Here is a 70994-nt window from a genome sequence, read left to right on the forward strand (position 1 = left end):
TGTATTGCACCCTCTTCTGGAATAAAAATAGTATAGCAATGCAAAATGTAGACAACACGAAGAGCAGTTCTATATTCTAACACATTATTCTATATCCCTCCAGCATAGACAGCTTTTCAATTGAATTATATATTTTTTTAACTTAACTGCTTTTACACATCGATCTGTTATATCCATATTTACACAACTAAAGCTACAGCTAATTTCCGAATACATATTATTTATATTTTATTTTTTTAGATGAAGTAATTTCACATAAATTACTGTTAAGAACTTACACAAGGTGTTTTATTGTTAAATGAAATTATTAAATTATTATTTCTAAAATTAAACGGCTGCCTGATTAGCTCTTGTCGCTGTCGCTCTGCCGATGACGTCCTTCCTGTTTCACCGTAACGGCACGTGTGAGGTGTACAGTTGAGAGCTGAAGGGAATAACAGCAACTAAACCCCAGCTTTCAGGCACCGCCGTGTGGTGTCTTCATTTTTTGTCGGAGGAAGGCTTTACCGACTAAGCGGTCAAAATGGTGAAGCCTCGGTTCAAGGGGAAAAGCTCGATAAACCCCTCTTCGTCCAGCAGCAACCCCGGTGAGCTGAGCTAAAGCTACGTTAACCACACCGTTTGTTTACTGCTAATGCTAATGTTGCTAATTGGTGTTGCTAGCTCGAAAAGACTTTACTGTGTTATTTTCTTTTGTTATGTTAATGTAGTAGCTGACATTAAGTGTACAGTGTGTCAAAATGAAACGCATACTCCGGGTTGGGTAGCTAAAAGTTAACTTTGCTACTGCTATAACTCAGGCAGTAACTGTGTTTGGCCTTTGAAGTGTCAGACTGGAGTATTTAACTTTGAGGAATGGCTTGTGTAGAGTGGAATTTAAAACCTATAAAGTCCGTAAACAGCTGCTGTTACTACTTATTTATCATAACATGTCTACTGAAGCAGCTCTGATGTTGTTTTTAAACAACTATGTTGAACTTACAAATAGTGAAATTAACTGTACATGTGTTTGACAGATCGAGCCAAAGGTGCTGGAGGCAACAACATGAGGGACCGAGCCACCATCAAGCGTCTGAATATGTACAGACAAAAGCAGAGATGGTAATTGATGCATTATTATTATTATTATTATTATTGGCCACTGACTGCCAGTTGTTCTAAGTGACAGAATAAAATAAGTGCTGTATTAACAACATAGATTGTATAATTATATTATATTATATATTGACAATGACACTGATCTTGTGTTCCCAGTAATAACCGGGGTAAAGTCATCAAACCTCTACAGTTCCAGTCCACTGTGGCTCCAGGGACTGTTGCCAGAGTGGAACCCAACATCAAATGGTTTAGTAAGTGCACCTCCTTTCCTTTGTTTTTGTTGCATACCAAAGATTGTTTTTGTACCATTTTTTGGGGAGAGATTTTCCTTATCTGCTGTGAGGGTCCAAGTAGTGTTGTCACGGTACCAAAACTGGGACCCACAGTACGATACCAGCGAAAGTATCACGGTTCTGAGTAGTATCACGATACCACGGCAAAAATTAGGCAGATGTGCCTTTTGTCATTTATAAAAAGATAAATCACTTTTCTATAATACATCAATGATATTTCAACGGAATAAATTACTTATTGACTTAGTCATACTTCAAAAACAGCATCAATAAGTGATTAACATAGGATACTTCAAAAACAGCATCAATAAGTGATTAACATAGGGGGGATCAAAATAAAATAAAAAAATAAACCAAAAATCAACCAGCCACCCTCCTCCCCTGACAAGTTAAGAACAGTCCCTTAAGTGCGGTGACGTTTGTGGAAATGTGAACGGCTCGGCTCTCCTCTGACAGGTCACATACCTGTGTGCTGCCAGGCTTGGCTGTTCAGGTACTACTGGGCAGTCATGACACCAACTTATTCACCTGGAGCCGGGCTTCTTGGTTGCCGGTAAATCGCGTTATCTTGCGGTGGCCATAGTGCTCCGCAGTATTCCTGTCTGTGACCCCCGTTCAACCCACAACCGGCAGGATTCGCCTTTCGTTTCTGCTGCTGGTTGAAATCTGTACTCGCACAGCCTGCTCCTGAATGATTTTTTGTGCTCGCACAAAACTATTTTTAGTCGCAAATGCGAGTAAAATGCTCGCACTGTAGAGCTCTGTCGTGGAAAACAAATCACTGTAGCATATATAAACAAATCTAGCCTACAAGTAAAAATAAATTAATAATAGCTTTCACTGCTTAAAGATACTCAATAGCTCAGCTAATACCTGAAATGTCACTGGAAAACAAACCACTGCAGCAGCATATTGAGTGTCTGGTGGCCAGCGTGCGCCATTTTTGGCCAGCGTGCGCCGTTAATGGACACTCACCCTCTTGCGAATGGACTTTGAACTTATCCCACAGTAGTGGTGCCGTGAGGTACCGTAGTACTACGGTTCTCCAACATGATGGTATCATATGTACCGTGGTGTTTAAGTACCGCGGTCTACCATTGGTACCAGTATACCGTGCAACACTAGGTCCAAGTATAGAGGGAAATTGAGGCAAAATTGTGATTTGTGATATTGGAATTTATAAATATATTTGAATTGAAATGAAATTGGACATTATGGTGGTGCAGTGGTTAGCATTGCCACCTCACAGCAAGAGGGTACCCAGTTTGAGCCCTTCTGTGTGAAGTTTGCATGTTCTTCTCATGTAAGTGAGGGTTTTCTCGGGGTACTCCAGCTTCCTTTCACAGTCACAGTCCCACAATTTAGAGTCCTGCAGACTCTAAATTGCCCGTAAGCATGAATGTGAGCGTGAATGGTTGTCTGTCTCTTTGTGTCAGCCCTGTGATAGTCTGGTGACCTGTCTAGTGTGTACCCCGCATCTCACCCAATGTCAGCTGGGATAGGCTCCAGCCCCCAGCAACCCCTAACAGAAGAAGCGTATACAGAAAATGAATGAATGAATTGAAATTGAATTAAAATGCAGTAGTGTCTTTTCTTGTTGTGAGTACATTGTATTTGCTGTCTGTCTTGGAGGGGAACCACATTACTAAATGTGGCACATGGGTGGTGCTTATACATACTTGGAGAAACAACAACATTGAGAGCGTGGTACTGTTGAATACAGTGCAGATCACATTGAAATACTTCTTCATGGATTATAGACAATTGTTTTCATGTTTTATGTAAAAAAATACAACCCTGGACACATGGATTTTTTTCTGCTTAAAGAACGTAAAAGTGTCTGGGTTTTAATGTTCTGATTCCACCTTAATTAAAACCTAACTCCTCGAAAACTAATTTTGGAGCTCAACCCTAAACATTTTTAAGGTGGACATCTTAAACTATTTTAAGATGTATTATAAGTTGTCACATTATGTTGGTCAGTTATCCATGTGTGCACTGACGCTTTTACATAAATGTAGTTTCTAAAGGATAAATTAAGTTATTTTAAATGATTAATTAATTTAATACCTAACAAAACGGAAAATATTAAAACCTGTCTTCAAGAGCATTGCATAAAATCATCACTGATTAGTTGTGCAGACTATCACTGTTAAGTGACTTTAGCAAGATAACACAACAGACAGCTGACAGTGACTGTTGGAATATAAAACAGTACTAACCTTGCTACATCACCAGAGAGCTGTAGATTTGATGGTGGACAGAATGCAGAACAACCACTGCAGAAGGAAGGGTCTGATGGTGGACAAGACTGTCACCTTTTCAAAAAATCAAGTTTGAAAAATGACATCTAACATGTAATAAGTTTGCATTAATTCAAATGCAGTCCATGTAGCCTAATCCTATGAAACTTTGTAGGATTGCTGTTGCTCTGTTAATTCGTGTTGCCTCTGCTGCCTCACTTGAGTGATGAGCTCATGTTACTGTAAGGCAGTTGCATTTTACGAAATCAGCAAACACACGCAACTTTATCCACGATTTTTCCATCTGTGGCATCAAATCCAAAAATGGGTACTCATGTTACTTCTCAGGTGGTTTAGTGTCAAGATCCACTGAGCACAACTCCCTAGTTCTCTCTATGTTGTGTCAGCAGCAACTATAGCTTTGTGTACTGATATGGCAATAGGGTATGCATAGGGTTAGACAGATTTTGGAATTGTAGAAAAACCTACAACTATGAATTTTGGATTTCAGCAGGTCATAACATTAGTATTTACTCTTTGACTACATGTGAATGGTGGTTCAAATAGAAGCTGACTGTCTGGTTCAGAAATCAACTAGTTAACCTATTACTGGTGATATTTGCCTAAATGCATCAGCTGGTATCGCAGCGATGGAGATTTTAAAGAAGGATGACCCTTATCGCCATATGTTAAATTCATATGTTGACTTAAAACAAGTTTTAGTACTCCTGATCAGACGTTGCGCTAGACTTTTTCGTCGCCGGTCATTTTGACCGACAGGGTCATAAAAATCCGGTCATAATCTATTTTTACCGGTCATTTTAATTTTCGTTTTTAAATGATAATAAAGATATTCAAAGACATTTAGTTTTCATTCGTTCATTTTTAATAAATCCAACAAGCAAGTTATAAAGTGTGCATTAATAAGGACATGAACGAAAAGATGAACAGACATCCACACACCCGTGCCATTAGGCTTCGCCCTGGACACACCGGATGGCACTAACGCGTCCGGTGTGTCCAGGGCGTTATGTAGTTATGCCTGTAGGCTCGGTGACAGAAAATTAAAATTGTAATGAAGTGATTATGGTATTGAAAAATGTGTTCAGTTATGCACTGTTGTGTTATTTTAAATTATAAACATGGTATTTTCTCGTCACGTTCCTCAGTGCGTGCTATTGTTATTTTATTTTGAAAATTGGCCGGATTCTCTCGTCTTTTCTGTGTCCGACTTCCTGTTTGGTACGATCCACTCGATCCAGCTTGACAGGAGTGCTCGCGGCCCCCGTGAAAAATGGACCAGACGCCGAACTGAAGCGCTGCCTCCGCGGGCGCTCCGCTCTGCTCAGCAGTCTGTGTGGACAGTCAGATAGGTTAACATGGGCGCTGACTGAAAACGGCCTCCGCTGCTGGGCGCCGTGCTTCGGTTCTGCGTCCGGTGTGTCCAGGGCGTTATGTCAACAACGCTACATGAAGCAGATGAATGACTTTTTTTTCTGCAGTGTGAAAACGGCAGCCACTTAAACCACTGACTGTGCACTCCGCCACCATGTGGCCAGGGGTGGTAATTGCAACCGGTCAAAAAGACCGACGGCCTTCAGATTTTCCGGTCATTGTTGTAAAAAAACGGTCAATGACCGAGAATATCCGGTTAACGCGACCCCTGCTCCTGATATAACTCATGGGCTAGTGTAAGGGGGGAAATTAGGAACCTGATAAGAAATTATAAATGTGATCAAATATGGGAAGTCTGAAATACATGTTCTTTATTTCAGCAAATACCCGCGTGATCAAGCAGTCGTCCCTCCAGAAGTTCCAAGAGGAGATGGGAGCAGTACAGAAGGATCCATATCGTGTGGTGATGAGACAAAGCAAACTCCCCATGTCCCTCCTGCATGACCGAGTCAAAGCTCATGTGAGTATAAAAAGGGCCGAAAGCTCTTATTACTATAAAGAATAAATGATTTCTGTGTTTTTGTCATATTCTGTCCGTTCAATAGTCCTTATGTCCGAGGCAGGCTCTTCAGAGAGCATGTGGATTGTTAGTGTGAATTATCACCCTTTATAAATTTTATTATGCGTACACTGGCAGGTCAAGCTAGTGACGTTTTTACCTGGCTTGTCTTATTCAGCGCAGCAGAGAATCATGGCTCTGTTTTCCTCAGTGGCTTGTTTCTTGGGATTTTATGAGGTGAGATGAACATGAGGCCTCACTTTAATCCTCAGTCAATTCTCACTCAGCCCCGCTGTGACCCTGTACTAGCACCGTGCTTGGCTTGGAAGAGTTGTTCTCTGCCAGGCTTTAACTTTTCCACCCCATAACCAACACGATTCTGAATGCCACCCAGTTCTTCTTGTTCTCTCCCAACGTACTGGGTCTGTCGTGGAATTCCCCGTGGAATTGAGACATTTCTAAGATACTGATTTATTTCCTTAAATTATTGATTGACAAGTTGCCTTAAAAGCACCTGTTATATTGTAGTTACCATATTATCATTAATTTCATTCATATTATCTTTATGCCTCTGTGCTGGTGACAGCCATGGCATACCAGGCATACCAAATTATGGTTTTGATATATTTTGACAAGGCACAGCTTCTAATAGAGTTTCACGTTTTTTTTCTGCGACTAAGCGACAAATGAAATCTTGCCGACTAATGACCTTTCTGGTCAACTAACGTTTGGTCGACTATTAGGGGGCAGCCGTAGTTTTGGTGGCAAGTGGACTCCGAAATCTACCATTGACTAAATAGATCAAAGTTGTGTTAATTGCTGGTGAGTGAAGCAAATCTAGCAGCTGCTTGCATAACTTACCAGTATTTGGCTGGTGGCTGGAGCTAACCTCCAACCCTGCATACAACTGCGAGACAGAAATGCTAGTTCTTCTTTTAGTGAAGACATCCTCATCTACCAATGGGCTTATAGCCATATCATGACCTTGATGATTTTGATTAAAAATCTCTTTCACCTGGACGTTGGACCGTCGATTGACCAGTGGAATGATCTTATTCCAACAGTAGGATGAGTTAAACCAGAGTTTGTGGTTCAGGACGGGAAATGATTTTTCAAAGAAGCGAGGAGTCCTGTAGAAGATCTTGGCAGATAGTCAGGCAACCTGAAGCCTTAAACATCATTGTTTCTGACAAACCCTGTAAACTTTTCCCCCACCCCCACCTCTTATGGCAGTGTTGCAACAGAGGTATGACTTGTGATTAAAATCACTGAAGTGCTGGCACAGGATTGGCTCTTTCATTGGCTGAGTTGTTGCATATTTGGGTGCTCTGTTTACTGTATGCATTTGTTTTGTGATTCTGTCTGAAAGTCCTGGAACGACTCCATTTTGACTGGATCAAAAATTGGTTATAACACCGACAAAAAAACCTTTCTTCCTTTTCCCCATATGTTTTAGTACAGCATTACTCTACTGTGAGTATCTTCAGTTAGAGCTTTTGCACTGTAACTTGTGGATTCATTTTTTCCATTCATCCTATAGATCAGTGGTTCCCAACTGGCCCAGCCATGGGGTCCAGATCTCTCCTTAGTCATTAGTTCAAGGTCCACACTAGGGATGCATGATATTGTATTTTTTTGCCAATATCCAATATGCTGATAAATAACAACTTATTTGGCCGACAACCAATAGCGATACTAACATATCCACTTTTTTCCCCACCTAATTTTAGTGATCATGATCATCAAGTCTCTTCTGTAGTGGCCTCTGTCAGGTAGCTGTCTGTTAGTCACTCACTCTACAGCAGGAAACAGCACTTCAAAACAAAAGCTCTGTTCAGGAAATTCACCGCACTTTAAAACAAAGTATGTTTTTTTAAAAACTTGACATGTTCGCAAGTCATTTGCGGTTCATCAGAATGGACCAGCATACCACTGTTGGACCGCGACCCACCAGTTGGGAACCACTGCTGTAGATGAAGGGATGTTGCCCAAATCCTCCAGTCACAAACTGACAGTTCTCTCTCCATAGATATTAAACGACACACTGAAGCCTCATTTCTACCAAGCAGCCTGGTTTAGTTCAGTTCGTTACACATTAGAAGTTATTTTTGTTTCCATTGTAAAGAGTTGTGGATTTAACCAATAGAATCGTTCTCTTTTGTTTTTTCGTCACCCTTCTGTTGAGGTACCTAGCACACTGATCCGATACTCAAAGGTGGCGCTAGAAACACTGCAGTCTGTTGATTGGTCATTAGAGTACTGTCACCCTTGCTCTACAAGGACTCACTGTGCAAACCTGCTATTTTTAAGATCCTATCAATTCTGAAAATGTTGACGTACAGTCCTTCTGTGGAGGATCAGCAAGGTGCAGACATTCCTCTGCATCGCCCGTGAGAAGGAAATACAGCGAGAGCAGGATGCAGCAGTGATTTCGCAATTAATATCTGTAAAAACCACATCTGCATTTAGTAGTAATGTCTGGGGTGGAAACGCTAAACAGATCCAGGGTTTAGGTTCATATCTGTTCTAAGGCCACTATACAGAAAGTGTTTGGTGTAATGCGAATTGAAGGAAACTATAGTATACATACAATCCTGTGATGTAGTCTATATTCTTAATGGCAGCACTTTTAGCTGTTTCCATCTTCAGTCTGACATTGCCTCCATTTTAACTGATTTTGATGGGATAGGGGTATTCAGTTTTGCCAAACCAGAAAGAGACTGAAGTATTCCCCTGAATCAAATGTCATTTTAAGTTCACATTGATCCGTAGCCATGCCAACATACTGGTTTTCCTGGGGTGTTAAGAATGGAGCAGACCACGGTAAAAATAAACTTCGATGTCAGTCGATATTGAGAAGACATGTTGATATAAAACAGCCTCCACAGCAGCGTCTGTCTTGTCTTTAGCTGTCGTCAGTGTTGTTATTACTTCTCATTGGTTCCAGCACAACGCTTGACAACAGCATTAGTCCTGCCCGTGGTACTGACTAATTAGTCAGTCCCCCCGACAGCACTCATTGGATCGATGAATTGCCAACCAGCTTGGCCGGATTCAAAAGTCCGAACCCAGGAAAAGTCTGATGTTTTTTGTGTTTCTATACCTGCAGAACTCCAAGGTGCACATCCTAGACACAGAGGGTTTTGAGACTACATTTGGGCCCAAGGCTCAGAGGAAGAAGCCCAGTCTCATGGTGGGGGATATGAAGGACCTTGTTGAACAGGCAGAAGCCTCCGCTCTGACCTACAATGCAGACAAGGACACAGACCTGGTGACTGAGGACACAGGGGTCCGGTAAGACCATCAGAAGTTATTATAATCAATCTACTCTGCTGGCTGCTCAACCTGACCAGAAGCATGGTTGCTGCATTTTCATAATAAAAGAGTAGAAATGCTATTTTATTATATTTACTTATGTTTTTATTTTTGCAACAGGGAGGAAGTACGAGAGGAAATCTTTAAAAAGGGTCAGTCCAAGAGGATCTGGGGAGAACTTTACAAGGTATCATTGCCATCCTCCTCTCAGCACTGTGCATTACGTTAATGTAAAGTTGGTACACTGAAGTGTTGCAAGGTGATATTACATTCCTGACTGTTCTACTGCACCAGGTGATCGACTCATCTGATGTCATCATCCAAGTGCTGGATGCCCGTGATCCCATGGGAACGCGTTCCAAGAGCATAGAGGCATATATGAAGAAGGAGAAACCCTGGAAACATCTGATCTTTGTTCTAAACAAGTGTGACCTCATCCCCACCTGGGTCACGGTAAGACACATACAACATGTTCATCTTTGGTTCATGATAAGACAGGGAGTGACTGTGTCTGTGTTTTCATGATATAAAACTCTGTGTGTCTCTGTGACTCCACTCATGTTTGAACCAGAAACGGTGGGTCGCTGTTCTGTCCCAAGAGTACCCCACTCTGGCTTTCCATGCCAGCCTGACCAACTCGTTTGGAAAGGGTTCCCTCATCCAGCTGCTCAGGCAGTTTGGCAAGGTAAGCACCTGCCTCAAATTCAAAATATATTGGAGCAATAAAACAATGTATTGGTGCAGGTAAAAAATAAAGTGCATGTACACAGAAAAAATATTTTGGGCCTTGCTTTTATGTGAAACAGGACTGTGTTTGCTTCTTGATTTAAGGCCTTGGTTATTGAGATTGTACCCCATTTGATTTATGAGTGCATGATTTAATATGTAGATTTACTAGTTATAATTTAGGGTTACTTGGGGTTCAGTTCTCTGTGTGTCTCTTATTATTTTGTTTATTCCAAAAGTAAGCCATATGCTGTATGGATGGAAATGGTTTATACAGTGTATTAATTTATACAGTATTATTCATTATCAATTGATGATCCTACATACTGTGTAAGATTGCAAGATAACAGATAAGATCACAGCTCTTTAGTAAAAGACATGTTTCTATCAAAGCTTTTGTGCTTTATCTTTTCGTGTATTAACATTAACAAGGATAGGGTTGAGCATTTTGTCAATTGGTAGAAATTTGCTATTGTTTATATTCTAGTAGCCATCAGATTAAATCTATGGCTGCATTAGGCCATTCAAGGCAATGCTGAAATTCAGTGATAACATTAGAATCGCATATATAATCGTATAGAAGGCAACCTGAAATGACCTCAGGCACCACTCTGAATGAAGGCGAGAAAGATGAAATAAATTTGGTTAAAGCTCACAATGGTCTGCACTAGGGCTGGGCGGTATGACAAAATTTTCATATCACGGTTTTAAGAAAAAATCATATCGGTTTCACGGTATTTCACGGTATTTTGCTCAGGTTAGGCCAACTTGACATGCTGCTGTGTTGTGCTATGGCCTATTCAAGTGCCGGAATTTGTTATTTACCTGACAACGCCTGAACACAACACACGCTCCGGTCCATTCATTTGGGCTCCACTGACTGCGTACTGAAGCGACACGTAGAGAAGCCAGCGGGTTGTTTACCGTTTGCCGAGCCGAGAGGCTACATGTAGGCCGCATGAAATGTTAAAGAATTTTCCACCTAAGTTATTACATATATTTGAGTTATCTACAAGTTTACTGTACTGTTTATCATCTACTCGCTTTCAAATGTCCGCCACGGACATTTACACAATGTCACAGATAAACATGGGTAAATACATGAAAAAAAAATCCTCACATATCACCTCTGATAATGGTTTATTCATTTATAAACACATTGTGCACGTTTAGCATACTATTTCATGTAGTTTTTATCTGCTGGAGGGTCGCGTAGGGGAGCGTAGCGCGACAAAAATAGAAGAGCCGCGTAAAATAGAGAGTTGTCGCGCGACAGACTGGGGTTGTTGCGCCGCTCCCGTTGCTGGTGGAGCCGCTGTAATTGATTAACGGGGGGGGGCTGCTACAGGACTCGCGCTGCAGACGTGTTGCGCCGCTGACGTGCCCTGGTGGAGCCCGGCCGCAACTGTGTCGGACTCGGGACAGGTCGTCTTCGGTCAGGAAAATGCGGTCCGAGCCGTGCTCTAGTGTGCTTACCTGTGTGTGTGCGCTTTGTCTGTGTGTGTGCGCTTTGTCTGTGTGCGCGCCATGCGCGATACAGAGGGCAGAGGACAATTGTACACGGCGGTGCGCCGCTGCTAGTTACATATAGGGGAAACACTACTCTTTTTGGTATGAGTTCTTCTGGGTCATCGTGTACAGTTGCTTTGCTTTCAGGACTCTCTCCGGCAGCCATTCTCGCCTCTAAACTTTTCTATGCTCTCACTCTCACCCACTCAAGCGTGCCTGTGGTGTGCTGCGGTGAAATGGTTCCCCGCTGAAACACTTTCCTGCCGCACACGTTCCGGACGTTGTTTGGGCTATTCACCGGTATTGCGGTATATGAAAAATTCATATAACAAAAATAAATACCGGTTTTCAGTACAAACCGGTATACCGCCCAGCCCTAGTCTGCACCTCACTGTGTGTGCTCCCAAGGCAAGAAACTCTAACATTAAAATCCCAAACATTGTGAGGATATATGCCTTGATGTGAAGAAGTATCTCGATTTGTCTCATATTTAATTCATTTGAGCTGTCAAAAGACATTTCTTGAGACATTTTATAAACTCAGGTTCACTTTCTTTTTTCTTATCATGTGCACAACAATTACAGTGAAGCACTAGTTTAGATTACAATCTTTGGCCTCAGACATCCTCTAACAATGCTCAATAAACATGTATTAAAGAAAAGGGAGATCAGGCAAGTTTAAGCAAATCTGAATCTAAGACACAAAACAGTGCAAGTTAAAATATGGGGCTAAGATATAAACAGAACATAAATAAAGTAATGTACATTTGTGTAGACAGTAATTGCAAATAATTGAACTCAAGAGTCTCAAGAGTCAAACAGTCTAGTGTATGATGTTGCCATACAGTCTGCTAGACAGCAGCAGGCAGAGTAGTTTGTGGCTGGGGTGACTGGTGGCCTTGATGATCCTGTCTGCTCGCTTCCTCCACCGCTGTGTGTAGAGGTCGTTAATGCGTGGCAGCTTCCTCCTGGTGATGTGCTGGGCAGTTTCCACCACCCTCTGTAAAGCCTTACGGTTGAGGGCAGTGCAGCTGCTGTACCAGGTGGTGATGCAGCTGGTCAGGTCTTTTATCAAATCTCCAAAGCCTTTACTGAGTTATAGCAGATATCTTTAACCTGAGTTACCCCATACCGTGATATCACCAATCTCTAGACCTGACCATGCAAGGTTATATAGTGGCTGAGAAGTGGAGCTTGGATCCTGTTCAAACCAAAGACTAATGACATGATGAGTTGAAACTTGCAACTACTGGCAATGTGCCGGTCTGCAACGTACTGAAAACCTGCTAGTTTACACCAGTGCCACTAGACAAGACGGTGTATCGTCTCCATAGCATGACTGTAACTACCACTTTGTTTTTTGAGGCGTCATTATGTGTGTGTGTGACATGTAGCAGCAGCAGCGACGACCCATCGTCTGTCACTGACACGCTGTAAAGACAGAGACTGACATACGTGTCAACAGCTGCGGGGATGTAAATGAGACAGGCTCGAGCTCGGCTCGGGACAGAGAGCTGTTGTCAGAGAATACAGTGTGTAAATGACTCAGCCAGCTGATTTTACTGACAGCCGATTGGCTGTTAAAGCAGGTGTATTACGTTCTAAAACCAGACACTGGCGACTTGACAAGCTGAGTTGCAGGTGACACCATCAGTTGGCTCGAGTCAAGCTAAGGTGGGCCAGTTCGCACCGCTGCGATTTTTCCCTGCAACACTCTAAAACGGTTTTGTCTCATCACAAACTTTGGCCTTAACTGGGCTTAAGAGATCTGAAACATCAAGAAATGAAAAGGGTTTAATATTCATTCAGATGGAATGTTCTTGTTAGATATAATATTGTGATTTATAGAGGTTTTATGAGAAAGATACAAAAAACTTCTATGATTTTTTTTATCCTTGTAAAAATTTTCCTCTGTTGGACCACGAGATAAGGTGAAAACCTGTTCCAACACAGCCTTCAGACTTAACTTCCTGAGACAAAAATGAAAGATACTTATTTTCTCTTGCTTTAAAAGGTTTCGTGATTGTCTTGTTTACATAAAAAAATCCTTTTAAAGATATGCTTGGGTTTGTGTTTTGAACAAACTACATTTTAGCTCTGGAGTGATGACAGGTTCACTTGGTTTATTGCTAATGGCAACAGAGCCCCGTCTAAAATTACGTCCATGAACTGGAACAGACGGAGGTTGTTGTTTAGGAAACACAACATTCTGACTTTATTTTTCGCCTCCCACAGCTCCACACTGACAAGAAACAGATAAGTGTGGGTTTCATTGGCTACCCTAATGTGGGAAAGAGCTCAGTCATCAACACGCTGCGGTCGAAGAAGGTCTGCAATGTGGCACCACTCGCCGGGGAAACAAAGGTAAGGTTCAAGTGTCATCCTGACCATGCTAACTAAATTTAAATCGGTGATATGCAGCGGAGATGCAGATAGTCTGTCCAGGAAGCACAGCAGGGGACTGTCCTGTAAAAGGGATGACAGGAAACGACAGTATTGCATTATTGTAATAGAAAATGGTGAATCTGAAAACTATGGAGGTGTACGTTTACACCTTAGTACATAGGAGCTACATATGAAATGAGAGTAGGCACAGGAGGGAATGGTGAGATGAGCTTTGATTCAGCGGGGAGGTGATGTGAGGTTAACTATATAACTGAAAATCTAAGAAGAGTCTGGGCCAAGAGAAAGAACAACAACCATTTTTATCCTTAATTTCCTCTCTCTGGGGCGGCTTATCCAGTTTGGAAACGAACAAGGGTCTGAAAACCCCAGTGTCCACAGCGGGGTCAAGGGGAAAGAAAGGGGAAATATTTTTATTTTTCCATGCTTGGCAAGGCTGTGAACTTGGACCACATGAGAAGCACACCCAGCCAATGAATCTGATCGGCCTGTGGCCAACACTCCTTTATTTCTCACCTTTCTCTTTGAATCTCTGCACAAACGCAGCACTGTTTAATGACAGACAAACAAGCTCATGATCCGCAGCACTGCTGAGACCCTCATTCCTCCTCTTGTTAGAGTGGATGTGTGTTTATGTTTATATGAAAAGAATTACAATCCCTCAGGTGAAATCGTGTAGCATGAGGAGAAAAGACAGGAAGCTGATATCACCGTTCTTGGCCAGGTTCAAAACAGTCTTTGCTTTGCTAAAAGATTTGTGTGTGTGTATATTTTGCTTCCACACTCATCATCATTGTCTGGACTAACAGAGAATATCTCCTTCCTTTTTTAGGTGTGGCAGTACATTACTTTGATGAGGCGCATCTTCCTCATTGACTGTCCTGGTGTTGTCTACCCTTCAGAAGACAGTGAATCTGATATTGTCTTGAAAGGAGTGGTAAGTATCTCTTTACTTTTTTCTTTTGTATAGCAAGGTTTTGTGATATCTGACTGGCATACTTATGCTGCCACCTGAATACAATGGAGGTGAATTCTATTTCATATTACCGAAAAACAGTAGCAAGTTAAATATTTATTCATTTCACAGCAGTTGTAATGAGTAGCCATTTTATTATTCAAAGTTGCTAAGAGTTCTCTCAATCAATCAGAATACTTATAAAAAATATTTTATTTGTAGATTTTCAGATTTTATCACAAACAACACAAATACATGTCACCTGCCCCCCACCCTCAGAAATGAACAGTACAAAAACAAAAGAAGACAAAAAAAGCTCTTAAAGGTAGTATGACCAGCAAGACATTCAGCACCAGCTACAAAGTGATGTGTGTACATATGCATATAGTACAAGTACACAAATGTTGTTTGTCCAACCCATTATGAAGAAGTCAAAATACTTATTTTTAAACCATAATAGAGTGTGCCAGTAAACCCGGAACTCCGTTAGCACTTTTAGCACTTCCGGTTCTCTCGTCTAAAAGTCAGTACGTTTTTTTAATGGGATTTTGGTAAAATGCCTCAAATAAGGTCTGTGGTTAACAAAAGTTTAAGTGAGTTTCAGGTTTTGTTCTACGACATTAAACACGTCAGTAAATACCCTACTTGTGAATTTTGAAGCTTTTACGTGTCGTAAAAAAGGCGGTTGCTAACAAGTTGCTCAATACGACTACAAAACGTTACATTAAACGTCATCACCCCCGAACAGGTGAGAGTGCTGGCAGTCCGCCATTACAGCTTCTTATTTAGCTTAAACAGTCCGATTTCCCCATTATACAATGTTTTTAAAATAAAGCGGCCGAAATCAGTTGAAAGCTTAGTGGCGGTGACGTCAAGAGTCATGCGACCGTGGAGTAGTCATGTAGTCCGTTAAAGCCTAACGTTAGCTTTTTACTTCTGGCGATCGCATTTAAGCTTCAAATGCGGTATGAAAGGTGTTCATATGTGAAGATTATCTCGCTGAACAAAACCTGTAAGTATCATAAACTTGTGTTAGCCACAGAGCTTATTTTCTGACATAATCCAAAACGCAATGCAAAAATCACATTCACTTTCTCTTCCGGGAACCAGCGCGATGCTAAACTTCGGGGTTTTGACGTCAACCCTGGCACACTCTATTTAGTTTTGCTTGAGGAAGGCTACAGAGTTGACCTGTTATGGTGACACACACCTAATGGCAATATTATTTCATGAATTTATCAAAAAGTAGAAAGCTTACTAGTACTCGAGCAGCACTCTCGTCCTTTTGGAAACCAGGAAGTTAGACAAGAGTCTTTAGGATAAAGCTAACCCCTTTAATGCCTGATTAAATGATGTTTTGTAGAAATCTGAAGGAGATGACAAGCATCTGGGATACATCTTCAAAGGGCCAGATTTTCATTAAGAAAAAATATTGTAAAACAAAGATGATGATAGCAGTACATTTTTACACCATTGTTATCAGTAAGTACTGTTAGTTTTAGGTTTTGGAGGCTTTACACAGTTTTTAATTGTTTGAAGTTGTGAATTCTTGTCTGGGGCAAAGGTGTTCCCTGGCACAGTGCAAGGTTAGAAATGAAATGAAAGCAGATCGAAGTATTTTAGAATCATGTTTATTTCATATATATATATATATATATATAGATCCTTTAGAAATAATGTTTCACCCCAATTAGTGTAATTTTATTTTTCTTTGATAGATTTTGTGTGTGATGAACAAATAATTGCAAGTGAATTCCTCTTGCTAATACTCAGCTGTTAAAAAATGCCTTAATCAGCTCTGATCCTGATCCTGCAGATCCTTTTCCCAGATCCCAGGTTTAACATCAAGTCCATGCAGTCCCCGTAACTGAAAGGTTGCAGGTTCATGTCTTAAATTGCATGCCTTTCTCTTCCCCTCCCTCACATAGGTTCAAGTGGAGAAGATCAAGAACCCAGAGGAGCACATTGGGGCAGTACTGGAGCGGGCCAAGCCTGAATACATTCAGAAGACCTACCGCATCCCCACCTGGAACTCTGCTGAAGACTTCCTTGAGAAGCTGGCATTTCGCAGTGGGAAACTTCTGAAGGTCTGAATGTTTCTCTTTTATTCTCCCGTTGGAGGACATTAACAGGCTAAATCTAAAAACTGTGTTGCCCCAAGTTGTTGTTGTTTTATTCATATATTTATTTTACAGAAATGTAACAACAAGCTAACAAGCTAACCAAACTTCCTTATCAGTGTGAGTAATAATTTCAGTTAAAGCAGATTAGAGTATTTTAACTGTCCATTTTATGAGTAATACATCTGGTCTATTTTCAGCTTTCAGATAAGTAGTAAGTGTATGTGAAGAACAGCTGGGCAATAGGAAGAAAATCAAAATGTCCAGATATTTTTGACCAAATACCATGATTTCAGTAGCTCCTTTGCATATGACGCCATACATTAGTGCACTGTCCAGATGGAGGGCAGGCAACTGGAGGCAAAGACGACCAACACTGCACTAATGGCTATGATTTGCAGAGTTAACAGTCGTCCTAATCAATTGAATTGGGGAAAAAACAAAGGCCATTGTAAGTCCTGAAATGAGCAGGACGTAAAGGGGAGAAGTTTTAAAAAAAAAACTCACTGAGAAACAGCAGCAGATGTGGATCAAAAACCTCCGTCTTCATTCTGGAGGAGTGGAGGCAGCAAACTTTAAACATAAACAATAAAAAGTTGTGTTAAACATGCCTTGAGTTGGATGCAATTACAATGTACAGTAAACACTTCTCTGTAATTTTAGCCACAACCCAGATTTTTAACAGCGTTTTACCAGACCTCTTGGAACGGTTAACCAGACAGGTAGAAAACAGTAGCTAAAGTTAGCTAACATTACCTAGTAAGGTAGCCTGACTGCGATGCATCCATGTACAGAGAAATAAAACAACTGCACACTGTGGACTGCTTTGGCTCAGTGGTAGAGCAGGTCGTCCACTAATCAGAATATTGGCGGATTGATCCCAGGCTCCAGCAGTCCACATGTCAAAGTATCCCTGGGCAACATGCTAAATATCAAATTGCTCCACATGTCGTGTGCGTGTGAATGGTTACTGACTAGCAGGTGGCACCATGTATGCTAGCCTCGGCCACCAGTGTGTGACTGTGTGTGTGTGAATGAGTGAATGTGACATGTAGTGTAGAAGTGCTTTGAGTGGTCGGCAGACTAGAAAAGCGCTGTACAAGTGCAGTCCATTTACTCACCAGGCCAAAAACAAGATGGCAGTCATTTCAGTCGTGGAACCAAACCCCACACAAAATAGTTGTAGTCCACTCCACTCTTGTACGCTTTCATCAACTCGCCATGTAACCTTAGTAACGTCAAGAGGTCTGCAGGACGAGGTAATTTGTTATGATTGTGTCCACACCGGGCAAATCATTCTTGATGATACCTGCTGCCTACAGCTTCATCCAACCCTTTCATGTAGTCACTCTCCTCTATATCCAATTCCTGCAGTGCAAGGTTTTATCATTTCCTGCCCTCCATCTGAATTTTGCACGCCATAATAGTCACGATTGCAAACAAGCTATATTGTAAGGCTGACTATTGGTACTTTCACAAAATATTTACACACTGACATTATTGATAAATAATTATCATTGATATGGATATAATGATAAGTGGGTAAATGCAAACAACAGAAAAGCTAAAATAGTCTGGCAAGTTCAGAAAATTACATCACTTTACTTTAATGCAGCCTTTAAAAAAAACAGGAAAAGACAACACTTATGATATTACAGTTTTCAAAATATGATATCAGTATATAGCCCAGCCCTAATGTGAACCACTAGTTTTAAATCCTAAGCTTGATCAATATGTTCTTGGTATTGTACAGGGCGGTGAGCCAGATCTCTCCACAGTCTCCAAAATGGTGTTGAATGACTGGCAGAGAGGACGTATCCCCTTCTTTGTGAAACCCCCTGGACCTGAGGGGGATCAGGAGGTAAGAGTTCACTGAATTTTCCACCTGCGTTTTATCAGTAAATGACTTTTAACCACACCAACCTGTGCGCTGTGTGTCAACCTGTGTTTTGTTCCTGTCATTTTTCTAGGACAAGGAGCTATTACCAGTTGAAGGGCCCTCAGACGCAGTTGAGAATGTGCAGGTGGAACAGCCAGACAATCCGGATGCTATCTCGGAGGAGCATGAGGAACAGCAGCAGCGGCAGCACAGACAGAAGGAGCAGGTCCAGAGGATTCTGGCTAATGTTCGACAGAACTTTGGAAAGATCAACGTGGCACCTGAGTTCAGCGAGGAAGACCTGGTTCCTGTGGAGATGCCGGATCTGGGACTGTCTGACATCTCAGGCTCCGATGGTGAGGAAGACAGCGAGGAAGAGGAGAGCGGAGAGGAAGACGGGAACAATGATGAGCCAGCTGATGGAGAGACACAGGACTCCGAGCCCACAACCACTTCGACTGGCAAAGCAGACAGCAACAAGAGTTCACGCGAGGTGATTCGTGCGCTGGATGAGAAGATCTCTAAGTACAAGCAGTTCCTGGACCGGGCCAAATCCAAACGCTTCTCTGCAATCCGGTCCGTCTGCTCTCACCCAAACCTCACTTACATATTTTCTTTGTTTTGTGTGTTGCCTTTATTATATTATTCAGTAAAGTTACAGTTGTCAGGCAGAGAGATGCCATGCATTTTAGGTGGTCCGTGCTAACCAGCCTTTAAGCCCCCGAGGAGTCACAGTCATCAGTTTTACTCTGATCAGTGGCCTGTTTCCATCACTTTTGCATGTCATTGTGTTTTGTAATCTCTTTTTGAATTTCAGCCCACACACTGAAGAACAATGTCAAATAACAGTTGTATAAGCCTAATTGAATTACACTTCATTTCAACAGGAGTAAACTGAACTTTTTTTTTCTCCTTTGGACAGGATACCTAAGGCACTGTCTGACAAAGCGTTCACAGACATCAAGACTAAACAAGCAGCAGCAGCAGCAAAGCAAGCGCAGAGGAAAGGTAGTCAATCAACGTGTTTGTCATGACTTTGTATGGTGCTGAATGTGGAAATTTTTTGGAAGAGGTATCAGAGTTGGTTCAGCTCCAGAAAAACCATCCACCATTCCTCAGAATCAAACGAAAAGCACACACGCATGCCATCTTAGTTTGACACCAATACTGATTTATACAGCATTTGCCCGTAGCCATACCAATTGGGTAAATCAGGTTGACGTTGAAATCCAGTCAGGCGCTGACATCAGATTTGTTAATCCTTGTTTGAATTTAGAAGCAAACCAGAACAGCAAGAAGAGGAAAGCTGAGGACGAGGAGTCGACCCAATCCCCCAGACTGACGTCTAAACAGGTATGCAGTGTTTGTTCTCTGTGACGTCAAACAGATATCTGTGCGGAGACATGTAACGTGAATGTCTATTCCTCTTCCTGATTAACAGGAATGGAGATGAAAAGCTCATTTTTTCCCATGTTCTTTTTATCTGTCTCTACAGAGAAGAGCGATGGACCGTGCTAAGAGGACAAAGAAAGTTGGTGCACGCTATTACGAAACACACAATGTGAAAAACAAGAACAAGAACAGAAAGGCCCCAGCACCATCCGCAGAACGCCAAAAGACCAAAAGATCAAAGCACTAGAGTGGAGTCGTAACAGAGTTTGCAATAAATCTTTATTTAAACTAGCCAGAGAGGCCATGTTTTTATTGGGAGTGCAGAGTTGATCGAAAGTGGAATGCTATCTAAGTGTTAAATGGTCTTTATCATGTGGACACTTGATGCCTTATCTTGACTTCGACAGGGAGAATGACTGTTTGTATCTCGCCTTTTCAACCTCCTTTCCCCTTCAACCCAGAACTGTTCGAATGACATTTCATTCGTCATTTACAGATGTAATGCACTCTTGATGTTCAAGAGAAATGTACAGTTATTGTTTGAACTGTACTTGTCATGCAATGCTGTAATAAAATATATACTAATTACATTCTTTACATGAATTGATATTATTTTAAAACAAGAATTTAATAACATTCTGCAGTGGGACATGGCCACTCGCTTCTTGTTTGGCGAAGTTACTTCTTTGGAGTAATCATCCCTTCCAGTTGAGCCTGTATAGGAAAACAAATATTAGAATATGAAGACGGGCAACACAGCTACCATCTAAAAGAATACATTTTCTTTGATGTGTAATTATGGAACATTACCTTCAGCTGCTGGTTGGTTCTCTTCAGGAACTGAATCTCCTCAGCGTGCTTCTTCTCCTCAGCCTGTCGCCTGTCATTTTCCCTCTTTTCAATGTCGTCACATTTGGCCTTCTGTTCATTCAGTTGCCTCTTCAGGTCTTGTTTCTCATCCTCCAGATCAGAGATCTAGGCACATAAGAAGACACACTAGTGAGTTTGGTTCCAGACGCAGGATCAATTATGTAAAGAACACCACCTCCATCCTTATTTTAAGATAACTCTTAAAGAGAAATGCTGCCCTCTGCTGGACATCTGATTAACAGTCTATAACTTCATATCTATGGCTATAGATGAATGGAAAATTGTTGTAAGTCATAAAAGATAACTCGATGTGCTTACTTTTTTCTCCATGTCAGCCTTGCCCTGCTTAGCCTGCAGTGCTTTCCTCATTCCAAAAGCCACGCTGCTCTCGTACAGCATCTGGTAGGCGGTGATAGTCATTTGAATTTCTTCTCTAATGCGCCACAGCAGCAGACCCCTCTCGGCACAGTTGATGGTCACCTGTCTGATCAGCTCATCTTAAAGAAAGAAAATTAGCAGGCTTAGACAGTTGATGTTTGCAGAAATGTGCCGTAATTTGTACATAGTAGCACTGCTCCATCAGAATAGAGCCTAATAAAGATATAAATCCAGCCATATTGATCACAAAACTATAATGTTTGTCCTATAGCTCTGTATTATTTTGTGTGTGTGTGTGTGTGTGTGTGTGTGTGTGCGCACCCATCAGCCAAAACATTAAAACCACTGACAGGTAAAGTTAATAACTGATCATCTTGTTACAAAGCATGTTCTGCTAGGAAACCTCGGGTCCTGGCATCTGTAACAGTGTTTGGGTGGGTGGTGTGCGTCAAATGGCATCCTCATGACTCCATGGAGCCAAGGTTTCCCAGCAGAACGCTGCGTTGTACCAAGATGATTGGATTAATGGACCTTTTTCCGAGCAGACATTCTGATGTGTCATAGTAGGAAAAGCACAGGTGAAATTGAAAACACAAACAGTGGCTTAGTTCCATTACATGTGCTAGTAAGCGATTCCAATGAGCCAGCATGAGCAATACCAGGACCTGCCCTAAAGGGAATGCACCTATCAATAACGTTATTAAATACATGTCAAAATGTCTGCCGAGCTGCCTCCTTACCAAAGCACTGGGAAAAGAGCTCCCTGCGAATGCGGCAGATTCCTGTTTCCCTGGCCTGTTTCTGCTGCAGCTTTGTGTCCAGCAGTTCCTCCAGGTAAATAACATCTGTTCTCGTACAAGGTGCACTGGACACTTTCTGCTCCCACAGCTGGTTTTCCTCCTTCCACTCCCTGCATTAGCATACGTTTAGATAAAGCATGGTCTCAACTCGAATAAAACATTGTTAATGTTAAGAGCTGCACCTTGGTGGAAAGATGGTGTTCAGGATCTCCTCATTTTCCTGCCTGATGCTGTCAGCAGTGGGTGACTTTGCTTTAGGAGGTGGTGGAACAGGGAGAGAGATAGCAGGCTGCTGATGGCTCACTCTCAAAGGGCGTCCCTGTAGGAGACATTATTTTATGTACCACATTTATATATTGCATGTACTAAACACCTTTTAATATACTGTCTTGTAACTCACTCATTAATAGACCTGTTCCTCACCCAAGCTGAACCATGTGTAAAAAGAGGACAGTAATAACGGCAGTAGTCCAGCATTGCAGATGTTGTAATGCTGATGTTGCCACAGACAGTGTAAGTAGCTGCTGCAATTTTAATGCTTGCACCATATGCATGCAATGAGTGCTTTAGCTTAACTAGTTTTTACCCTTATTTTCAGAGGTTACAGACTGTTGCTGCAATACACATATTAAGTGTATGTCTTTTAAATAAACATTAATGTAATTCAGACAAGTGAGCCCAAGTGTTTTATGTCTAGGAAGACAGGACTCGTCCAGAGCTAACAGTTAAGCAAATTCAGAGTTGCACATGCTGTATGTGTCAAGGGTTTCAGTAACACAAGTTTAGGATAAAGTGACAGTAAATAGTGTGAACTCTACTACAGAAAATATGGTCCAGAAAACTCTTTGGGCGCGAAAGATTTAAATAGGTAGAGTCAGGTAATTTGGGTCCGTTTTTGGTAGAAAACCCACACACACAATACACCTAAAATACTAAATACTACCTTAAGTGTTACTATTAGAACTTGTGATGTATCTGTGCTATATTAGAAGAGGAAGAAGAAGAAATGGCCAAGAAATGTTTCACTCTGTTGTCATATACACACAGGCCTGAAATACACATCTGTGCACAAACAGGACCTATACATGCATTAAATTGAGAGACGGTGGAGAGGTGCCTTGCTCAATGGCACCTCAGTAGTGCCCAGCTACCAGTCCGGATGGGGACTTGGGCTACTGACCCTCTGGGTCCCAACCCAGGTCCCTATGGACTGAGATACTGCTGCCCCCAAAATGATGAACATTTAGATAATAGCTGGGTATTATTGTCTAGATTTAAATATCTTGCTGACTTAACGGTTACAAATGTGTTTGTGCACGTGTTTTTTTTAGATGTCTCCGTAAAGAGTAATCTATAAAAACATAAAACTATATTTTTTTATGAAGTACCACAGCTGTGACTTCAGAAGCTTAATATAAAGGAATAAAAGGAGACTAGAGAATTAATAATACTGGTAATATTGTTATTAGTATCACACACAATCTTTCCCTAATAGACTAGAAAAGGAACTGTTACTATCTAAGAGAAGAGCACTGTTGTGAGATAAATGTCTTTAAATATTTCCAGAATGAGAACAATAGAAGCATTGTATCCTGGTGCCTTGCTCAAGGGCACTTGCACTTGAACTTGCACCTCTCCAGCTGCCAGTCCACACTCCATACTTGCTCCATATGGGGACTTAAGCCAGTGACCCTCCAGTTTCTAACACAAGTCCCTATGACTTTTTCATTTTGATGACATGTTCAGGTAAAATGGGACAATCATATTTGTATTTTAAATGGTCAAGTCCATCCAGTTCAGTGATTAATTCATCAATCATTAATGCAGCCTAACTAATAATTAAGAAAGATCGTCCAACTTTTCTACTGCATTTCCTTTCCTTTTGCTGCCTGTTTCTTTGGTGCCATGTTGTCCACAATGGATGTGTGTGTGTATGCTCACCTGATGTGTGTACCAGTAATGGCTAATTCTGGACCACTGTGTCAGAAATTGAGTCAGATCATCAACTTTAATATTTTCAAGTGACAAAAAAAACATTAAACATTTCTGTAATATTACAGGGTGGCACACAATAGCTTAAGTTATAATTTTAAACCTGGTAGCCTAAAAAAATGCTAGTTTCAATCAAGAAAAATGTCCCATTTTAGCTTCTTTGTTTGTCCAGTTTTTACTGAATGCATTAACTACTCACTCAAAACCCTTTTCCCATGAAAAGTTTTGTGAAAATAATAGATAATAAACTGGAACATCCTACAACCATTTTTCTCGTTATGACCTTATTGTTTTAGCTGCAGTAGCCTTCTCTTATTACCAAAAAATAATCTCAACATGCCACCGGTTTACCTTGTGAGTTCTGGGACTCAAAATCAGTCAGCTAACTGCAATGGGTGGATTTAAAGGTCTAGACCAGGGGTGTCAAACATACGGCCTGGAGGCCCGCCAAAGGGTCCAATCTGGCCCACTGCATGACTTTTCACACCTGACATTGATGCACTTGTGAAGGCTAAGAGTGTTTAAACAGTGAGCAGTTACTTCATGTAAAATGCTGCCTCAGAGGCTTCTCCACCCTGATCAGAATACAGCTCTCTGAAATAACAATGAATACTTACGGTGGTCAGATTCAGAGATATTGAACATCATGCAGCTTCTGTACAAAATAATCTGTATCAGACTTTTGTCTTGAAACAATATGGCATAGTGTAAAATTAGGAAAGAAATGCACATGTACTGACTTCTTTACACTAAAAAGGGGAAAAACCAGGAGGGGTTGTTATCAGTAGGTTATTATGTAATGGTCTTACTGGGCTGTATGTGGCCCCTGAACTAAAATGAGCATGATATGTAGTTAACGTTACATGTGTGTACACAGTTTGTAAGTAATATTATCTTTGTGTTAATTTCCTGTGTTCCTCCTCCCTACCTGGCATCACTTTACTTTTCCACCCAGCGTTACTTTGGCCGGGTAACGTTAACTAAAGTCTGTTGGTGTTACTCAGTGAACTCACCTTTGGTGATTTTCCGTCTGTGGTTTTGCTGACCAACACTGGGTTGTCGTATTTCAGGAGAGACTCGGCCTGTGGAATCATCGTGTTTTCACCATAAAAATAATAAAGCTAAACACTGAAAGCCAGAAACTTCTCGGTGTGGGTTTTCCGTTTATGTTGTCATGGCAACAGTGTCCCGGCGTTCCGTTTTAGTTTGTCCGTGTGGAATCTACAGTTAGGTTCATAACGGTAGGCAGGGTTATTTGTGGTTGCCTGTTCATCATTGGTGACCCTTATTATAAATATAATAAAATCAACACAACAGAGGAGTTAGCATTCATACAGTTATGGTGCTGCTGGATTTTCACTTGGTTTGATTTTAATTTTGCGTCGCTTTTACGCCTTACAATGTGCCTTGAGTATCAGGAACAGGAAGGGATTGCTGTAAAAAAAAAAAAAATTCTCGACAATTATAACAACTGCATTTATATTCAATTCGTAAATGAAAGACGTGAGAGACGTAGCCAAGCGGAACTAGACAGTTGGCAGCGACCATTCCGGCATAAATTCCCGGCGTACCACAGGAAGCGGAAGTGACTAATTTGAGCATAACAATCGAAGTTTGTAATCGCAACGTTTTTGAGTTTGCTTTTGTTTTTTATACGCTTTTGGTGGGAACGACGATGTGTGTTTAGTTACATAACGGCTGGATTACAATACAAATATTAGGATGACCAAAGAAAAGCGTCACAGGAGAAGAGAGTCACCGGAGCGCGAGCCCAAAGTTAAGGTAAAGCAGGAGCCAGTGAGCCCTGTTAGGCCACAGAGATCACGCCGCTCGAGGTCGAGATCCAGCGGCAACTCAAGTCCACAGAGGAGAAGAGCCAGCAGGTATTTTTAATATAGCCTTTATATTACTTCGCTTTTGTCCTGTGTTTGCCATGACAGTAACAAAATGACGTAACACGTTGGCCAATCGGTCCTTACAACGAAAGCATGTTGTTTTTTTTTCCGCTAGCCGTTAACAAACGCAGCTTAAGCCCACACACGCTACATCTAACTGGCAATAATTTGGCAGTTTGTAAATGTCTTTAAAAAGTCATTGAAGGGTTTCTTGTGTTCTTCATGTAACGTTAGGTCACCCGCCAGGACGAGGGACCGCTCACCAGCTAGAAGAGAGTCACCTCCCGCCAGACGAGCCAGCAGATCCCCCAGAAACAGAAGAAGTCGCACTCCTCCACTCCGTGGTGCTGATGTCAAAATAAAACGGGTGATTAGGTTCTATATTATTTTTTATAAAGATGCCACACAGCTTTAAAAGGGTAATTTGCTGTGGCATATGTGCTATAATAATAATAATCTCCATTAATAAAGTGCTTTTCAAAACAGAGTTAAAACGTGAATTACATGTCAATAATTAAAACAGATAAGACATTATAAAACACCTTGTAAAAGAACTGATAAAATCATATAAAAGACAGGCTAAATTAACTTAAAATTCCAGTAAAATCAGGAAAGGCTCTCCGATAAAATTATGTTTTAACAAGGGACTTAAAAGAGATCACTGACATCGGCCCCTCAGGGCCCTGACAGGAAATACTCTGTCCCCTTTAGTTTTCAGCCAGGCCTCTGGAACAGACAAAAGACCTCTGGCTGAGGACCTCAAGGTACGTCCTGGTGTGTACGGCTATAAGAGGTTGGAGATATAGCTGGGAAAGAGACCATGAATAGCCTATAAAGTGATGTGATCTTGTCTCTTGGTTCTGGTTAAAAGCCTGGCAACTGAATTCTGTACAGTCGGGAGTCGATTAATAGATTTTTGATTCAGGGAAGAAAAGACACTGTTGCAGTAATCTAGGCTTGAAAAGATGAAGGTGCCACATAAAAAAGTTGAGGCCACCAGTGTTCATCAGACACCTCTTCACCACAGCACACCGATTCTTACAGGCATATGACAGCACCTCTGGACTGGTATATGGTACTTGGAGAGTACACACCAGCCTTGGTTTCACTGACAGATACTAGTTCTCACTGGCAGACATCCAGTGGGACAGTGGTGCTGATTCACAACTTTGTAAAAACAAATAAATAAATACACATAAACAGCAGTTTAACAATTTAATGAATTTGTCATTCAGACTTGGTCTGAGTGGGACAGACTGTGCCTGCTATTTACAGAGCCAATATAGCTTCAGCTGGTCAGATAGCACAGCTTTCACCAAGGTATTAGCACAACAACTGCCTTTGAGAGGTAATAAGTGCAACAGTCTCATGATTCCTAGTTTTGAGACTAGGGTGGAATGTTGTAGCTATTATTGTAACTACAGTAACTTACTATTTATAAGAGGCATATGTCAGTCAACAGTAGCATAATCATCAGTGTTATATGCTGGATACAACAATGGCATAACCATGGCCACTTTTCAGTCTTGTCGGTCTGACTGGGTGTAAGGCCCTGATCACAGGACGCATTTTAGCAACCTGAGGCGCCTTTCCGTAATTGTTTTTAATGAGAATGGAGCTTTTTGCTCGCGTTTTTTGTGTTGCGACGCACGTCACGTTTCTGCACTCCAGGCGCCTTGCCGTTTTTGCCGGAGGGCTCTGAACTCCTCAAGCTGAAAAAACTCCAGCTCAGAGTGAAAAACACTCCTTGTCATCACTTTTTTTCCCTTTGTCCAATCAGAGGATTAGAGAGGTGATGGGTCTTCTGTGGTGGTCACGACAACAAATTTACCGTTGGTAAACAATGGAGGGGAAACTGGTGGTAGCTGTTGCTATCCAGAGCTGTACGACCCGACGATAGACAGCAGGTTGTCAAACTTCCCCTGAGTCATCCTAAAATATGCCCAGAAACGAAATGGCCCACATTGAGGCAATGCTTCTTGACCAACTGGTGGTAATCCCCGTGATCCACTCTTTTTTTAGGGTCTCGTGTACACACACAGATCTCCGTTTCCCTGTGCCCAAAAAACAATTTGCTGATAGTCTCTCACCCTCAGCCAGACCAAGAGTGAGTACCCTCTGCCTGTCCATTTTAGGAACTACATACTAATAACTGTCAAATAACTAAAATGAATAAATAAACTGTAGATTGAATACACAGGAAGGTTAGTATAGGAAGGTGAGTCCGTGGTTGCCTGGTAATAATGAAATGGCGCAGCAAGTGTTTTTAATCACTAGTGGCATTCAGTAAAAAAGAAAAGGGGGGCAGTGAGGCGTGCCTCACATTTTCCAACCTGCAAAATGCTTTGTGTGATAGGGCCTGATAGAATAAAATGTCTCCAATGATAATGTCTTTTTTGTCTTGGACTTATCATTTTTCTTTTACTGTCTTTTTACTAAAATTCTCAGGAGCGTGATGAGCATCGGTCTGGTGGCGATGAACGGAGGAGAAGAAACGACCAGCCAGAGGAGAGGCGGAGCAGGTGGGAATCAGACAGACCGCGGGAGAGAGACCGTGACAGACACAGAGAGCGAGGCGCACTCGCCTCTCAACAAGCTGAGAGACAGCAGCACGATGAGCGGCGCAGGGAAAACCGTCAGCGGCGCGAAGAAAACCAAGAGCAGGAATTTGGGCAGTCGGGAGGAGGGAGCGACAGCCCAAGTGCCCCGCCTGCTGAAAAGGAGAAACCCAACTTTGAACTGTCGGGGGCTCTGACAGAAGACACAAACACATTCCGGGGGGTGGTGATCAAGTACAACGAGCCACCTGAGGCTCGCATTCCCAAGCGCAGATGGCGACTTTACCCCTTCAAGAATGATGAACCCCTCCCAGTCATGTACATTCACAGACAGAGTGCCTATTTGTTGGGGCGGCAGAGGAAAATCGCCGATATCCCCATTGATCACCCATCCTGCTCCAAGCAACATGCAGTGTTCCAGTACAGGTAGGAATAAAAATCATCAGCTAAGGTGTTTACTGTGCGTTAGAACTCTTTAACTTGAATCTGTATTATTTAGACTAACTCATTAAACTCTGATGATTTTGTTTCCTTTATTTTTCTGTAGACTGATGGAGTTTACACGGGCCGACGGCACCACCGGCCGCAGGGTGAGACCTTACATCATCGACCTGGGTTCCGGCAACGGCACCTACCTGAACAACCAGCGCATCGAAGCCCAGCGCTATTACGAGCTCAAGGAAAAAGACGTTATCAAGTTCGGCTTCAGCAGCCGTGAATACGTCCTGCTGCACGAGTTCTCGGACACAAGCGAGGTGGACGCCAAGGTGGAAGAGGAAGAAGACGACGAGGGTCTCGATGAGTAAATTGTTACCATAGACTGTATTGCCCAGTTTCATTCAGGTTAGATTACATCGTCATCAATGTTCAACACATAGTTGTATCTGCAGGGATTGGAACAATGAACTGACCTGGTAAACGTGGGACTCGATCACAATAAAGGAACAAGGCTGGTTTGTATATTCTGTAACTATTGCTTAAACCTGCCACAACTGTCTCAAGAAGACTTCCGATTCTCAGGTTGTTTGTGTAACGTCTGTGTAATGCATGACTGATCTCTAATTTACAGTACAAAGTGCTCGGTGCCAGATACAGATATCTCGCTAAACACAACAGTTTATTTTCTATTTTCAAATCACAGCACTGAGTACAAAGTTCAGCAGAATCTCTTTGTCGATGTCCAGGCTGTATGTGTCGGTGTACAATTTGTGGAATGTGAACTCAAGCATTTTAATTACATTACTTTTTTTTTGTTTTTGCTTTTTAGTGCAAGAGAAAAATAACCGATGCTGTTGTGTTTTCTTGCACCAATGTCGTGTGTATTTACAGATTTCCAATGATATTTTTGTTTGTTCTGAAGCCAACATAGGGACGATCGTAAGAACCTGGTTTTAGGTGGATGTCCCCAGGTTTGGATTATTGTTTAAAGTACTCACTGACTGTAAAATGTTCTATCTTTTAAGTGCTTTTTGTCATTTATAGGGCATTACATGACAAATAAAATAGAGATCTGGCAACAGGTGAAGCAAAGCAAGGGATGAAACACATCTTCCTGTCCACCTGTCTCTCTGCAGCAGCTCTGATTTGAATTATTTTTGAGAAAAATATTGGAGCTTAGTTTGTTATTCTATGCAAAAAGAGCACTGGAAAAAAAGTGGCATTACAGTGTGGCACTGAGGGTGGGTGGGACAAACCGCTACGTCCGTTTTCAACAGAAAACTAATGCAGCTGAATCATAGTTTTTGTACAGCAGAGGTCATGCGAGAGTCGAGGCTGTGTCGTGTTCAGTTTCACTCTCAGTGTCAGCAGGCGGAACAGGGGAGGAGAGGAGGGCGGGTCCAGTGGAGAGGAGTACCGGGAATGATAGTGGATATACGTTGTGCGCGGGGGTGGCGACACACCTGGGGAATTACAAGAACAAGCAACCGTGCCGTTGCGTTTTTAATGGAAGCTGTCCCCACGAAGGTCATGCATTGAGTTGGAGCTGCGGAGCAAGGCGCAACATGTACACGACGGAGCGCAGACGGATGAGCCTGCACGACATGAGGAGGAAAGATCCAGTCAGGGTGTCAGCTGGAAGTTTGTGGCAGGACGCTTTAGCCATGGACCTGAGCGCCTCGGGTAAACCGATCGTCTCTCCGCGGAGTCGCACCAGAGCTGTATCCGTGGCGTATATTGTCAACGAGGACGCATCGGTGCCGCAGACTGAGGGGAACTTATCCCTGAAATGTCTGAAGGAAGCCTGCGCGGACGCACACGCAGCTTTTAAAACTATTTCATTTGAGAGAATATCCCTGGGCACCACCGACATCCTGGATAGTTTCTACAATGCAGGCAAGTGTAGGCATGCTGGCTGCAGGGTAGCTGTCTCACACGCAGCGCTGCGCCAGTTACGCAAACTAACTAACTTCGCCCTGTTAAATTTCCCCCACAGATGTAGCAGTGGTGGAGATGAGTGACTCTTTCTGCCAGCCTTCCCTTTTCTATCACCTGGGAGTGAGGGAAAGTTTCAGCATGACCAATAACATAATCCTCTACTGTTACAAGCAAGATAGTGATCTACAGGCTATCAAGGTAACTTAAAGGGACAGTTCACCCCAAATTAAAAATATTGTCTTCCTCTCATCTGTAGTGCTGTTTATCATCTTAAATTGTTTTGGTGTGAGTGGCCAAGTGTTGAAGATATCAGCCATGGAGGTGTCTGCCTTCTCTCCAATATAATGGAACTAGATGGCACTCAGCTTGTGGTGTTCAAAGCGCCAAAAAATACATTTGTAAAAACTCAACAGCAATGTCTCTTTCCAGAAATCATGACCCGGTTACACAAGATAATCCACAGACCTTGTTGTGAGCAGTTTCATGTAGGAACTATTTTCTTTCTCCCGAGCTACATTCGCCACCATGCAGAGGGAAGCGTGCATCTATGCATGAGGTTCATCCATGAGTAGATGTCATCTTTTTCTCGCATCTTAGCTCAGCCTTCCTAAGACACGGGGGAGAGATGCGAGGATGAGGCAAGGAGAGAAGAAAAGAGGAAATACGTCCTTAGAGAAATACAACGTCTTTTCCTCTGAAGTGTATCATGATGACGGTGACAGCTGATTACTTCTGGATCAGCTGACAGGAGGCTTTATTAACAGCAACAGAAACTTTTAATGGGGTGTGTGTCTGCCCACACATAATGTTATACATAATGATAAGGATACAGATACAGTTATCAGTAGCAGAGCAGCAGTGTTTTCTCTCTGTCTAACAATCACCTGCGTTCTGTATTTATAATATGGGCTGTATCTTGCTCAGAGTCATAAAATGTGTTTATATGATTCAGGCCGTCGCGGTGAAGATTCTCAGTCATCCAGGTCATGGTAAACACAAGTGCCATAGCTTAGGCAACTGGACTTGCTTGTGTTTCTTGAAGACATTTCACCTCTCATCCAAGAGGCTCCTTCAGTTCCTATATGATTTAGGCTTTTTAATTATTTGCATCTGTATTTATTGATACTCTGATTGTGAATTCATTATTTAATAACCTTGAATATGGTTATGGTGTCTTTGAACACTGGAAATGATTCATTCATTTCATTTCATTTGGTAAAAAAAAGCAAAAGCTGCACTCGTGTATCCTCGCTTCCCTCCCCTCTGAAAGCCTTCTCTCTCCTTGACTCCTCGACTCCTCCGAGCACATTTTAATGAACTGAGATGACCTTTAAGATGGCAAGTCTCTGGGGCGTCGGTTGCTTGGTGGGTGGAGCGGGTGCCCCATGTGCAGGGCTGTTGCCGCGGCGGCCCAGGTTCAGCTCCAGCCTGTGGCCTTTTGTTGTGTGACGCTCCCTCTCTCTCTCTCCCCCTTTTCACACTTGCTGTCCTATCAATTGGAGGAAAAAATGCCCTAAAAAATATCTTTAAGATGGTAAGTCTCAATCAATTTCCAAGTCAAGTGATCGAGGATAGAGGAGTCGAGGATGGATATTAGAATGAACCCAAGGACAAGAGGCTCATTCTCGTGACAGCGTGAGATGTAAACGCTGATGGCATCCTCCTCAGCTGAGCTGTAACGTTATTCAGCTCGGTGCTGCTAGGTGAGGTAGTAGAGGATGAACCCTTCCTACTGCATGGTGACACAGTTGGCAGGTGTAGTTCAGTAGAAAGAAAATAGTTCCTACATGAAAGTGCTCACAACAAAATCTGTGGATTGTCTTGAGTAATCCGGTCATGATTTCTGTGAAGAGACATTGCTGTTGAGTTTTTCAAATGTATTCTTTTGGCACTCTGAGCACCACAGGCCGAGTCCCATCTAGTCCCATTATACTGGAGAGGAGGCAGACATCTCGACAGCTGATATCTCCAACACTCGGCCACTCACACCAAAACAATTTAGATAAATTAAATAGCACTACAGATGTTAGGCAAAATGTGTATTTTTGATTTGGGGGTGGACTGTCCCTTTAAAAAGCAACACATAGTCCCACTTGTGTTTATGTTATGAATGAATGTGATAATTAAACTAGGACTGCAGCTATGGATTACAAACTGGGGGGCCCAGAAGTCAGGCACACTGTGTAAAACATGTTGTTTTAACTGAAAATATGTTGCAGAATACGCACCATGTAAGATCAAAGAGAACTGATTTAAGAGGAAATTAAGGCAATCCTGCATAATTAACGAATCTGGGAAGTTAATTTTATTTCACCGCAGACCTCTGACCAAGTTTTGTCAGCATAGGGGTACTGGTTGTGTTTTGCGGCTCTGTTCAAAATGTACAGTTAAGATGCCATGTGTGTTGAGAGTGAGATGATGGAGCCAGGGCAGGCCCACAATTGATTTTTGCCCCAGGCCCTCTGGCAGTTAATCTGGCCATGGCTGCTGCTTTTCATCATTGATTAATCTGCTGATTATTTTCTTGAGTATTTGATTGATAGTTTGGTCTGTGAAATGCCGGAAAATCCTAAAAAAAAAAAAAAAAGCCCATTACTATTCCCCAGATGTGAAGGTGACGTCAAATGATTTGTTCTGGGTTTAGTCCGTTTAGAGTTATGTGAAGCAGAGAACATAATTGGGAATCATTTTAGCTCTAAATAAAATAGTGTACATATCAGAGAGATTTAATTTGAAATCAGTAGCAAATCAGTTGTATTTATTCAAGAGTTTTTTAAACATTAAGCATTAAAAGAAGGAACCCAAACAACTTGTAAATGCTGCCTCAGCTCCACTGAGGCCATTCAGGAGCTTTCAGTTCGCATGTGTCCCTGTTTGACACGTGCATTGTCTTCCCTCAGGAGCAGTGTGGCAGTTACACATTCATCCCTTACGTAGTGTCACCTCAGGGCAAAGTGTTTGCCTGTGACGCCACCATGATGACAGGTATCAAAGAGTTGATGCAGCCGAGTTTCCAGCTGGAGCCTCTGCTGACCCCGCTGGTGGAGAGACTGGTGCATCTGCTGAACAATGTGCACCTTCAGTCCAGGTCAGGCATAAACTGCAGGGCTTTGTTCACCACCGTGTGCTTTGCCAAAAAACATTATCATCTCAGATTACACATGCATTTGCTTATGCTATTACTCAGGGCTTCCTCCGTGGTGGATGGTTTATTGAGGATTGTGAAATTGTGGACTGTTATGACTCCTCCGCTCTTTGTGCTGGCAGTGAGTACTTCCGGGAGTCAATCAGGCACGAGATCCGTATGGCACGGGAGCGGTTCAGCGGCAAAGCTCTTAGTGAAGAGTTGAGTCGCATCCAGAAACGCCTGGACAGTGTAGACCTTCTCACCCCTGATATCGTCATGAACCTGCTGTTGTCCTACAGGGACGTTCAGGTGTGTGTATGTCAATATGGAGTGTGTAAACAGTCATGGACAACAGCCAGTGGTTATTTGTTTTTAAAACTGTAAAAAAGGAACTGATAGGTTGCAGAGCCAACAATCGATTATCTTATCACTTATATTATTTGAGTAAAAAGCTAAAAAATAAATAAATAAATAAATAAAAATAAGTCTTTGTTTTGCTGGAATGTAAAAAAATATTTCCCATTTTTATTGAATTTATAAAAAACTCTATGGCTCAACCAATTGATAAATCTATTTAATTATTAAGCACAAAATATGCATTTTTAGTTGATATGAAAAAGCCTTTATTTCATTATGAAAATATGAATGTTAACAACATGAAGCAGACAAATTTTGGAGCCTGCAAAGCTCATGATAAAGCAACATCCAGGATGACATAGTAGCAAAAACGACCATTGAGATTGAAGTAATTATTGGTAATAAATGCTGTAATAATATGAATTATTAAAGGGGATCAGATGTGTGCACGGTAAATAATACATTGTAATTCTACACTCCTCTCTCAGGACTACGATGCCATAATCAAGCTGGTGGAGACTCTGAACGAGCTGCCCATGTGTATGGTGGCTAAACACCAGAATGTCAAGTTTAACTACATATTTGCTCTAAACAGGTACCCAGATATAAAGTGATGTGATTAAACTGTTGTAATCTCTCAGCCTGTAGCCTTTGTTTGCCCTGCATGAGACAAAAAGGGTTTTTTCAAAGCTCGTCACTGCTGATGTTATCAACTCTTCCCTCGACAGGCGGAATCAGCCTGGAGATCGTGCAAAGGCTTTGGAGGTAATTCTGCCTATTGTGGAGTCGGGGGTCAAGGTGGCTTCAGATGTCTACTGCCTGTGTGGACGGATCTACAAAGACATGTTCATGAGCTCTGGGTTCACTGATCACAGCAGCAGAGACCAGGCCTGCTATTGGTACAAACACTTCCTGTTCATGGCTCTGGTCTTACAAACTGGTCTACATGTCTTTTGCTTAGAGTACAGTTTCTCACTATAGATTCTACTTAAAGGTCCAGGGTGTAGGATTAAGGGGGACATATTGGCAGAAACGGAATATGAGAATTGTTGTGTCTTCATTACCTCAGAATGAGCTGTTTATATCTACACACAGAGCGGGTCCTCTTCACAGGGTTCGCCATGTTGTTTCTACAGTAGCCCAGTACGGACAAAACAAACATAAGCTCTAAATAGGGACAATCACGTTTTCGTGTTGGCCACCATAGTTTTACAGCACGCTTGGCACAGAGGAGAGGATTTAGTCAGTTGGAATCTGCAAGCTAAGTCCCAAGATGCCATTAATAACCTTTTTCCATTGACACTCTTGGCTGCGCCTAGTAAAGCCATTTCCATTGCCAGTTTAGACGCGTTATGCCATGGCAACCCGCGCCAGAGATGGACCTTCTCTGGAGTAGGTCCAAAAGCAGGCCCGCCCGCCCTCAAGCAGGTAACGGTGATGTCTCGCCAATTGCAGCCAACCCCCGACGACTGCTGTTCTCCCCCCAAACATGTGTTTATATGTTGCTAGACTCTCCTCACCTCTGTCTGCAGGGAGACCAGAGAGAAAGGCGTTTTTTAAAGTCTCTCTGTGTTTAGCTTTATTGCCTTTTGTAGCTTCTAACTGAATCACTGTGGTTTGGAGTTTAGTTTCTCTCCTGCGTTCTTTTTTTTTTTTTTTACTTTAGATATCTGCTTTATTTTACTGTATTCATGTTCGCTATCTGCCGTATTAGCTGTGTGAAGTTGCAGCTCAAAAAGTCAGCATTTCCTTATTTTGCGGCTTCATAATAAAAGTTTATACAAAACAAAATAACTTTTATTGTGAAGAATCTATAGGAAATTAAATGTGTTTATCACTGAATTAGTGGAACCTTATTAGCGGCTTTCCTGTTATAAAGACATGTCTAATAATACGGCAGGGAGGAAAGTGAAAGCAGAAACAGCCACAGTGAGATGCTGATGGAGAGCTGCAGACACCTCTGCAAACAGCTCACCTCCAACAGGTAAACTTCTTTTACCTGCCCTGCTGTGGAAAAACACACGCAGCAATAATAACAGGGGACTTAGCCTGAATCAGCACTCTGCTTTCAAACGTCATCACTCCAGACAAGCCATCATCAGTTTAAGTTTAGGACACACCTTCAAAAAGGTAACTCCGTTGTAATGGAAATGCAAATCCCTGCCGTGCTGGGCTGACAGCCGAAACTAAGCCAAGCCAGCCCACGACTGTCTGACTGAAAGAGTATAAGTCCTGCATACTAGACCTTTAATAGTAGGTCTGCACAATATCACGTTTTTCTTTATATTCGTTAAGATGTCAACTTGCAGATGTCAATTTAACAAGCAATCTATTGTATATTAGCAGGATACTGAAAGCAGCAGAAAGGCAGAGCTGAACACACTTTATCTGATTATTGATATTAAAGTAATATCATTACCGCGATATTCAAAGTTATTGCATATTTTCCTCATATTGTGCAGCCATATTTAATCGTACGTTTTTGATTGTTGCTACTCGTATGTGTTTGCAGTTATGTCACATAGTTATTCTGATGTTATTGATGTCCCCTGTCTCTCAGTGTGCCAGTATAATCCATCAGTGCTGTCTTTGTATTATTTGTCAGGTATGGGAGAGCTTTTGAGACGGAGCCAACTCTTCACTCCGGCATCAACAACGTGGTCCTCCTGATGGCAGCCGGCCATGAATTTGACACTTCTATTGAGCTGCGTAAAATAGGTGCCTCATACTCTGTTCATTCGTTCTTCATCAGAGAAAATCAATGACAGATTTTCACTTTCATAATGTAGAGAGAATACAAATCTCTGCCAGAGGTCTACAGATTCAGTGTGTCAAAGTTTTTACTACTTATGCTTTACACTTTATAGTGTAGGGGTTTAAACCTTCGGCTTTGTAAGCTCACATTCTGCTAGTGCATGACTTGTTGTTGATTAGTTGTGCACAGAGCCATCATCTGTTGATGAACATACTGATTTTATATGTGTTTGGTAACAATTTGTTTTGCTCCGTGTGGTTATGTTGGTATTCAGGTGTGACTCTCAGCACCCTGCTCGGTAGAAAGGGCAGCTTGGAGAAGATGAAGGACTACTGGGATGTCGGCTTCTACCTCGGAGCAAACATCCTCGCTAACGAACACAGAAAAGTCATCATGGCCTCCGATAAGCTCTACAGACTCAAAGCCCCTATCTGGTGAGGCTTAACACAGTTGTTGGTTAATAGTAATGGCGCAGATAAAGGTGTTTAATCATCATCAGGATTCAGTTTGCAGGGCATATTAGTTTAATTTGATTGGTTGATTTAAAAAAAACAGAAACCTCTGTGGATTAGAGAGCACACAGTGGGATTCTGGCCTTATTTACAGTCAGTTTATTTGTCATGTGAGCACAGTAAAATGCAGTCCTTCGGTTTCCTCAATTTGTATATTCAAATCAGTGTAATTCTAGTAAATGTATGTCTATAGGGTGTGGGGGTGTCTCAGGCGGAGTCTTCTTTTTGGAACCTTGTAGCCATAGGGGAGAAGCTCTTCTTCCATATTATTTTAATGTGGATTAAAGGAGTAGTTCGGGTTTTTTAAAGTGCAGTTGAATGGGGTAATTATCCATGCCCCAGTTTGGAGAAGCAGGCTGAACATTGGAGCTGCTGATCTACCGCTGAAAACACACAGGTGCCACCGTGGCATGGCGTGTCATCAGATGTGCATCAAATGCCGCCCCTAGCACACACTTGGACGTGTTGCGTTGCAGCTCAACAATAGACGACCATGCAAAGTTAGTACTACTTTAACTGAAAGATCTGTACTTCCTCCGCGGTTGCGTTAGCTTAAAATCACGTGTGGACAGCCTCTAATTAAACTTGATTCCTCACCTGAAGAGCCAATCTTGACTCACCAGGTAATATCTTTTTGGTCGTTGTCTTTATAGTGGCGGGATTGTGGGTCGTTTAGCTCGGGATATTTCTTGACCTAAACAATGAGTCTCTCCTCATATGTTCTTTGTCACACACGAGACACAGCAACAGCAACAGATTTCTCTGTGTATCAGTGGTGAGGAGAGGAATCAAGCTGCCATAGAAGCAGAGAAAAAGAAAAATGCATTTAATTCCAGGGGGAGCAAGGCTGGAAATAAGACAATGGCGTAAATTGCTGTGGGGCAGTGCATCCTGCTGCTGCCGGTGTGGGGTTGAACATTGAAAATAATAGGGGTATATTTTTTTGACGTGCATTGTTCGCTATCAGTGTGTGGGCCTTACTGCTGCTTTGATCAGTTAGTAAGTAACTAACCCTTTCAAACACCATACAATTACAAGCTAACAGATCGAGTCAGCAGTAGATTAGCTGCTCCTGTGTTCAGCAATATTAAATCACTGCTTAGCTTCCATGTGGGACTCCAGCCTGCCTCTCCAAACTGGGGGTGCACCAACTGACATCTACTGCCTGTAATATACTGTCTATGGATAAGCACCCCATACAACCCCTCTTCAAAAAAATGTGAACTATCCCTTTAATGAGTTCAGTGTCTTTTTTCAGGTATGTGGCATCCATAATGGAGACGTACATCCTGTACCGTCAATTTGCCAAACTACCTGAGGTGAGATCGCCTAAACAGGACATTGTGGACTTCTGGATGGAGCTGCTTCTGCAGACGTGTAAACCCACTGACTCTACAGGCCGCTGCCCGGTAAGAAAACACTTCCACCCTTAACACTAACCTTAACAATAAACAGAAAATCACAAAATGACCATTTGTAATGAATAAGTCACACCATGTTACTTTGAATTTGAAAGAAGAAGTTTTTCTCGCATGCTTTCACAGAAATTAAAAATTGATTTCTTGATTAATTATTTGGGGACCATGTGTAAAAACAGCAGAACTATATTAAAACATCTGTTTACAGACTCTCACAGAACTTGTGCAGTACAATCTAAGTCTCATTTATCCAGTTGTATGCTCAGTACTTCCCAAACACAGGCATTTCCGTCAAAACCTTACTATTTAAAACTGAACTGGAAGTGAAACTCATTTATGCTCTCTTCAAAGCCAGACTAATACTAATACTAATACTGAGTTTTTTTAGCGAAAATGCATGTGTTTGGGAAAAAATGAGACTTTACTGTACAAGTTGTGTGAGAGTTTGTTAAAGGATGTTTTGATATATATCTGCTGTTGTTAAAAGTGGTCCCCATCCATCAGCAAATCAGTTTGGTTGATTTACAGATGGTCATTTTGTGGGTGAAGTATTCTTTTAAAGCTTATATGCACTGCTGTAATTTAATATTTATTTATAATTACAATATGGGATAATATGTTCAGGAAATAATATAAAATCCAGCTAGTTTTGACCCTCCATTACAGATAAATAAAAGTCACGTAGCTGTTATGAAATACTGATGACAGGATTTGAATTTTCTGCGTTCAGGTGCTCATTCTGGAGCCCAGTAAAGTCCTCCAACCAGCTATTGTGTGTGTGAGTGAAGAGGACGAAAGTCGCACTGTCCAGTTGAAACATGTTACACCCTTAAAGGTATGTAGACCCTCTGCTCCCCCACCCACCCACCCTTGGACCCACTTTATTATCTGGCTGCATGTTTACCTGCCTTAGGAACAGAATGCAGAATAAATTGCATCATGAAAGGAAGAAACTTCTCTCACACTGATTTCTTGTTCAGTGAATGTTTAATCAGGTGAGCGTGTGGGTGTGTTCTCTGAGCGTCACTGTGTGTGGTGGAAAAAAAACTTCATACCTCAGGAGTGTTTACTTTCTCTGTTTTGCAAGTACACATTCATGCAAATCAAAGCTGGGTATTATCAACTGTCTGTATCCTGTGTTTTAACTTCTCTCTTGATTCCACAGAAAGGCTTACACCAGTGGACTTTCCCAGCCTCTGCAATTCGGGGAGTGAGGTAAAGTGGAGTACAGCATGTGCTAACATCTCTCAAATATCTGCTCCCAGTTCTGGGTGTGTTCAAGCCTGCAGCAAAGCTAGAAGACCCAAAACATACAGGTTGTCTAGGAGACCTTGGCTCCCGGTCAGATTTCTGTTCTGTCAGGATGGTTTCAGGCTTTGCCTCTTTGTTGTTTGCAGATTTCGTTGATTCCTCTCTCTTTCCTCTGGCTACTGATCAGTGTTGCTGTGTACTTTAGTCCTGTTTTGTCTGCTGATTTGCCAGTTGGGCAATATTCAGCAAACACCCGAAAGTCAGCCGGCAACAGGAAAGAACAGAGAGCTTTATCAGAATGTGATGTGTTTGGGAAACGTCTTTTTTCTTTCTGCATTCACTGAATTAATCAATTTTCCTCAGCTTTGTTTACTTAGAGCTGATACCCTTTGTAATGCAAACATTAGCCTTTGGTTCCTTCAGACAGAAAATCAGCTGATAGATACAGTCTGTTTTCATCCTGTGTTCTGCAGAAACCATTTACACAAGTTTTTGATGCTGTCATGCATATTCTCAACAAATAAACTAGAGATTCTGACCAAATCTTTATTTGCTTTTTTCCACTGAAGTGCGTCAAAGATTGATGAGCGGAGCTGCTTCCTGTATGTCCACTACAACTCAGATGACTTCCAGCTCTGCTTCCCCTCTGAGCTTCACTGTAAAGGGTGAGGGCAAAGAAACAGTTGGACAGTGTGTGTGTGTGTGTGTGTATGTGTGTGTTTGCGTGTGAGGCAGTGTGAATAACTTGCTTACTCACCAACTGACTGGCTAAATGAGGATGTTCAGATGTCCAGCAAATAGATAAACTAGCTTTGCAGACTGAGTCTAGAAGGTGGCCTGAAGAAAAGGGGCGTGATGCAATTACACTAAATGAGTCATTATTTCCTTTATTGCCCTCTAGAAAGTTCCCCGGAGGCAGATGTTTTTTTTCATGGTTACTTAAAGAGTCAGTTGACCCAAATCACAAAAAAAAAATCATTTCCTGTGGCATCTATGGCATCTACCACTGCAGATCAATTCAGCTGAGAGATCCACTGCTGAAAACTCTGCTGCCACCTTAACAGTGAACTCAGTTTTATGGTGCTCGAAGCACTCCTCCTAATGTCTCAGGAATGTAGACGGTTTTCCTTTGAACTTCCTACCAAGGAAATAGAAGTGAAGCTGACACACTGCCTGGTGACACACTTCTTTGGAAAAGTAGGGAAATATTATAGGAAATGTTTTTTTGTGATTTTGAGTCAGCTGATTCTTTGAAGGTGTCCTGTGGGCTTTTCTGGAAAACAAACAGAAGTAACGTTTAATTTAGGCGTTTCACAGCAATATGCACTCTGTGTGTCCTTGATGTCTAACTGTTGGCTGCATTGTCGTCCCCACAGAACATTTGCAAAACCAACTTTTAAAAAAAGGTTATAAATCTTGCATTGTATACATTCTAGGGCTGCCGACTAAGAATTTTCCTCGTTGGCCAATAGTCGTCATTTAGGGCCATTAGTCGATTATTCGCCCGCATGTTTCTGATTTAATGGAAGTATTAAATGATATATATTTTGGGCGGGGCAACACAATGGTTTGAGTTGAAGGTGTGAGAAAGAATAGTATCAGTAACATTGTTAACACTGTGCTACATTACAGAGAAATACAAAACCGTACTAATGAACCTTCATTAATATAGGCCTATATTTTATCTACAAGTGCACGTCACACGCTGAGCGAGCCGCCTGTTAATGACGCTGTCAGCAAAACAGTAATGATTGTGCTAAGTGGCTAATGGGCATGTAGCTACTTCCATGTTTCAGATGATACGTCATGTTTGTGGTCGACCAATGAAGATGAGTTTACATATCACCTTGGGTTCGTCCTTTACCTTCTCAAAACGATCCCACACTTTGGATTTCCTGCCCGACGTGTTATTAACTAGCCTGTGGAATAACCACAGGTACCAGCCCTGGAAGTTAGGGGCCGTACACATGCCATGTCTTTGACCGCCTGGAAAACACGAGGTCGGGCGCTGGGTGCTACTCTTGTGCCTTAGCTTTCAAGAGTGCGGCAGCAGGTTGAGTCTGAGGTTGTTAAGCAACCTTAACAAGCATCGTATAGCCTTTTTACCTGAAATCCTGAGTGCAGAGCTGATCTTCTTCCAGGCGCTGTTTATAAGTGTTTACGCCAATCGTCCATGGGACAGATGTAAAGCTCTGGGTAGTCCTGCACTAACATGATCAACTTTTCCGTGTTCATCACAGACTGAATATTCACAGAAGAAGGGAAAGATATCTGTGAGCTGTGATTGGTTTGTAACGTGACTCCTGTCTGACTGCTGAGCATGGACACTCCCTGTGTCTGTCCTTTCAAATTAAATTCCCACATGGTGCAGTCACATGGGTTTTGATTTATTTTGACAAGACGCAGCTCCTAATAGAGTTTTCTGCGACTAAGCGACCAATGAAATCTTGCTGACTAATGACCTTTCTGGTCGACTAACGTTTCCTCGACTATTAGGGAGCCGTAGTACATTCATGATTTGTTACCAGCAGTCCTCCTTTTTACTGTCATTGATGCAGTATCTCTTAGTGTATTACCAATGGCAACTGTTTTTCAGGGGAATAGTTTGAAACCCCAATAGCACTGAGTATCTTGCTGCACCCATGCATGTCCATCTTCGCGTGCACTATATAAACAAAAAAGGCAGCCACTCGGAAAACACTGCACTGTGGTCAAACCTCCACTGTGAGGTCTGTTGAGTCTGTTCACAAAGATGATTTTGTCTTCCATGTGGTGGGTGTTTTCCTTTTATGGGTAAATTCTTTGGCAAAAGTCTACAGGCACGTCTGACATATTGTCTTCAGTGGAAATTTGCTGGAACTTTATTTGTTCCATGAAGCACACTATCTCATCTACATTAATGTCTCCTCACTCTGTTCTCTCACTAGTTTTTGCGAGCTGGTGAACTCTCTGCTGCAGCAGGCTGAACACCCTGCTCCTGACCTGAACCATGTAGCTGAGGGAGTACTAGAGGTCAGTCACAGTCTTCCATTCCTCTGACACAGACTTTGCTCTATTTTAGGTCTCAGTTGCCTCAACAAGTAGGAAACAACTGCAGTTGCTGGGTGAAAATCAGATTCTCAAGAAGAGAAACATTCCCGTAACATAGTGTCATATTTTCCATGTCATTTGGCATGGTGCGTGGTATCTGTTTGTGTAAAAATAATAAACACATCCATATTTAATTTTATATTTATTCTCAGAATTCTGGACTAATGATTTTATGTCAGAAGTCCCTGAATGAAACATCTGTTCTCTCCACTCTACCTGTCTCTCTTCTACTTGTGAAATTCCTCACAGTTCCTGTGATGCTCATACTTTCAGTCAATGCATTCTCATTCATTCCCCTCCACAGTATGTCTACGAGACCAATGAAAATGGCAACAAGGTGGTTCTGGGTAAAGGAACGTACGGTGTCGTGTATGCTGGGAGGGATGTGAGCAACCAAGTTCGCATTGCCATCAAGGAAATTCCTGAGAAGGACAGCATGTATGAGAAACCAACACTTCCCATACTGGGAGACACTAAGCTGCACTGTTTCTCACAAGAATGTTTTTCCATAATAACCGTAATGGAAAGTGATTTGGCAGAGATAGCACCCATTGGCATGCTCTGGATCCCCAGTGCTCTTCAGGAATCTTGGGGGAGATTGATGAGTGTTTAGGCTTTTCAGTCTTTGTTTGTTGCTCTGTAATCTGCATTTACCAAACCTTGCCGTGTCCAAGACACAGCACAGGATTTATCTTTGCATTTGTCAAACTGTGTTGTTACCAGCAACAAACAATTACTCAAATTGAGAGTGTCAGATTAGTAGGTATTATAGTGATGATCCAGATGTACAACAACAAAATAGAGAAGATCCTGAACACTAAGCGAGACACAGGGACAGAGAGAGGAAAAACACTTTCAGTGTTGTGCAATAGCAGCTGCCATGTGACATTTAGTGCTTTTATAAGCACCCCCTTCAACCATTTCATTTATATACTTCAAATGCAAACCTGAACATTGTTAGACTTTGCAACATTCTTTCTACCAACTATATACTAATGGAGGTTTTTTTTAAAAAAAACTTATTAGCCTAACAGTATAAACTGCACATGTAATTTATCATGCACAGTCAAGAGAATTTAGGTATGCATCCTACAGACATTTACCATGTTCTTTCTGACCAATATTAAACTGGTTTATTTGGAATTCAGAGGTTTGGAGACACCAGGTAGAGTTTTATCCTGCATAAATTGTGTTTGTATGTATATTAGTGTGTGTGCTTGTCCATAATTTTTAAATTGTTTTAACTAGGGCTGTCAAAGTTACGCGTTAATGATGTGTTAACGCAAATTCTTTTTAATGCCCCCTTTTTTTTCTTTTTTTTTTCTTCTTTTTTTGGTGGGCGATTAACGCATGTGCCGTCTATAATTATGACCCTCGGCCCCACCTTGTAGTTTGGGAAATTAGAAAGCAATGCAACAGTAACGTGGATGGCAAGCAGAAACAAACCTGTGTGAGCAGAAATGGATAAAGACAGGTGTCTTTTGATGGCAAGTTCAGATTCAAAGCCCTGCCTGATGGTTCTCTCGACAAGACCAAAGTTATTTGCATTTTCCGTCAATGTGAATTGAGTTTCCACCGGAGTACTTCAGGCTGTTTAAAAACCAGGGAATGTTTAGTTAACCTTTACAAGTGTAAAGTTGGACACTACAATGTGTCAGTATAACTAAGTAATGTTGGGGCGGCAGTAGCTCAGTCCATAGGGACTTGGGATGGGAACCGGAGGGTCGCCTATTCAAGTCCCCGTCCGGACCAAAATATGGAGCATGGACTGGTAGCTGGAGAGGTGCCAGTTCACCTCCTGGGCACTGCCGAGGTGCCCCTGAGCAAGGCACCGAACCCCCCAACCGCTCGGGCGCCTGTCAATGGGCAGCCCACTCTGACATCTCTCCACTTAGTGTATGTATAGGTCCAGTTTGTGCATGTGTGTGTTCGGACCTGTGTGTAATTGACAACAGAGTGAAAAATTGAATTTCCCCTCGGGGATTAATAAAGTATATAAAATTAAATTAAATTTAAAAAAATTCAGGTCAATATGTCGATCTGTTGTTGCTTGCTGGGCTTGAGTTTGCCATGATATGCTTTCAGCATATTTTTTGAGCATGCAGTACCTTTGACATTATTCTAGAGAATATTCTGGACTGTATTTGTCATAGTTTTGAGTTGTTGCGATGATAATAAACATACATTCGCATAAATCAAGCATATTTGTCCACTCCCATGTTGATAAGAGTATAAAAAACTTGAAAATATCCCTTCAAGTTACATTTCGAACAGATAAAAAATGTGCAATCAATCGTGAGTTCACAATGGACAATCGTGCCATTGATCGCAATTAAATATTTTCATCGATTGACACCCCTAGTTTTAAAGCAAAGAACTAGGCTATCATATGGGATGCTATTTTGCTGAACTTGTGAACTTACGATGACCTCACAGTCACATGTCTACTCCTCTGTCCCTCCCAGGTACTCCCAGCCCCTCCACGAAGAGATAGCTCTGCACAAGAGGCTCAAACACAGAAATATTGTCCAGTACCTGGGCTCTGTCAGTCAGGATGGTTTCATCAAGATCTTCATGGAGGAAGTACCTGGAGGTATGAATTCTAAAATTGTAACATTTAATACATTAGCTCAAGCAGTAAAGGGTAACTGTTCATCACTGGACATTCTTAGACAAATCCACGTCCATACACTGGCTATAAAACACATTAACTGGCTAATAAACAAGGTATTAAAAGTTCTGGTCTCAAAATTTTACTGAAGTTCTTCAATGACATCCACCCAAACACAGTCAGTAGCAGATTTTTAGTCTTAGTATTACTGGATTTTAGTGCTGCATATGACACAGATGACCTCATCATATTACTAGACTGACTGGAAATTGGGTGGGACTTTCTGGCACATTACTACTCCTGCTTAAAGCCCCTACAAGGAACTTTCATTTTGAGTTGATTTTGGCGACCCTGTGGACAAAAGCGGCAGTGTTTTGCCGGAATGAAGCCTACATTTCCCATGAGCTCTAGCGCGTATTGTCGTAAAGACGCTTACCTGGCTCGTGCATGTGTTTGTTTTGGGGATGAATGAAACAACAAGACGGGAAAACTTTGCCCCCGCTCCTATCGGGGATCCCAGCTCACCCCTGCCGCGCCCCAGCTCCACCTCTCCGGCGTAAGCGCCACTGCCTCCGGGGTAAACGCAGCGGTCGGCTGGTAAGGCTGAAGGCCTGTTTGGCGAGCACTTCCACGGCTTCTTGGACTGAGTATGGAGCGGTGCCTCGCCTCTTTATTTCTCGGCACTCGCTGGACCCTGTCGACGCCTGGCTGGTACCTGTCGTCGGCCCGGATGAGGTGTTCCAGCCCCGCGGCCCCTGCTCTCCTCGTCCCCGCTGGCGCGGGGTGAATCTGCGCAACCTGCGGCCTCTGTGTGTGGCTCCCCGGACAGCTAACGCCGTGGACCCGCCGGCTCCTGCCAGGATTGGGCTGGTAAATGCTAGATCGCTAGCGAACAAAACGTTTATCCTGAAGGATTTCCTGACTTCCCGAGGATTGGATTTTCTCTGTGTGACTGAGACGTGGCTGACTGTTGGTGAGTCCAGTGCTTTCACAGAACTTTTACCCGATGATTGCTGCTATTTTAACTCCCCGCGGACGTTGGGTCGAGGAGGAGGAATAGCGACTATTTATAAGAGTCACTATTTCATTTCACTACTAGTCAATTGTAAGCAGCTAGGTAAAATGACGTGTGCCGTCTGAGTGCCGTAAATCGCTTTGTTCCGGAAGCGACCTGGGACAGACCCGTACACAGTTTCCTAAAGGTATGGATATACACTATATAGAAATAGCTTATCTTCACACCGATTGTCTCATTTGCTGTTGTAGGTCACGCACAGACATCAGCAGAAACGAGAGACGTTTTGCATATCCAGTTAAAAGTTCCTTGTAGTGGCTTTAAAGGATAGTGACTACTTTGTTTCTATAGAAAATAATACATCTGAAAGTACAACAATGACATTCGGAGTTCCACAAGGCTCCATTCTGGGGCCTCTTCTGCTTAATATCTACACGCTTCCACTTGCTCAGATTTTTGAAAAAACAACAAAATAATGATAATAGTTATACATTTTATTTAAACGGTTTACAATTTGCATAACCATATCACCACAGGACTATGGTCCAATACAGTCTCTCACTGAGCGCAACAAACACATCAACGATTGGATTTGCCACAATTTTCCTCGATTAACAAAGGTAAAACTGAGGTCATTGTTTTTTGGAGGCAAGGAAGAATGATTAACACTCAGCGCTCAGCTTCATTTGGCAAAGTTAAAACAACAGACCAAGCCAGAAATCTTATATGTCATGGACTCAGACTTGAATTTTAATGGCCACAATTAAAGGCTTACAGAATTGGCCTACTGTCAACTTAAGATCATATCAAGGAAGACTTATATATGTCTCAGCAGGCCTTGGAAAAACTTGTCCATGCATATATTTTCATTTGACTTGATTACTGCAACAGTGTCTTTACAGGTCTCCCTAAAAAAGCGATTAAACTTAAAAACGTTGTGTTAAAAAAAATAAACCGTCTAGAATTGCCCGAGGGTGTCTAAAATTAGTTGTTGGCACATTCAAACAGAAAAACTTGAAGTCCAACTTCACCCAGTGTGACTGTTTTATTCTGTGCTTATTTTCATGCATTCACATCTGCTTATACAATTACTGATGTCTTTTCACTGTTATTTTACACAGAGACCTAGACTAATACATTTCTTTAGTAATGTTTTAATTTAATCTACAACCTAACAATTATACACAGGCGAATTAGTATTAGGTTTCTAGATGTTCTTTAAAACTGGAATGGAAACAGACTTGCAAAGCAGACTTGCAAAGCAGACTTGCAAAGCAGTCATGCCTTGGTTCAATGGATGTGCCAACATGAGGAAGCCCTGCCCCTGCTTTCAAGTCTGCATTTCCGTAGTTACTGTGTGGCTCTGTTACAGGATGATGTCTTTAATAAGCATCAAGGAAGTCAGCATCTGTCTTGTGTGCAGATTTGACAGTGCATCGGCGATTGTGTAACACATACTGGAAGCCAGTTTCAAGAAAGTGGGTGGTTCCAACATCCTGCTCATTGAAGAAAAATCTCTTCACACAATGGCGTAATTGTTGGAAAAAACGCCTGAAGATACGCAAACAATTTCAGTCCATAGCTTGGTTTTTATTTTGCCACATGCCACTAAAAAATAGCTTTTTCAAGAAAAGTTATGTTTTGTTCTGTTATGTTGTAATGTTGCAAGACATAACATTTTTCACAGCAGGATTCTGTTCTTAAAAATGAGAATTTGAAATGAAAAATAAAATCAGCTCATGTGATTTGACATTTACTGCTTGTAGGAAGTTTGTCATCCCTCCTGCGCTCCAAATGGGGTCCCCTGAAAGACAATGAGCCCACCATCATCTTCTACACCAAACAGATCCTGGAGGGGCTCAAATACCTTCACGACCATCAGATAGTCCACAGAGACATTAAGGTGAGCCGAGGGACAAATAGCAAATAATAAAAATTTCAGAGTTATTTCATCCTAGTTTTTTGTTATAAGATAGTAGTCTGTGTGAAACATCTAACTGTGGGTTATTTGTCCTTGGTGCAGGGGGACAATGTATTGATCAACACTTACAGTGGGGTCTTAAAGATCTCTGACTTTGGAACCTCCAAACGGTTAGCAGGGATCAACCCCTGCACTGAAACTTTTGCCGGTAAGATGCTGTGTATTTCAAAACTTGTATGACTCTTTATGTTTTATGTTATCAGGATGTTGTGTATTTTTATCTGCTAACTGATCACAGTAACTTCCTTTAATCACTTTTATGGTTATTTTCAAAAGGAACTCTCCAGTACATGGCTCCAGAGATTATAGACCAAGGGCCTCGGGGTTATGGGAAGCCGGCTGATATCTGGTCCCTAGGGTGCACTATTATAGAAATGGCAACAGGGAAAACACCCTTCCATGAGCTTGGAAGTCCTCAGGCAGCCATGTTCAAGGTAAGTCAGGGGAAGTTGTGTATGAGGTCATAACTTAATGTTGCAATGATTTGCAATGACTCTGGTAACTTTTAATCTACTGCCATCATCAGGTCAAAATTTTAATGGGTCCAGGACTTTGAAAAGATCACCTGTTTCGTGTTCAGTGCTTATTGGCAACTGTCAGCTTGGGCCGTACCGAGTAGTTTGAAGCTTTGAAGCGTCATTTGTAACATTGACATTTGAATTTCAAATCAACATTCGAATACTGCGCAGTTTTGGTTTTTTTTTTACACATCTATTTATTCTGTTTAAACCCAGTATTTCTGCCCAGTCGCAGACAAAGATTAGGTAACACTAATATTATATGTAGAAAACTCCCTGTTATCCTTTAAGAACTCCATTTCCCAGCAGCCCTAGCTGGATTGTATGACACTATTCCACTCAATTGCATTAGTCTGTTCCCACCTCCAAAGCAGTGAGCCACATGTCCGCTGCTCAATCTAGTTGAGTTCCTCTGTTCCCTTTGTGAAGACTGGTGTGTGTCTAAATGAATAAACCACACACCTACACATATGTCCTGATATTTACAACTCATCTTAGCAGGGCTTCTATATGTGCCCAACTAGTCTAAAGCCTGCTGTTCCCTCCTGGTTGTGGTAAATAAAGACCATTGTTGAGCTTAGTCTCTGAATTGCCAGCGTGTTCCTTCTAATTGAGGATGAATCGGGTGTTGCACGTTTCCACCAGCCACTAGACGCACCCTGTCCTTTACAATGTATCATTAGTATTCCTATATTTGTAGAATTAGATTCCAGCACTGGTTGTGTCGGAATGTGTCCGACCCATGTGGTTCAGACATTTCCAAAAACTCCAGTCCAAAAGACCTATATCTAAAGAAATATTCTGCTTTAATTCAATTAGATTTTATGTATAAAGCCCAGTATCACAAATCACAGTTTGCCTCAGAGGGCTTTACAGCATACGACATCCCTCTGACCTGGGACCCTCACAGCACATAAGGGAAAACTCTCCCAAAAAAAAACTTTAACAGGGGAAAAAATGGTAGAAACCTCAGGAAGAGCAACTGAGGAGGGATCCCTCTTCTAGGACAGACAGACGTGCAATAGATGTCGTGTGTACAGAACAGATCAACATAATTAATGTACAGTGATCCATATGTATTTGCATTAAACCATTCAAAAGCAATAGTTTCACTGCAGTCAAACAACTGTTTCAGCACACAAAAAAGGCACGCACCTATATATGTATGTACAAGGCGGTCTAGCAGTATAACTGCACCATAATTTACATTTATACAACCACAGTAACAAAAGAATCTAACAGCTCTAACACTATTATAGTAAATTAGTTAAGTCATTTGCTTGCCGCTCAGGACTCCTTGTCATGATGTCATCACTCATTTAATCCAAAAAAATCACTTTATTTGAAATTGAGGATTTTGTTCGAGGATTTGAGGAGAAAAACTTAGGTGATGACATCATAAAAAATGACATTCCGTATAGCCCTAACATTTGCATGCCAACACATTGAACTAAGAAGGTGACCAAGGTAAACATTAGCATGATAGCATGCTGATGTTACCTTTAGTAAGCACTACTGCCCAAAGCTGTATCACATGAGATGGCTGGTAGAGATCAGATTCCCATGTTAACAATCTCCACCACCATTTCCACTTAATTCGATTTGATTACATCGCATGTATGACAGTCTTTGTTAATACATATTTGGTTTAAGGCACTTCCACATTATTCAGTGCCAAGTTGGATAAATCGGGGCTTTCATAAAAATCAGTCTTGCAGTCTTCATTACAACTTGGAGACTGACATGAGCGCTATATAAAAATCAGAAAGTTGTAATTGCCATAACATGAACGCAGCGTCAGCACGGCCTCACAGAGCCATGAGAGAACACGCACCTGTAGACTCCTGCTGAACAAATCTAAGCAACGTCTGTCTTTTCTCTTTTAAAACACACAGTCTCAAAGTTAAGTTGCTTATATGAACAATAACAGTTTCTTTTTAACAATCCCATCCAGGTGGGCATGTTCAAGATCCACCCCAAGGTCCCAGAGTGCATGTCGGACAAGGCGAAGGGCTTCATCATGAACTGTTTTGTCCCTGAGCCTGACGACAGAGCCACAGCCGCGGAGCTGCTGAAGAACCCTTTCCTCAGGTCGTCCCCCAGAAAGAAGGCCAAGGCTCCACAGGAAGTAGAATCTAAAGACCTTTCTGCAGGTGAGGCTTTAGTAGAGTTCAGATTCACATACTGCTCTTCTTTCTCACATATGTTGTCAGTTTTTCATCAGCCAGTGGGTCAAAATTACCTTTTGCTCCAGTTACAACATCTAAGGTAGTCAAGTCATCTCCCTCCTTGGCGTCAGGATGACATCTCTGACCATCATTTTTATTTCTCTTGTAATGTTTCATCTTCTTCTGTCACATTTCTTTTTAACTGTTGAGCACATGTTTTGGCACGTGTGTCAACTGTTGTGATGAAACCTAGTTGATAGAAATTTGGATAGCTCACTCTTATCTAACCACTATCTCGCAGCCGACTACCAACGCAGCCTGTCTGTGCCGATCTCCATCCTCATCGAGGACACTGATTCGGACTCGGGTTCGATCGACCTGTCCTGTTCCCTGGACCTAAGGAGGGTCCAGAGCAGCCTCATAGAAGATGAAATCTCAGAGAGCCCAACCAGCACCAATAGCTTCCTGCCGTGAGTTAAATTATTGCGCAACAGACAATAAAAAACGTATCATTTCTGCATCAGCCATGGTTCTACAGGATCTTACATCAAAGGCAAACCGCATAAAGGTTTCAGTTACATATTCTTGTCAGGCTACATCCTGTGGAAGGGGCTTAATGCCACTGTATTAAATGCCACAGTCTACAGACAGCCATGCATTACTCACTGAATCAATCATTGATGTCCGCATCTTCATTTCTTTTCTGTGGGATTTACATTTCTGTAGATGCATCGCTTTTTTGTGATTGGCATTTAAACAGAGGACTACGACATTAACTAGTAAAAGAGAAAAATCTAAATACAGGTCAAATAAGAGTAGCAAAGAGGCTGTGTTGTAACTGGGACTGTTCTTTAATTTCGTTGACCATCATTTTGTGCACTCAGAATGCATTTTAATGGGGCCCCAAAAGCTAGCATCACCACTGTGTACGAATCCCCCTACAAAAGTAAATAAGTGCAAGAGTGGACTCCCTGACCAACAGTTCTCTGGATACAATTGTGAACAGCTGTCCAAAAATCACATACTTTGAGGCAACACCATAAGACATGGGTCCTCATTAGGGCACCTCCAGCAACCGGTGTCACCTTTAAATACAATCTAGAGAGCACTTCATAAGTTTTTTTCTGTCTTTATTTGTTGATCTGGTTTAATTGATGTCTTTGTTGCCCGCTACTGTCCAGAGTACCAGAGGACTCTTCAGACATGAGCAGTCCAGTCTCAACAGAGGAGAATATTGGTCTGTTTATGCTGAGAAAGGACAGTGAGAGGAGAGCCACGCTGCACCGTGTCCTCACCGACTACATCAGCAACGTCGTCTTTAATATACAGGAATCTGTCCCTCAGGTGGGTGAAGAAAAGTCACAGCAACACAACGTTGTGAAATCTGTTAACTGCATGTCTTTCTATACAACATAACACTACATAGGATTGCAGCCCTTGTCCCTGGTTAGGCTTTTAGGGATTCAGAATACAAATAGCCGAGCAGGTCTTTGAATTAGACAGATTACTGGTCCACCAATAATTTTTGGGTAGTTTTATGTCACATAGTTTTTCAGTATTGGCGAAGTTTGGCTAATAGGCAAAGACTTTATGCACGAATGACCATGTATGTACATAATAAGCCCTGAATGTGTGTATTCCCTCTTAGTTTGATATTGCACAAATTGTCCTGACATGTTTATGCACCGTTGACATTGCCAAATATCCAAAATATGAACCAACAGCAACATGACAAGACTGCATTGGGTGTAGTTAATAATCAAGTTGACTTGATTAAGTAATAATTGTGAACCTAAGGGTGTTTCTGTCATCTTATCCTACACTGAATTTGGTGTTTGTTTTCCACTTAAAAGCTGTTATGGCTTATGCATGAAAGCATTTCCCCCCAGAACAAATACAGCAAGTAAATGAATAAATAAATTGTAAGAACGATAGTCAATAAGCAGATACATCACACACAAGAGGGTGGCATTGCTTCTTCTTTTAATTTAGTCATCATTTGAAATGTTACAAACAATGCATTTTGCCCATGGCTACATCAGGTTGGGCGAAACATGTTTGGGGCATGCGCTTTTTAAATAAATTATAAGCTTTAGCAGTTTCTCACCAATTCATTTGATGTCAAACGGTAATGTAAAATTATATATTTGTTCTGTGTAAAGCATGATTTATAGAAGAAGATAAAAGATAAGCTTTTATTAATCCCAGAGGGGAATTTTTTCAAGCGAAATACACACACATGCTCAAACAAGACCTATACATGCATTAAATAGAGAGATGTTTTTTCAGTCATTTTCATATTTGATTAATACAAATTTATATAACATTCTGACTTAACAGTTAAATTTTTTTGGGTGTTTCAGTAAAGACTGATCCATAAAAACATAAAACTGCACTGTTTTCAATAATGTACCACAGCTATGACTTCAGAAGCTCAATATATATCTTCTCTTTTAAAAGCACGGAGAGGGATCATCACTAACTGCAGAGCACATCACTGAGCTCATTAGCTGCCTGCGAGAAAACATCCACTCCCCAGACAAGAAGCAGCTGACCAGTAGCTTGCTGGAACTTCGAGCCAAGATGGTTACTGCTGCAGTGTCAATGAACAGCCTGCAGGCGGTGCTGTTTAGCTTCCAAGATGCAGTAAGTTACTTCAGAGTGGACACAGATTTTCCTGTTACTGTCAGCAATAGGATTGATGAGACTTTTGGGGCTGAGCATGACTCCTCTGCTCTGTGTGTATAGGTGAAGAAGGTGTTGAGGCAACAACAAGTGAAACCTCACTGGATGTTTGCTCTGGACAATCTGCTGAGACAGGCAGTACAGGACGCCCTCACTGTGCTCCTACCAGGTAGAGCTTCATCTTACACTGTATGAGTTCAAAAGTTTGGGATACATGTTGTTTATTTATTCATTCTCTCTGCTTTTTCCGTTCATCCCCACCACTCCACTCCCAGAGCTGAAGCTCCAACTGCAGTCCTCATTTGAGATTGAAGACAGCACTCCTGAGGAACAGTGTGCCGACCCAGACACTCCTGTAGTTATTGCCCCTAACCTGATGTTGGCGCCAGCAGACACGCAGCAGACAACACCCACACAGGAGTTCCAGCCAACAGTGAGCCCCAACTACCCTACAGACCTCAACAGCAGCTGTCCCCTCAGTGATAAACTGAGAGACCTGCGACTGGAGACCAGCAGGTAACATTCAGGTGTTTTCTGTTTATGATGCATGCTGCATTTATTTTTGAGACATTTTGCATCAGTTTGCATTATTGCCATGCCTGTTAAGTGTTAAGCTTTCAATGCCTCATAAACTGATATTTAGATTTAAATGAAATGTCTTCACAGTGGAAAATTACAAACATCTCACTGGCATTTCTTCATTAAGATTTTTTATGTTGCACTGCTTTCTGCTGAGTGATGATCAATGTCTGTGTTGCAGACTGTTGACTCTGCTGAATGAGAAGGAGAGGGAGTACCAGGAGCTGCTGAGGAACTCTGTCGAGAAGAAGCAGGAAATGATAGATGCACTGAGGAAAGCAGCAGTAACTGAAGGTAATGTTTACTCAACCAAATAGTCTGTTACTTCCACGTAGATAGCACATTAACTTTGCTGTCTGCGTGGTAGAGTTTGGTTGTGTGTCTAAGAATTGTCTTATAGTAGGTTTTTTTGAAGCACAGTTGAGATACTGTAGTTTTAGATAAATCATTAAAGAAGTCTAACTTTAAATAATTATATATCATACGTATGTTGAGAGAGTTTTGGGTCAAGGAGAGGAGGTAGTGCAACTACATGGTGGGAAACCTCCACATTTCTTGTACTGTGCAAAAATACAAGTTAGCCAGAGTTAAGTGGGATTTATACATGTACGTCAGCTCTATGCACAACGTAAGCTATAGCCTACACACGTGGTCTACACTGTTGTGAGCATTTACACTTGTGCGTTGGCGTGTCTATGTCACTCTGCAGTTACACCTCCAAAACACTAGTCGGCGGTGGTTTCAGTGAAGTGCTGTTAAGTGTAGTTGAGTCAAAACATACATTAGAAATGGCTTAATAGAGACAATTTCAAACACAAGTACACAAATCGACTTACCTATAACTCGCAGCATTCACAGACAAAGCACTTGTCTTTTGCCAGACACATTTTCCCCACAAATACAACATGCTAATGTTTTTAGCACAAGCCTATGGCATTTTACAGTGTATAAATTAGCCTAGCAGCTAGCGGACTTTTCTTCTACTCATATGAAGCCAGGGACAACAGCAACATTTAACAAAGGTAATGTTACAAAATTTAGCTCCATTACAACTCACAAGGTTCACCGACAAAACAACTGTCTTATACTGAACAGGTTTTCCAAACAAATACAACATGCTAACATTATTAGCATAAGCCTATGATGTTTTACATTGTATAAATTAGCCTAGCAACTAGCAGATTTCCTCTACTCATATGAAGCCAGGATAAATGACACACAAGACTTAAAATGCTATTTTTGTGGAGGCTTTATTGTATTCACAAATTATTGTTTCTTATCTGTGAAATTAAATTAAATAAAAGCTTCATTTCCACTGAGGGAAATGGTTTCAGCTTACAAAAACAATGTGAGGCTTGAGGTAGTGCCGGCCCATGGCATGGGTAGTATAGGGGAATGCTAAGGGCGCTGTCATCCATAGGGGGCGCCACAAATGGGGGAAGAAAAAAAAAAAAGTGATGCATTAGCTTTATTGCCCCAGCATGTGTACACATGAATGTGTTGCTCTCAATTTTCTCACACAGTTACAATTTATGAAGTTAGACAGAATAGACAGACTGCTTTGTTGCTACTAAAACAGGCTTGAAAAAAATCTGGTGTTGTCTTTTTATGGTTGTCACGTAGTCTTCTCAAAATGTCTTTCTGTCGGTAGCTTTGAGTTTAGTCAGTCGAAACCTAACCACCCTGTACTCGGAGCAGCTTAAAACAAACATTCAAGAACATTTGCTAATTCTGTTTGATCAGAGTCAGGCGTCATCATGAAAGTGAGTGCTGCTTATGATTCCCACAGTTTGTAATGTTTGCTGAAAAAACATACCAAATTAAAGTGGAGGATATCCAGTACAAGCTGATTGATGATATTGCTATTTAATGTATCTAAAGTTGTTTGCCAATAACGCGAGGAGTGTGCCATCATCGAAGCCAGTGGTTCAGCCACAGGGTCCAGATTTCTCCGAAGTCATTAGTTCAAGGTCCACAAAGTGTAATATATTCAGTGTCATACTTGCATTTGGCCATGTCTCAAGCTAGTTTGCTGTGTCTGTGAAGTAGCTGTTCGTTATTCACTCACACTACAGCAGGAAATGGCACTTCAGACTAAAAGTTCTGTACTGAAAACACACTGTACTTCAAAATAAAGTGTGTTTTTTACAAAGTTGATACGTTAGTAAGTCACTTATGGTCCATTGAAAATGGGCCCATGACCCACTTTTGGACTGCGACCCACCAGTTGGGAACCACTGATCTCATAGTCCGATGATTAACCGCACATGCTGCAGCATGATCAGTACTGCATCAAGGGACCAAGCCCTGTTTGGATTATTAATACACAGTGATTCTCGTCACTGTTTCTTAACACTTGTACCAGTCAGTCTCTTTCACGCCTCAGCCTCAGGCTCCGGATTTCTGCCTGACTGGTTCTTGTCAAAGGTGTACACCAGCACATCATCAGCTAATCTGCTGAAACTTGACTTTTCAGTTTGGATAATGATTATACAGTCTGCCTGCGGAAACATGCTAAGTGTTTTTGCTGTAACATTAACACAGTAAAACACAGCCGACAGTCTGAATGGTTGTAATCTCTGTACTTTATAGATGGTGGATCGGCTTCACAGAAACATTCTAATCCGGAAGTGAAGTCTTTGGTGCGCTGGCTCAAGTCTGTTCCTGTAGATCAAGACACCACTGATAAGGTAAACTCAACTAAAGCTGAGCCCTTTCCTTTGTTTTTTTACTCTGGAGGCTTTTTGGTATTACTCATCTGCCCACTGTTAATCCAAACCTGTGTGATCCTGTTTTCTAGTTGCTCTATCACAAGTTCACCTTGGACTGTCTCTTCTACATGGCCTCCAGGGATGACTTGATGTACTGTGGAATAAGGTGAGCTGCCTCCACACATCACCGTCACACCATCTGTCCATGCAGAAACGTAAGAGGGGAGTGCCCTCGCTCAGAGAGGATTGTGTAGAAAAGATGCAGTCTGCCTCGTTAGTTTGACTTTTATCAAAATAAGAAAAAGCCCCAGTGGTGTTTGAGATGGCTTGTTTGCAACCCTGTATTCAAAGCTGTCCAAAATTGCTGTTTCAGAGGTGGCATGCTGTGTCGAATCTGGGCAGCCATCACAGCTCGCCGGAAGGCCCAGCTCAGCACACACAATGAGGACAGCGAGGACACTCCTCTTTAATGGCTGCTGATGTTGTACATCAAAGGACAGATTTATTGACAGGCTGGTCCTGTGTCATCTGGAGGAAATGAGGCAGTGGTGAACATATCTGTCTCTGAAGGGAACTGATGCAAAGCAGGATGGATTTTGGTTACACTGTTGAACTGTGAATGTGTTCTCTTGACCAGTTCTTCCAGTTTTAATGCATGTAAGGTAGAATGCATTAAGATTCACTTAAATATTAGACTTTATACAGTTTCTCAGGGCTTTGACAAGTGGGGCTATGCTTATGAGTTCATGCAAACTGCCTTGTAGAGCACTGATTTGCTTGCAGACAAACGTGTTAAAAGCTATTTTAACGGTGCCTTCTGATGATGCTGTTTTACTGTGCTTTACAGAAAGACTTAGCAGGATCTAAGTTATTAAGCACAAACTGTATTTAAGATGAATGCCTGTGCATTTTGAGGGAAAACACAGATTATCTGTACTGTACATCCTGTTAAAACTCATTCAGATAATAAACAGTAACTTTAACTCTTTGAGACTGGCTTGTTATCTGCATGTTTGTAACAGCGAGGGACCTTTTTCTTTTAGAGAGTGACGAACAGTAGGCTGGAAGAAGTGATGAAGTGGTGAACAGTCTTAAAATTCCACACGTGTTCCCTCATCTGTTTTCACAGTGTTGACATCTCCTTAGAAACAGCGACACGGACTTTGCTTGTGTGTTTGTGTCTACAGTGTGTGTGTTTCCTGTTTGAGCTTCAGACTTCTAGGTGAGGACTTTTCTTCTGATAAACCATTTTGTGTAGTCCTCAGTTTTCTCGATTTAGACTTAAGAAGTAGGGCTTGAGTAATATAAAGAGTGGAATTAAAGTGGGAAGGGAAAAGGTCAGAACATTGGCAGATGAAGCAGCAGCAGAAAAAAATCGCACATATCTGATTTATTTTCTCCAGTGTGTCGATATTGCCCAGTGATCTCAGTGGTCCTGTGTGAGATCAGAGGATGTTCATTATTGTGATAACCTCAACAGAGGCTTGTTAAATGCCATATGCCTGTCAGCTCCAGTGCTCATTCAGCAGGGATATGACTTCACTGAGAGACTGGGCTTGGCTCCTAATAAATAACCACGACACTCATTAAAGATATGAGGAATGCCCTCTTCTGAATTTTGCTTTCAACATCTGGCTCAAACAGTAATTTCAAAGGGTGTGTCTCTTCCTTTACATGACCTCATGTGACCTCTGTGTGCCTATCTGAATGATCATTTAAGTATTTTTATGTTGCATGTTCAGCATCTCTCACCCTGCAAGCTGTCAAGGAAGCAATTAAAGGGACGGTTCACCCCAAAATCAAAAGAACATATTTTCCTCTTACCTTCATCAGTCTAGATTGTTTTGATGGCACTGGGCTTATGGTGTTCAAAGCACCAAAATATAAAAATTAATAAAAAATACATTTGCAAAATTCAACGGCAGTATCTGTTTCCAGAGATCATGACCCAGTTACTCAAAATAATCCACAGACCTTGTTGTGAGTATTACAAACTATTATCTTTCTACCAACCTTACCCACCAACTGAATCTGTATCATTGTGCTCAAGGAGGCGTGCATCCAGTCATGGATGCATAGGTGTAGATTTCAGGGGTGATGCAGGGGGGATGTCCCCCCTCAATATTTAGAACATGTGCATTTGTCCCCTCAAGTAAAAACATTAGAGTTTTATGTATTGATGCATATATTGACGCAGAAAAGGCACAAATGCATAAAAATTCACCAGTGTGATGCTCAAAATTTTAAATCCCCCATTTATATGTGTCTCCCCACAACCCAGTGTTGAAACCAAACCTACACCCTTGTATGAACAAGAAACTTGTGCTTGTGACAGCGCGAGATGTAAACACTGATGGCATCCTCCTCAACTGAGCTGTAATGTTAGCTAGCAGTGGAAGTACGCTTTCCTCTGCGTGACGACACAGTTGGTAGATGTAGTTCAGTAGGAAGAAAATAGTTCCTACATGAAACTGCTCATAACAAGTTGTTAGGATTGTCTTGAATAACTGGGTGATGATTTCTGGAAAGAGACATTGCTGTTGAGTTTTTCAAATGTATTTTTTGGCACTTTGAGCACCACAAGCTGAGTGCCATCTAGTCCCATTATATTGGAGAGAAGGCAGACATCTCTACGGCTGATATCTCCAATCCTCGACAACTCACACCAAAACACTCCAGACTGATAAATAGCACTACAGGTAAGAGATAAAATATGTATATTTGATTTTGGTGTGACCTGCCCCTTTAAAATCAGCTACAATTTTGCAGCTCGTATACTCCAGTAACTCCTACTTTAATTTAAACCTGGCATTTGCCTTTCCTGTTTCACTCTTTATTCATTCAGCATCATAAGGTCCTAAAAAACCTGCTGCAATCCTTTTGGCCAAAACACTGATAAGGCCTCTCACAGTGAAGACGACAATCCTTGATTTATCTCTGCAATAATCCAGAATGCTGAACAAATCAGAAGGTACAGGGTCAATAAATAACACCAGGCATCTGTCTGATCTGTCCTTGAATGGTGTCAGAAGGAAATTAATACTGGGATGATATTATCTAAATTCAATTTGGCATCATCCTGTCTTCTCAGTCCACTCCCCTGCCTCCCTGTTATTTGTGCCATAAATTAATCTATTTATCTCTAATGTGTGATATTTCTGCATGCTGATGGTAAGCATTTTAAAAATTATACAATACAGTGTGCTAACAATCAGCCTTAAAGAGGAAAAAAGGAAGTGCTGCACTGGGTTAAGGCTCTATATAGTTAGTTGTAAAGAAAAAAATCAGGTCTTCATGGATGGGGCAAATAGTCACATAAAGATAAAAACAACGACTAGCCTGCTCACTCAGTGTAAAAGTCCATAGTTCAGGTAGGCAGTCCAAAAATGCATCCGAGGCACTCTGGCTGTAAGGCAAGGCAAGGCAGCTTTATTTGTATAGCATATTTCATACACACAGTGCAGTTCAAAGTGCTTTACAGAGCAATAAAATATAAAACATAATAAAGGATACAGAAAAGAGTAAAGAGAAAAAAGATATGAAAGGTAACATTATTTACTAAATTATTTACAATTTAAAAAAACAAAACAATAAAAATAGCAAAAGTGCAGACAAGAGGTGCAAAGATAAAAAGATTATTCAAAATTATTTTAAATTTTAAAATAAAGTTGCAGTCATTACAGGGTGGAGTAGGCAGTGTAAAAAAGGAATGTTTTTAGTGTTGACTTAAAAGTGGTCAGAGTCGGGGCTTGTCTAACATCATCTGGGAGGTTATTCCAAGTTTGTGCTGCATGATAACAAAACGCTGCATCACCATGTTTTGTCCTAACTCTTGGGACTGTCAGTATGCCGTCCCAGAAGGTTCATATGTCACCAGCATGTCAGAGATATATTTGGGTGCTGGGCCACAGAGTGATCTATACACAAGCAGCAAGATTGTGAAATCAGTTCTCTGAGTGACAGGTAACCAGTGTAAGGATTTTGGAACTGGAGTAACGTGGTCATATTTCCTAGTTTTTGTCAGGACCCGAGCAGCAGCATTCTGAACAAGCTGAAGTTGCCGAACAGCTTGTTTTCAAAGTCCTACCAACAGACCATTGCATTAATCCAATCTACCGGAAATAAAAGCATGGGTGAGCCTTTCAAGGTCATGCTTTGACATTCCTCTGACTTTAGCAATATTTTTTAAATGTTACTAGGCAGATGATGTTACGCATTTGATGTGGCTGTGGAAATTCAAATCTGAGTCCAGGATAACACCAAAGTTTCTTGCGTGACTCTTAGTTATAAGAGACTAGGATTCAAGGTGAGAGCTGACAGTCTTTCTTTCTGTGGCCCAAAGACAGTTATGTTGGTCTTATCTCAGTTGAGTCGGAGAAAATTTTTACGCATTCAATCATTTATTTGCTCGATACAGTGACACAGGCGGTCTATAGGTCCATAATCACGTGGTGAAAGCGATATGTATACTTGCATGTCATCTGCATAATTATGGTAGTCCACGTTATTAAATTGTATGATTTGGCCCTAATGGGAGCATATATAGATTAAACAAGAGGGGTCCCAAAATTGATCCCTGTGGGACCCCACATGCCATGGCCATCTGCTCTGACTTATAGTTACCAGTCGAGACAAAGTACTTCCTGTCATGAAGGTATGACTTGACTGTAGTTAAAAATCCTTTATTAATACATGGATAAACCAACGCATTTCAACTAGAGTGTCTTCATCAGGGTCTAAAATGCATTGGAAACAGGTGTGCAATTTAAGAGCTCATGTAGGGGTCATGTGACACAGTTCACATGATATATTGGTATAGCCCTACTAGACAAAAAAACCCACATTGACAGAAATTACAAATGAAAATGACATAAATAAAGTAAATGTCTATGTAAAGAAAAATTCCCCTCTTGACAGTTTATAGGTAAAATTGATTTCCTCTGTACACATTGGCATAAAGTGGCTGTTGTCATGTTTGGAATACTGATGCTAATGTGCTGCGCTGACTGTAAGTCGCAGTGCCTCGCAGCTACATAGCAGACAGCAGCTGTCACCTCTAACTCATTTCCTATTACAGATAATTGAATGTAATGTGAGTGCAACCCCCCCGAGTCTCCCTTATTCTAATAAGATTTATAACACAATAGCATTAGGATTGTCCATCTAATAGGATGCAAACTGTTAGCTTTGATCAGACATAATGGTGCATCGAGTCTGTGTCAACTCGCTCATGTAGGAAAATTGATCTGTTTACAGAGTACACAGTCAAGGTTACAGCATCTGAGTTTTATCCTGAAGCTCACATTTATCCTTTTGTCATCATCGTGATAGATTTTTCATTTCTGGCTCTCGTGTCGGAGGAACTGGAGGATTTAAGGAAATCACGTTTGTATTGTCTTCAGTGTTTCTCTGTTCTTCCTTCTGTAGTCTAGAACAAATCCCTCCATCTCTGTTCTGTCTCTGGGTGAGGCTAAGCCACTGATAGGCAAATAATGAGGGCTGCTGTCAGGGGGATTTTGGCAGGGTCTTGGGGGGATTGAGGACACCACACTGGGAGGCCCAGAACCTCGGGGATTACTGAGCTCACCCTCTTCCTTGCCAGCTCCCGTGGGACAGGTCACCCCACTGTCCTGGACTCAACTTGTGCCAACACACACGGGGAAAAGCTAAATTTGACTTTTCTTGCATGATTTGATTAAATATGCAGCAACGGGGCTGCAGCGTGAATCAGACTTTAGCTTCCGCTCTGAAGAGTAAATCGTGTCTCTGGCCTTGAGTGCACCACTTTAAGAGCTGGTTAATTAATTCATCATTTGTTATTTTAATGATCATTACCAAAAGAGCTTGCTAACAAGCTGGCTGCTTTGCTTCTATTACTGATGCTCACATGCCTGCAGGTGCTCACGTACGTTTACTACATACATAGATCAGGTCAGGACCATTCTCCTCATTATTTCCTTGCTAAATGGGCACACCTCTCTCTTTTACAGTGCAGAAGAGTGCAACATGATCACATGACAACAGACTATGAGCACATTCTTCACATTGCCATCACTCCCCAAGTGTCAATGACACTTAACTGTGTTGGAATGTTGACTTGTACATAAATAGCATGTTTTAGTTTTGGATTACCTCATAGAAACTGACACTTGTCAGTATTTGTTTACATGCAGTAATTGTCATTCACAGATTTGTTTTTAGGATATATTTTTGCCTTATAAACGTCATGCAACTGTTAAATGCCGCTGTGGTATCTGTCTCCCTCGGGAGCGTTTAGTAGGAATGCTGTTATCTTCACGACCCTCAGGAGGAGGAAGGAGTAATCTTACAAGCAATCAACTGGATGCCAATAATGACTTGTTATCTCTTCCTTTTCACTCATTTTGGAAAAGAAAAGCCAATGAGTAGCAGCTAGTATTAAAACAGGCCAGACACAGCACTGGGCAGCCATGATAGTTACAGCCTGAGAGAAATATCTCCTCACCAGTACTGAGGCATATAGCATTAATCCTGACTGTAATCCAGGGTGCTGAATTAAAACAAGTAATCTCATGTGTGTGTGCATACGCATGTGTAAGAGCGAGTGTGTTTATGTGTGTGTGTGACAAAGCTTCACTGGTGCTTGACTTCAAGACCTTTCCCCCTTTGTTTACCTCTGTTGTTTTTGTGTCACTCTGAAGGACACCCATCCATCCATATGACACTGCACCAATGATTTCCATCAGGGAGGAGTGAACTGTGACATTTTAGTGTTAATGAGACCTTTCCAAAATTAACAAAGGAAATAAATGAATATATTGAAAGTAGAGACTACTGTATTTAGTTTTTTGTAACTTCATACTCTGTGGTTTGTCTTTGTTTCCTTGTTTGTAGCCATGGTAGTGGCTGAAAACGGCATTGGTATAATGAAGGGTATATGCAGGTATACAGGATATACCCTCCTCTTATTCTGGCCATTCATTCCCATCTGTCAGCCAAAAAGCAAGTAGAATATATAGAAGAGTATACCCACTTCTTCCACTGTAACCCACCCATCTTCCTTGTACACCCACCTCATCAAGTACCACTACACCACAGAAAAAACTGTTCCAAAACCAAAATCAAACCCTGAAAAGTGTAGGGTTAGCTTGCTAGCTACTGAAGATATAGCCTACTGAATGTATACAAATGCTGCTTTTGCTTTTTAATGGTTACAACAATGAAAAAAAGACCGACTCTGCTGTACAGGAACCAGTGAAGAGAAGCAGGGAAACTTTGCTGATATTCAACCAGCTGTGTATCATCACATTGTGGGCAGATGAACGTTGTTTGACTTTCCCCGGAGATCCCTGCCCGTCTGGCGGCGGAGGTCCGGGTGCTGGCAGCAGCACGGGGGTGAAGCCAAACACTGTTCATCTGCACACACTGTGATGCCACACAGCTGGTTCAACATCAATGAAGTTTCCCTTTATATTCATTGTCTTCTGTGGCAATCAGCAGTGATGTGGTGGTTCACTTTTACACTGTGATCTGTAGCCTATAGTTCGGCTTTAGCTTCTAACTATCTTTGTCTTTTTAACCTGTTGTTGCTGCTGAGTCAGTTTGACATCCTGGATATATCCTTCAAACACAGACTGTAGACCCCTCTGTCTGCTTCTCTCTGGAATCACTGTTTCATTTTTCCAAAAAATGATAATATTTCCTCAGGGAGTGCAGTTAGTTACAGTGTGGGCTCCATGCTCACTCTGACAGCTTGTCGGACCATCACAAAGGGACGGGGCTTAGCAAAAGGTCAATTGTGAGTACTTTGGTGATCTCTTCATTTTTCATCTAGTGCCATCATCAGGTCAAATTTAATTTGTTCAACACTTTGGTTTATGAGAAAATACCTGCAAAACTAATGACATTCCCATCATCAGCAGCTTTAATTTCTGTCTAGCACTAATGATCAACTGTTAGCATGCGAGTGCTAAACTAAGACAGTGACCATGGTAAATATTATACCTGCTAGATGTAAGCATGTTTGCATTGTCACTGTGAGCATGTAACAGCTGCATGCTGACATCAGTATTTAGCCTAATTCAGCCTCAGCTGCTCGCATGGCTGTAGACTTTGTCTTGATGTTTTCTTTTACGCCTCTTTTCTCTTTTTCCCTCCTGTAAAGCACTTTGTAACTTCTTTTTTGAAAAGCACCACAAAATTAAGTTAACTTGCTTGCTCAAGAGGCACCTTGCATCATGATGGAGCAGTGCTGTTAGTGCTCTTTTGATTGGCCAGTTTAACCTCAGTGAAGCTCAGGCTGTTGTAGTGAAGGTTTCCCTCCTTACAAATGGACGCAGAGGTCAAGGGAAGGCACTCCCACCCTCTCATTCACGTTTTTTCCTGCCTCTGCTATTTACCTCCTCTCTCTTGCTCTCCTCATTGTGGGTTGTCATGGAAATGAAAGCACGGGGAGGGGGGACTTCTATTATTGAAGCAGTTGTGGGATTGGTAGTGGGCTGGGAGTTGGGGATAGTGAAATGGAGCGATTCATGCACTCATAAACAGAGAGTGCGCTGGAGCAGAAGGGAGGTGGAGGGGCTGGGGGTGAGGGAGAGAGAGACGAGGAAAAGGAGAATAGAGAGGGGCCCCCGGGGGTGAGCGAGAGAAGAGCCAACTCCACGTGTTCTGGCCCTGCTTCTAACTGATAGCACATTTTAGGCCATTACGTCATGGTCTGCCAGGCTCTCTGCTGTTTTGAGACATACTGCTGCGGAATCACATTCCTCATGGAAGACAGCGAAATGAGCCTCTGGTAATGCCACCTGTTGTTGGAGAGGTCAGGGAAATCTGTTCAAGGAAGATCAGTGCAAGAGGCGTTTATGAGCAGTGGAGGGCTGTGTTAATTACCGACTGAGCTGTATGCCATATGGAGAACAGTTTAAAGTCATTTATTTCAAAAATAGACTTGTCAGATCCATGAATTAAAGTATGTTATTTATTGGCTGACCTTGGATGATGCAAATGCACGCTGCTGTTTAGTTGTCAATTTTCAATTTGTCACTTCCCTGGGAAAGAAATGTGCACATCCTGTCCCCGATCGTCGAACCTTGAAGCAGATGGGCTACAGCAGCAGAAGACCACTCGAACCTTGAAGCAGATGGGCTACAGCAGCAGAAGACCACACCAGGTGCCACTCCTGTCAGCTATCAACAGGAAGCTGAGACTACAATTCACACAGGCTCACCAAAACTGGACAATAGATTGGAAAAATGTTGCCTGGTCTGATGAGTCTTGTTTTCTGCTGCCACATTCAGATGGTAGGGTCAGAATCTGGCGTAACAACATGAAAGCATGGATCCATCCTGCCTTGTATCAACAGTTCAGGCTGGTGGTGGTGTAATGGTGTGGGGGATATTTTCTTGGCACACTTTGGGCCCCTTAGTACCAACTGAGCATGGTTTAAACACCACAGCCTACCTGAGTATTGTTGCTGACCGTGTCCATCCCTTTATGACCACAGTGTACCCATCTTCTGATGGCTACTTCCAGCAGGATAACGTGCCTTGTCACAAAGCTCAGATCATCTCAAACTGGTTTCTTGACAACAGTCACCAGATCTCAATCCAAAAAGGCACCTTTGGGATGTGAGGGTCTAGGGGTTTTGCATCATGGCTGTAGAGCCAGCAAATCTGCTGCAACTGTGTGATGCTATCATGTCAATATGGACCAGAATCTCTGAGGAATGTTTCCAGTACCTTGTTGAATCTATGCCACCAAGAATTAAGGTAGTTCTACAGGCAAAAGGTGTCCAACCCGTTACTAGCAAGGTGTACCTGATAAAGTGGCCAGTAAGTGTAAGATAACACACTACTGGTATAAACATTAAGCAAATGTGCAAATATGTTGATGTTTTAGTTTTAAGAATGCAGTGAGGTAAAGCGGGAGAACAAGATGTGCAAGGTTATTGAAGACCAAAACAGAGTTGAGTTTGAGGTGTTGTACAGAGTCATTGCACTGGGAATGATCACATGAAAGTTGCATTATGGAAAACATTATGGGGGCTTGACCTATACTAAGGATGAAAAGTCTAAGGAGGACATTTTAACCTCTGCTGCTTCAGTTTCAACTATTATATTTTTACTCTGTCTCACAGTTTGCCAGCTTTTGGGAGTACAGTACAACATTGTTGGGGTGCCCCTTTAACTATTTGATTATTTTGATAGATACAGCAAAGAGAGACAGACGTGGGGAGAAGTCAGATTCAAACTGAGGACTTCACATAGAAATTCAGCCCTAATACAATGAAGCTGCGAGTCACAACATTCAATACTTTCCTACAGTAAAACATGTAAATTACAAGTCTTAGATGTATACAACAAGACCTCCAACTCAACTCAAAATCCCAGTCCACAATGCGAGGCAGACTAAATTCATATGATTCAGACTAAACAGTGCTCTTTTTCCCAGCACCCTAGAGAGAAACACAAAGACACAGGGAACGCTCCCACACTCTGTCTCTCCCCACCTCTCTGTCTGTGCTTACACACACATTTTTCCAGTGTGACATGTGATGTAGTGTCTGATTAAATCACACTACAGGAAACAAAAGACAACACCATCGTAAATTATATGAATCTGCAGGCCCCCTACAGGTGCAAGTGACCTTCGACCCTGCTGGGTTGAGACAGCTACGTGGTAACCAAAGCAGTGTTGCTCTCTGAACAGCAAACTGCACCAGCAACTGAAGCAAGTTACCCAAACTCTACTGACATCTGTAAAATGTGTGCAACACTGTCTTTGCTAAATGTCTTCGCTAGGATAGATTGAGCAAGTGCAACAAAAAAAACCAAACATATTCCAGCAGTAAATCCATCATAGTTAATTAGCCTCATATCCACCCTTCCCTGATGCTACACCACCCGGCTGCTTCAATGCTGCCATTTGCTGAAGGCAGAGATAGTGTATTCAGTAGTCTATATAACATAGGCTGGGTCTATGTTCTCTGGGGACATTCTGAACATTCCTGCTATTGTTGTTTCATTACCAGGCTGAGGGTTACCCTTGCCATTCACAGCCGCTGACCTCTAGACTCAGTGGCGGTGCTGGTGGTGACCGTGTTTCTTGGAATAGAACGGAGGGAGCTCTTTCTTTTTGCAGAAGTGATGGTGCAAAAATGTTTTGGAAGGTGCTACATTGACTTTTTTGAGTAAAAGTGACCAATTCTGTTCAGAGGTCCTGAGGGGTCATGGTTGAAATTTTTGTGGAACTACTCATTACTTCTTTCGAAAGGTGGAGCTCCGACATTATACAGCCACTGGCTCTTCCTGGCTGTGGTGGATGAAGCTGTGGCTGTGGATATTGTTAAATGGCTGCATATGTGGTTGAATCTATGCCATGGATATAGCTGTGCGAGGACTACTCTTTACTGCACCTATTAACATTAACTTGGAAAGCACTGTTCAACCACAGGGGCTTTTCTCTATGGATTTGAGGGAATGCAAAACTTATGTGAGGTAATGCAAAAGAATTTAAGAGAGAAATACCCCCCCTGACTTTTGGGAGCTCCATGATTCAGCTTCCACAATGAAGACTTTTATTCTAACTATTACATGGATTGTCATGAAATTTTGTCCAACATTCATGGTCCTCAGAGGATGAAACCCAATGACCTTGGTGATCTGCTGGTGTTCCTGTAGTACCATCATGAGGTTGAAATTTGGGGTTTTGGGTAAAGTATCTCAACACCTGTTGGATGGATTGCCATTTGGTCTAGCCATTCATGCCACCCTCACGATGAACTGCAATAACGTTACAGTAAAAATAATTTATGTTGGTTAACGTAACAGTTATTAACCTCCATGTTAAACATCAGCATCATCTGCATTTTTGCATTCTCATTTGTGAGCATGTTAGCATGCTGATGTTAGCATTAAGCTGCAGGATATAGTGCTCTTTCCACTCCTGAACACCCACCTGGGCTTCACACAGGTTTTCAGTCTTGCGCTCGGTTGCACATGGGAGAAATTAGTCGTCTTTCTGGCAGAAATCTTTTCACTTCAACCCAAACCATATTCTGTTTCCCTCAGCCTGCAAAGAAAGAGAGACTAAGACTTCAGAATACAATCTTTACACAGATAAGTCCTCATCGGCAGTTTTCTGTTCTTCTACTGTATCACTTGTCCCATAGAGTCTGTTCCTGGATCCCAGTTCCCTCTCTCTTTTCCTTAGAGCTTTTTTCTCTGCATTCTTATCTCTCTAGTTGTTTCCTCTTATTTTTGGGATGTGTATTTACTGATGCAACCTCGTCCTCTTGGTAGTAATGATTTTTGTTTACTCGTGTATTCCCAGTGTTCTCTCTTAACTGCCTTTTTTCAAGGCATGAATTGCTAACGGCAGTCAGTGGCAGTTAAATGAGATGTGTGTGCACGTGTATACGCATGTCTGTGTGTGTGTGTGTGTGTGCATGGGGGTATCTGTGTGTGAAGTGAGGCTTGCAGCTGCAGCTTCAAAATCAAGTCCTTTCTTGAGCACTGAGGGATAGAGGAGGAGAGGGTCCTCCACTTCCTGTGTGCAGTGAGGTCAAACAAGTGGTTCACAAATGGAGATGATGATGCGAGCTCACAGGTTGCTAACAGAACTTGGCGTGAGTTCAAAACAATAAATGGAGAGAGGGGTGTGAGAGTAGAAAGCGACCAGAATGCACTTATGTGTATCTTCATCAGTCACTGTAAACCTAAAGACACGCAACATTTCAGCACATCTAAAGTGCAGCTAATGGAGGCCAACTGTGCTATTTTCTCCTGTTTGCATCCACCTCACTTTGGATGGCTCATTAGCACAGCATGGTACAGTGATGTGTGATAAATGGACACACCTCCTGATTTTGAGGTATGTTTTTATTTTGAGGCCTTTAATTTTCTATCAGACTGCTGGCTCAAGCACTTGATCTACTGTCTGCTGTGCAGGATATAATAGTAACTGTTTATTTGTAACATTGTCCAGTATTCTTAAAAAAGGCAAGGTTACCTTCATTTTTATGAGATATAAAGTATCGAGAAACATAGAAACTCGTTTGGACCGTAGATGTAGTTTTTTGGAAAAAGTGTTACATCAGAAAATGTACAATTTTTTACTTGAATTATAGCAAATCCTGTGTTAGATCAGAACAACTGCTTAAAAATAATATAAATAAACCATGCAGACATTTTTCTTTAAAAAATTTATATTGCTTTTGCTTCAGTCTGCAAACGTGTTGTATTTTTTAATATTTTACAGAAGCTAAATGGATTCATTTTGCCTCGTCCACATTTGAGGATTAGTTTATCTGTCATACTCTTATTTCTCAAAAAAATAAAGAAAAAGAAAACATAATACTTAGTAAGGCAACAGACTAATTAACATTATGCTGTCATTCAAAAGACTTTTTAATGTGCATGTGTGCACAGGTGCTCGTGTGCAAGTGTGTGCACGTCTTGGCCGGGTATAGAGATGGGATTGAAA

General features: G+C 41.8%; 4 protein-coding genes across 4 annotated transcripts; 3 read left to right on the forward strand and 1 right to left on the reverse strand.

Moving 5' to 3' along the window:
- Positions 1 to 380: 380 nt before the first annotated feature.
- gnl2 (guanine nucleotide binding protein-like 2 (nucleolar)) lies at positions 381 to 20476 on the forward strand. Its single transcript, XM_050046094.1, has 16 exons — positions 381 to 587; positions 1017 to 1101; positions 1255 to 1349; positions 5410 to 5549; positions 8698 to 8882; positions 9024 to 9090; positions 9198 to 9356; positions 9475 to 9588; positions 13373 to 13501; positions 14373 to 14477; positions 16424 to 16582; positions 18369 to 18476; positions 18586 to 19070; positions 19417 to 19502; positions 19771 to 19847; positions 19990 to 20476. Exons 1-16 carry the CDS (start codon positions 524 to 526, stop codon positions 20131 to 20133), a joined length of 2202 nt encoding a protein of 733 aa, XP_049902051.1. The 5' UTR covers positions 381 to 523; the 3' UTR covers positions 20134 to 20476.
- dnali1 (dynein, axonemal, light intermediate chain 1) lies at positions 20149 to 25371 on the reverse strand. The gene is made up of 6 exons (XM_050046096.1): positions 24940 to 25371; positions 22117 to 22253; positions 21875 to 22044; positions 21075 to 21253; positions 20697 to 20861; positions 20149 to 20600 (listed from the first exon to the last, which is right to left on the reverse strand). The coding sequence occupies exons 1-6, from the start codon at positions 25018 to 25020 to the stop codon at positions 20565 to 20567; spliced, it is 768 nt and encodes a 255-aa protein (XP_049902053.1). The 5' UTR covers positions 25021 to 25371; the 3' UTR covers positions 20149 to 20564.
- Positions 25372 to 25505: 134 nt separating this feature from the next.
- Positions 25506 to 29957, forward strand: snip1 (Smad nuclear interacting protein). The gene is made up of 4 exons (XM_050046095.1): positions 25506 to 25809; positions 26056 to 26188; positions 28270 to 28805; positions 28927 to 29957. Exons 1-4 carry the CDS (start codon positions 25649 to 25651, stop codon positions 29183 to 29185), a joined length of 1089 nt encoding a protein of 362 aa, XP_049902052.1. The 5' UTR covers positions 25506 to 25648; the 3' UTR covers positions 29186 to 29957.
- A 295-nt stretch (positions 29958 to 30252) lies between these two features.
- On the forward strand, positions 30253 to 58524 carry si:ch211-1i11.3 (mitogen-activated protein kinase kinase kinase 5). Its single transcript, XM_050046679.1, has 28 exons — positions 30253 to 30713; positions 30814 to 30953; positions 33656 to 33843; positions 34023 to 34191; positions 34728 to 34834; positions 34968 to 35138; positions 36845 to 36957; positions 37269 to 37428; positions 38765 to 38915; positions 39655 to 39759; positions 40090 to 40139; positions 40745 to 40840; positions 43103 to 43187; positions 43570 to 43703; positions 45731 to 45858; positions 48658 to 48794; positions 48915 to 49020; positions 49149 to 49306; positions 51345 to 51543; positions 51860 to 52028; positions 52740 to 52902; positions 54019 to 54204; positions 54307 to 54412; positions 54519 to 54759; positions 55004 to 55116; positions 57415 to 57512; positions 57623 to 57699; positions 57907 to 58524. Exons 1-28 carry the CDS (start codon positions 30383 to 30385, stop codon positions 58001 to 58003), a joined length of 3978 nt encoding a protein of 1325 aa, XP_049902636.1. The 5' UTR covers positions 30253 to 30382; the 3' UTR covers positions 58004 to 58524.
- Positions 58525 to 70994: the final 12470 nt, after the last annotated feature.

Source organism: Epinephelus moara, chromosome 6, assembly GCF_006386435.1.
Source record: "Epinephelus moara isolate mb chromosome 6, YSFRI_EMoa_1.0, whole genome shotgun sequence".
Taxonomy (NCBI): Eukaryota; Metazoa; Chordata; class Actinopteri; order Perciformes; family Serranidae; genus Epinephelus; species Epinephelus moara.

Excerpts from the sequence above, each read along its gene's own strand:
- gnl2 (XM_050046094.1), top strand. The coding sequence starts at position 524 with ATGGTGAAGCCTCGGTTCAAGGGGAAAAGCTCGATAAACCCCTCTTCG. Across the intron at positions 9,357-9,474 it reads TCATCCCCACCTGGGTCACG|AAACGGTGGGTCGCTGTTCT; the intron begins GTAAGACACATA and ends TGTTTGAACCAG. Across the intron at positions 9,589-13,372 it reads TGCTCAGGCAGTTTGGCAAG|CTCCACACTGACAAGAAACA; the intron begins GTAAGCACCTGC and ends CGCCTCCCACAG.
- dnali1 (XM_050046096.1), bottom strand. The coding sequence starts at position 25,020 with ATGATTCCACAGGCCGAGTCTCTCCTGAAATACGACAACCCAGTGTTG. Across the intron at positions 21,254-21,874 it reads GCTCTTTTCCCAGTGCTTTG|ATGAGCTGATCAGACAGGTG; the intron begins GTAAGGAGGCAG and ends TCTTTCTTTAAG. Across the intron at positions 20,862-21,074 it reads AGGCTGACATGGAGAAAAAA|ATCTCTGATCTGGAGGATGA; the intron begins GTAAGCACATCG and ends TTATGTGCCTAG.
- si:ch211-1i11.3 (XM_050046679.1), top strand. The coding sequence starts at position 30,383 with ATGTACACGACGGAGCGCAGACGGATGAGCCTGCACGACATGAGGAGG. Across the intron at positions 30,714-30,813 it reads GGATAGTTTCTACAATGCAG|ATGTAGCAGTGGTGGAGATG; the intron begins GCAAGTGTAGGC and ends TTTCCCCCACAG. Across the intron at positions 49,307-51,344 it reads CTCAGGCAGCCATGTTCAAG|GTGGGCATGTTCAAGATCCA; the intron begins GTAAGTCAGGGG and ends AATCCCATCCAG.
- snip1 (XM_050046095.1), top strand. The coding sequence starts at position 25,649 with ATGACCAAAGAAAAGCGTCACAGGAGAAGAGAGTCACCGGAGCGCGAG. Across the intron at positions 25,810-26,055 it reads CAGAGGAGAAGAGCCAGCAG|GTCACCCGCCAGGACGAGGG; the intron begins GTATTTTTAATA and ends ATGTAACGTTAG. Across the intron at positions 26,189-28,269 it reads CTGATGTCAAAATAAAACGG|GAGCGTGATGAGCATCGGTC; the intron begins GTGATTAGGTTC and ends TAAAATTCTCAG.